This window comes from Bombyx mori, chromosome 13 (genome assembly GCF_030269925.1).
Source record: "Bombyx mori chromosome 13, ASM3026992v2".
Lineage (NCBI taxonomy): Eukaryota > Metazoa > Arthropoda > Insecta > Lepidoptera > Bombycidae > Bombyx > Bombyx mori.
In genome coordinates this window covers 10963913-11030227 of record NC_085119.1, presented here as the reverse complement: position 1 = coordinate 11030227, position 66315 = coordinate 10963913, and the positions used below count along the sequence as shown (strand labels likewise).

Below are 66315 nucleotides of genomic sequence, written 5' to 3'. Positions count from 1 at the left end.
AAGACTACTCTATAGAAAAATATTAATTAATAAAGACAAACAATATTTAATCTATTCTCAATTAGACCACAGACGTCAAGAACAAAAGTTTAACAATAAATAAATAGTATGCATGCGTGTGTGCGTCAAATACATGGTAGTGTGTGTGATGTTTTTTTTATTAATTTATTGTATTATTAAAGCATAATTTAAAAAATATATTAGCATTGTGCACTTCTTCTCTATATTCTCTATAGTGTGGAAAATTTCATATTCATCCGTCCGCGCAATTTTCGTAAAAAGGGATACAAAGTTTTTGCTTCACGTATTAATATATATATTATTCTTAGTAGCAAACACAGTTTATAACCAGTTTATCGTAAGTAGAGCATTAAGCACACCAGATAACTTCAAGCAGTCTTCAGTGGCCTCAGCTATAAATGCCCGGAGACCGCCTCGAGGCACGAATTCCAAGACAAACCGAAATCTTATCAAACGTCCGCCATGTTGGTCTCGTTAATAAGCAAAACTACACACAAGCCGTACTTACCTGAAGGCTGTTTGTTTAACATATTCAGAAGCGCCAAAACCAAACATCACTTCTTACTTGATATACGTAAATTTAGAAGTACAGTAATATTATTCAAACTGATTGTTTTTATTCACATTTACTATGCATATACTGTCGAATATCTTCATAACTAAATTTCGTTAGAAGAATTTAAATGACAGGTCTTTTTTTAAATAAAATGACCTACTGTTTTGCGCGTTGGTAGCAAACATTTAAAATATTAATTAGATAGTAATTTTTCAAATCCTGTGACCAAGATTAGTCCAATCACTTATTTCGTCGTTAACTGTTCTTTTTGTAATGATTGTTCGCTTACCAATGGCTATTTATCATTACTAAGGATCAAACTTTTACAAAATACTTGAGCTGTGGCAAAGTGCATTGAACTCATAAATCACTTTTAATACACCATTACCTCTAATCGGATGTTGCGAATTGTGACAACTCAACTCGAATACGACACTTTGTGTAGAAAATTTCGATTAAAACAAAAGCAGGGCGAAATCTCACGGGAGCGCTTCATTTTATAGCAATTAGTTAGCTACAGGCAGTGGATTCGTCACGAGTGAATGAGTACCCCTTTCGTGAGGACATTTATAGGACACGATACGATGAGAATTTTCAATCGTTCTCTAAAGCATGTATTTATTAAATCATTTAAAATTTATATTATCAAAAATGTCCCATAAAATAATCAAGTCTATGCTATGATTCACATTATTCGCAAAATTTTAGGGTAGGTATATGATCAAAATCCTCTCGACCGGGTATCCGTAAATGGATTCCCCAGCGTTAAAAAAAAAAAAAAAAAAAGGTATATGATCAACACTAAAATTAATTGTAAATAACTCGGTTACTGTTAAATAAAATAATTAAACAGACCCGATCCGAAAAAAATAGCCTGATATGAAAATCGTATAGACTAAAGCGTTCTGCAAAGCACAAACTTGCTCATTTAAACGAGTTGTTGGGAATCGACGACAAAACGAGCGCTCCACAAACTTCGGACAATAAACACTGAGAGATAACCGAGACTCGAATACTGCTATTGTTACAGAGAGATCATACTTTCGCTGACTACTTACAAAATAAGACACGGACGGAAGAAGTTTCTTTGGGCTCTTGTTGACAAATATGTATTAAACTAAAGAATTAATAAATAAAAAACCTCTACCGTACAGAGAGAGATGGCTAATAATATTGGCAAAAATAGAGATCCCGGAGTGACGTTAATCGATTTGAATGACTTTTGTCCTTCGGTATTCGAATTAATTTACGATCACTGTATGCTCCAAGCGGTATAACATATTTGAAAAATGCTTCAGTTTGAATTAAGTATTGACCTGTGCGAAAGATAAGAACATAACTATCCCTCTAGCTTTATTTTTGTCCATGAACGACATTAACCACATATGATTGGGCCACCATGGGCCGTAAACATTATATACTTTAAATATCATTTCATACAAATTCAATAACGCTTATATTAAGAATGGAAGCAACTGTTTATTTAATAGTCATTTTAATAGTCCATTGCTCATTTAATTCAGTAGTAATAAATTTCACAACACAACACACAAAGAAAACAAATGAGTGGAACAATAAATTGTCTCTAAAACGGTTTATTTGTTATCTAGATCGCATTAATTCGGTACCCCATCAGTACAAATCCGAAGCAAACTAGTCTTCAAACCCTCGTACTGAACCATCGAAAGTTCGTTAAAGTAATGTCACTCTATCTCGTCCAGCCCCTCTAGACAGAAACGAGACAAATATATCTTTATCTAGAGGAACAAAAGAGATAGACAGCAGCAGATAATACCCTATAATCACAGTTTTGTTTTCCAATCGCTGCTAACGATTATTGGCATGTTATTCCGGTACAATTTTGGAATTGCTTCAGTGTAGTAAAGACAAGTCGTTATCAAGTACAATAAAATGAGGATAGTGATTAATCTGCGTGATCAACGCGATTTCCTTTTCGATTTTCATCGATGTTTTTGTATTTTAAAATACATCTTCAAAATTGTTTACATTTTTATGTAAGAACTATAATTTGGAGCCTGTCATGCTCATATAAATATATGAAGTTTTCTTATTATCGCACCAATCTTTGTTGTATTCTTGTGACAATGAAAAGAAGAGGAATTAAAGAGGAGTAAGTGAGGGAGTATGTATGCAGATAAATGCCATTTTTTAAACTCTCCACCCGCTTGCGTTATAATGTTTGTGTATTAGGCTATTGATAGGCGTGATGCAACGTCCCATTATTTTGTCAGAGTTAAATCTGGCCGTCCACATTCGTGCTAAAAACATGATCAGAGCAGTGACGGAAAGAATGCGAAAAATCCTGTCCGAAAGCAAGAAAGCTTCTAGCGAAACGAACATAGTACCCAGAAAATTGTCACGTATTTTAATTTAAGACTGTGGACGTGTGACTAATATGAAATGTATTGATAATTAATTATTTAACCAATATGAAAACAACTTTAAGAGCAGTACGTAAAAAGGGAGATGAAAGAAAAAACATTGACGAGAATATTTTATTACTGAGGAACATTTCACTAAGAAAGATAATCAAAGTATTACAATTTTCAAGTAATCAGTAGATTAAAACGTGTCATCCGGCGTTTAGTCCTGGCCATAATCCATTTGATTGAGCTGGCTTTGTCGAGAGTATTGCAGACTCTACATGTTAAAACAATTTGTGATTCATAAGATTGGCAGAGGCGAATTTCCTTTTTCAATCGATTAGTCAGTCACAACACAAATTAGAATTTTTTTTTATGAAAGTCAATATTTTCAAATGTATTCCTTTTTTAAAGTTTTTTTTTTTGATTTTTTTTTCCTACCTGTTCTGGTGTTCTAGAGGGGTCATACCAGATTCACCGAGCGAGTAAGTGAGCTCACGGGGCTCTAAGCTGTGGACGTTGCTAACACTAGCAAGTGCAATGCTGCACAGAATCTATCACCAGATCGGAAACGCGACCCACTGAGAAAATCCGGCAAGAAACTCAGTGGGCTGTGTCTTTGAGTTGGTTTACTCTTCGAACCCTTCGACGAGAACGGTGACTGCTTGAAGTACCTAAAAGCACCGCTAGTGAATCGAAAGGATCCGAAATGACGTATTTAGGGCGAAGTCGGCTATTTACCATTCAGTCCGCATGATCGGATATGTAGTTACCGGCGACCACAACGAGAGGGTTTTCGTGTCGTGCCACCTTCTCAAAATGTCGCACTGATGCCGACTGAAAATACTTACTGACGAAGTCAAGCTCCAGATCGTCGCAGAGATCCACGTCCCTCGTAAACTACGGTGCTCCGACGACTATCTTGTAAAAAAATTTAAGTATATCGTGTTCATGTATAAACCAACGCACAATGCAGTAATAAATATTTCATGCTATTACAAGTAAAATGTTCATGTTAAAAACATATTATATCAAAACGACCGAAACAAAAATGTTTTCCTAGTAATAATATTTATGTTTTGTAGCAAGATTAGTGTAAGTTAGTATCGTTCGATTATTATTCATTTAAAAATGGAACAATACTACTACACCTCCTTAATATATTTAAGTAACAACATCAGTATATAATAATTATGTTACATGATATTTACGTCATCAGTGATGAAATTCAAGTTAACTGCTATAAAATAAAGGATGTAGATAAAATCTGCAACTCGCCGCTTTATTCGTAAAGTGGGTCTCAATTTTTATTTCTACTCGAATTGCAAATTAGCTTCGATATTCCACTGTCACCAAACTTTGATTTGTATTCACAAGACTATTAATTTGTTTATTCATCAGAACCCATTGAATAAAATTAATAGTCATCTCCGTGAGCCATAAAGAGTTCTGGGTGCATTGTACGCTACATAGATAGCTACTATAAATTATCAGGAATTATTTTACTTCGTAAATGTTTAGTATTTTGTAATTGTATTACATAAAAATATATAATATTGCGATTTATCGAATTTTCAGTTTAAAAGCCCAAAATTATTATTGATTTTATTTAAAAAGCTAAAACTTAAAAACTATATCGATTCCATCTGAATTGAAATCTATTTTTAATACAAACAAAAACCACTATATAATTAGTTTTGATGAAATATGGGTTTTGAATCAAAATGAAATTGCGATACACTGGTAAATGCACATTTGGAACAAAGCCTGAAACCCGTAGATAAATTTGCTCTTTATTTTAAATGGATGTCGGTCTAATCCAATTTTAAAATGTTGCCCAGGCCATACATATTATAAAAAGAGACTTTGTCGGAGGCTTAACGTTTAAATTAGTTTATCCCCCTAAAGCGGAACCACAACGAAGGGTTGCAAAATTTAAATTACAAATAAAAGCACTGAAAAATATCTACGAGTGGGTAGTGGCTCAATAACGATGTCTTTAATTAAAGCGGAAAGGGTAATAAAGTGACTTTGTTCAAAAACTTAAATTCATTCTGAAAATTACCGCCAAAGACATCGGAGAGTTTGTTAATTTTGAATGAATTCACGTCGCTGTGAAGGAATTGTGAAATCGTTGAGGTGGGAAAAACCTATTTATTACCCAGGCGATTTATTATCACATTTCTCAAATTACGTTATACATATTTATATGCCATACAAATTCTGAAAATTCGAATATAAGATTTCTTAATATTCTATCAATTTCACATAGACCCAATTCTGTTACGGTCCATCACACATTCCGTTTGCGTGTGCCATATGCAACAAATTGAAATATGCCAGATGACTGACCGTCGTATCAGTCACGTAGCAACTGCCCGAAGGAATCTTCCCTTCAAAGCACTCACTATTTGACTTTCACGCTTCACTGACTATCCGTAAATACGCAATGTAGAAATCTTTAATATTGACATATCTTGTCTGCTCATATTTTGTATAGGTAAAATGAAAAACATTTTTAGTATTTGCATAATAATTATTGCATTCTCACATTCATATCAAACCTTACAACTCTCGCGTTTGAAAAATAAATTATTTATCTTTACCCAACACCTATCCCAAAGGTTTGTCTTCGTTGATATTTTGTGATAAAATATTGTACGATAAATTAAATATGCTACTGAACAGTAAAATTATAAATTAAAAATAACCTACAAAAATACAAAGCTCCTAATTCTGTGAATCATTGTCGCCTATAATTATAAACTAATCTATTGATTTTACTAGCTTCCATACCACCGTCTCTGGTGGGTACATTTCGTGTGTAATATGAGTCATCATAAGTAGCAGTGGCGTATCGTTGGTCGCTTGGCTTGAATTCCAATTGTAAGTAGTCGCCTTCTTCTCGATGAAGCTGCCCTTTGTCTTTTCCATCGTACCTTGGATCTTCATAAATAGTTATGGTTTGTTTTCTATGAGCAACTACCGGAGCATTTTTAGGAATCTCCGCCACCGGTGCTGCTCGACTTTCACCGTAACCATACCCATATCCATGATTTGGACCGTAACCATATCCTCCGTCATGTCGCACACCGTAATCATCGTAATAGCCGGGTCCGCTGTAGTCTCGATTCCATCCCGGGTCACCTTGCCACCCAGGCTCGTTTCGCCAGCCATCATTTTTCCATGTAGGCTCATTGCGCCATCCTGGATCTCGCCTCCACGTAGGTTCTTCATCCCAGCCTCTCTCATTTTCCCACCTCTGCGAATTATAGCCTGGATCATGGTGATGATGATGCACCTCTGGGACACGGTACTCGTGGTAATCACGTAGTTTTCCATTATCATAACTATTATGATCATTGCGATACTTATTATGATTCAAAGCGTCATCGAGAATATATTTTTTTCCATAATCATGGCGAAGATTTTGCTTATTACCCGTATCTCCGTAGCGGTTGTACCCGCCGCCGCGGTAATTATCGCGGACGTACTCTTGTCCATTATTATGTGATCCCTGATAGCTCCTTCCACCCTGATTATCGTGACTATTTAATCTGCTGTTATAAGCTGCTTGATCGCCTTCGTCATTTAAGTCATCGAAGAAAGTGCTCTTATTAGACGATTCATCTTTGTGATAAGAATTTTGAAATCCTTGTTTATGGTGTCCTTTTTTGTGCCCCCTTTTGTATCCTGTCGCATGACTATCTTCCGCTTTATCCTGCGAGCTGTTGTGGCCTTTATAAGCGTCACTATCCGTGGCCGATTTTGTATCGTGCTCCTTTTTCAAATACTTTGTTTCGTCGTTAGCTTTTGAATAGTGATTTTTGTGACTGTCGTTAATTTGACTTTCTAATTGATGCACCTTTTCGCCCTTTTGCTTATCGTGTTTAATGGACTCCGCTCCTTCATTGTGCGCTACATCTTTCAAATGTTCCTCTAAAGCTTCTTTTAAAACCGATGCACTACCACCGGAAATAATTAAAGTGATACATATTAGTAGCCATAAATACAACTTACAACGCGGACTCATTTCATAACTCGAAATAACCTTTCATTTAACGAGATCTTGTCAGCGCGGTGATTTGACTGGTAATAGGCGGGAGATAAGTTGTGTGAACAATTTTATATTGACGTGAATCGTGTTGGATTTCATGGCGAGTTTGGGGACAAAGACAGGAATCACAGTTATGGGAACAATCGAACAGACAACGGTGCGTCCGTGACATGATATTATTGAACTAGAAGTAAATGGTGGAATGCGAGATCGAGGTCAATGAAATCCAACCAAGGTAACAGACCAGAAGGGCATTCAAATTTTGAACTTCTATTTGCAGTATTCGAGGCCTATTTAATAAATAAAGCAAGCTAATTGGATCATAGTACGATTTTACTACTTTGAAGTCGGACATTCCTATAACCCATTTGATGTGGATTCTTTACCGTCGCTCATGGACATCGCCAGTACTTAGCCACTGCCTAATTGTATGTTGGTTTCATTTTATAGCACCTAATATACAATTACTCTATTTATATTTTACTCAACAATTATAGAGCTCTATTAACCTAGGTTTATTAAATTTTTGATCCGGGTTTGATTCCTGATAAGAATTATTTACGATCAGTATCTTTGGTAATGATATTTAGCATAAAATATATGTATGGTATGGATGTGCTTCTTTATTTCTGTCTCGTGTATTTATTTCCGGCATTCATAAAAGTATAGAGAAGTTGGGTCAATTAAATGTTGAAATAAAAAAATTCTCATGTCTTTTTTTTTCGTAAAAATGTCTCGATACGAGAATGTCTTTTTCGTCGGCTTCTCAAACACATTCGCGTATTCACAAAGTAAACATACACTTTATTTTCGATTAAGTTACTAATGAGGTTCCTTCGAGGTTCACAAATGCAATTACCGACAAAAGTTAGACATGCATAGGACCCAACAATCGACAATTGTATTCGTTGTATCCACGTAAGGTAAATAACTCATTTAAATCCTGCACATACATATATGTTTCTTACCGTTAGAACCATGGTCCTAAAGTTCGAAATATGATTTATATTGGTCTAGAATCTAGAGATGACTAGATTAGCACTGCACATCTAGTGTTTAGATAAACGGTGTGTGTAAGTGATTATCGCAGCCCACGAACCACAAAAACGTGAATTCGTAGTTGTGCTTAACTGCACTAGAACCGTTTGTGGCGATAGTAGGCAGACACCGTGGCTTATGAACATCGGCTAAACTAAAAGCAAAAGGCTACAGCTACAGTTGAAGACGATCCACAAAACTAGGTGAAGGAATAACATCGTGTAATAAAAATGAAACCCACAAAATTAGGTTTTAGATGTCTATGGACTTCGGTAACCACTTAACACCAGGCGGGTTGTGAGCTCATCCATCTATCTGAGAGAGAAAAAACTGTCACTGCACTCGATAAGCATTTTATCTCACAACAAGCTTATCTGTGCGTTTTAGATAGTAGAAAAATCGATAGTAATTCATTAACATTAGAACAAAATGATACTATTAGGGTGTTAGGTTACATAACCTATACTTTTTTTTTTTTTTTTTTTTCCACAGGAGAAAATCGCCGGATCCCCACCCGCACAGCAGGTGGGGTATGTGGGAGTCGAACCTCACTAAAAACTCCTGCCGCTCACAGCCGGCGCCCTACCCCGGACCGGGTGGGAACCCAGTCGGAGCTATTGAGACGGCGGGACAGGGTTTACGCAGTGCACATTACATCCATCCCGCCGTCCCCCAGACGCCGGACCGGCGGCCGCCAGCAACACGACCGCCGGTTCCCTCGGTCGACGGGCCAAGAGCCCGATTGATAGCGCCGCGCTACACCTTCCCCCGGAGCGGTCGGGGGAACGCGACCTACCACGCCACCCCACGCCTAGGTTGCTCCCCGCACAAAGCGGGTGGAGCCCGAAGCCCTTAGGGGGCCGGGTTACGGACGGGACCTCGGTCCCGACCCCCTGCTCGGCGGCGGCGGGTTTCTGCGTAGTGAGGAGAGCTTTGCCTCAGTCGCCCCGCCGCCTCCTTCTGCGAGATACATAACCTATACTTAGACAATATATGGCACAGGAACTCCGTGTTAAGTTTCAATTAGATTAAGGGCTACAGAAAGCGAAGGCATACCACAAGCACATCAGATACTCATTCTTCTATTGTCATTATTAATGGTGGTAGGACCTCTTGCGAGTCCGCACGGGTAGGTACCACCACCCTGCCTATTTCTGCCGTGAAACAGTAATGCGTTTCGCTTTGAAGGGTGGGGCAGCCGTTGTAAATATACTGAGACCTTAGAACTTATATCTCAAGCTGGGTGGCCCATTTACGTCGTAGATGTCTATGAGCTCCAGTAACCAATTAACACCAGGTGGGATGTGAGCTTATCCAACCATTTAAGCAATAAATAGATAAAAATTCGGCTATCAATTTATTAGTTATAGTCACTACGAGATGAACCAGGTCTCGTGGCAAGCGAACCTAAGTCTTTCTATCTATATCTGTATAAATTGCGTTTTTAGAATACCCAAACTGATGGTGCAGTTATTAGCGGCCCTGACTATTGCGCTAAGGGTCGCGGGTTCGATTCCCACATGGGGCAAACATTCATGTGATGAACAGATTTGTTTGCTCTTTGTGTCTGTGTTTATTATTAATATACTATGTTCCTGCTATATATGTTAAGTAATTGCCAATAAAAATGGAACCCCTTAGGCTCCCTGAGGAAATGTCGAAATCTTGATTACGCCCAAAAAAATCATATCACGTTCATAGTAATAATAGAGGAAGATATTTATCATTCCAGAAACCATTTGTAGTTTGATGTTTATATTAAACTTAGGGTTTGTCAAACGTATTTTCTATACCTGGAACAATCTTCCTTTAAATGTAACAATAAAAAAAACAATTTAAGATTTCTTTTATTACCGAATTTACAAATAAAATATTAAGTTTCTGAAAATACTGCATTATGTACTACCAATATTAGTAAACCCAACGTACAATTGTTTTTACTAATATTTATATTAATTATTAATATAGTAACTTGACCTTCTTAAATTAACCTATAAATTTATTTGAAAGTTGCATTAAGCAATTAAAACGAAATTCAGAAACTCTTATAAATATGTTTTAAATTAGAAAGAGAATATTTAAAAAAAAACGCTTAAACCAGCTTTTTAAAGATATTAGTTAAAAAAACATTTTGTTTTGCCAACTTGGTTTGCGTTGACAATCAAAAAGCGTGTACAAATATCACTTAGTAAATCTTCTAATAGACATACAAAAACAAATAATTTTGACATTGTAACAATTTAAAAAAAGGCCTTCGAAGACTAAGAGAAATTGAAATTAAAATTGCAAAAAAAAAAATTTTTCTTTATTGACCTTGTAGGCAGACGAGCATACGGCCCACCTGATGGTGAGTGGTTACCGTCGCCCATGGACTTCAGCAATGCCAGGGGCAGAGCCAAGCCGCTGCCTACCGAATTCTTCCTTCATTATGTTGCTCCATTCAATTGATTAAGATTCAAGTTGTCAATACGTTTCTTTATTTCTTGAACCAGATCGTTTCTGGGCACTTCGTCCTCTTCTCTAGTCGTAATGTTTCTTATTTTGACAACGCCCCGTTTAAGTTCGGAATCGCCCAACACGACCGCTAGTGGTATTTTGTTTTCTTCACAATGCTGAAGCTGGTTCAGCATCTTGGGATTCTTCTTGTACGACTGCTCGGTCTGTAAGTGCGGATTTGGTTATAAGTTAACGCTTTCTTGAAACTACAATACAACAGTACAATTGATATTTGGATAATAAAGGGCGTCGCACACGGCGAAGATACTATAATATTTTATCTTAACATACAATATCGCTCACTGTACATTTTGTATGAGCTATCCCACACATGGTTAAAATAATATATATTTGTTAGTTCATACAAAACGTATTGCGAGCGATATTGTTTGTTAAGAAAAAATATTATAGTATCTTCGCCGTGTGTGACGCCCTTTAGTGTTTTCAGCAATATTTTTAAAATACTAAAAGTAAGTATTAATGTATTTACGTGGCCACGAAATCTGTCGTCGGTGAAAATGTAAATTATTCGAAAAGAAAAAAAAAATCGAAAGGAAATTAAATAAAAATATGTATAATGAAAATATCTTCCGAGGGGTCAAACGCATGCTAAATTATATGGATGTAATTTTTTTCTTTTCTTTTTAGGGCCGTTTTTTTTTAACAAGTTTCAAATCACAATTTTACTAAGTTGTCATATCAGTAAGCAAGTTTTAAATACATGATATTAATGTAACGAAAAAAAAACTTAAAACACCTCGTTAGAATAGAAATTACAAAATTATTAATTATGTTTATATTATAGCTAGTGTAACCCGGATACGCGTCGCTGTAACTATCGCAAAAAATGTATACTCGTAAAATACAACCACATGTAAGTTGGTTGTACTATTACAAAAACCCTCCCTGAATTATCAACATATTATACCAAAACCAATCGAATACAAAATGTGAGAATGCATAGATCACCAACAAAAAAAAACCTTCATTTATTTCATATGTTAAATTAGATAAAACACACTGAGCCTTATTAAAATTTGCGTAATTTATGAAAATTTTAAAGTGTCAATAAAAAAAATCACGTCACCTTGATCCCAGCATCCCACAGTTCAGCGCATATTTTCATGCGCTCCTCTAGGAAGTTCTTTTGTGCTGACGCTACATACACGTCAATGTCGCTTGTGCGAACCGTTATGTCACCGGCGGCGAGTTTCGCTTCCAGTACCGAGAATATACGCTCAACGCCAATACTCACACCTACACATGGCACCTGTATACATAATTATTTAATTATTTTGCAATTCATACTGAGAGCTGTACTAAGAAAAAATGGATGGATTGCGTGAAAGACGATATGGGTAAGAAGGGAGTGAGCGAAGAAATGGTATATGATAGAAGAATATGGAAGGAGAAAACATGTTGCGCCGACCCCAGGTAACTGGGAGAAGGGCAGGAGAATGATGTTGACTGAGAGTCGTCAGTTTCTTGCAACCATTAAAAAATCATTCCAAATACTTTTGATGAGTGGACAAAATAAACAAAACGTAGTAAATTAGATTGCATAGATCTTATGCCACGAAATTACGCCAGCAATGCCAGGGGTAGAGCCAGGCGGCTGCCTACCGCTTAAATATTTATTCGACATTCCAAAATACCTGTTTGTTTTTTGAGTCAAACATGCCGACGAGGTTATCGTATCTTCCGCCGCCAGCGATGGATCCAACCGTTTGTTCCTCATTTCCAATTTTAATAGGTTCTAGAAGGAAATAACAATTCGTGTTAGTTAGGCGTTAAGGGTAATTACAATCAATCTAATTGTCGGTATTATATAATTAATATCGTGCTTCAACGATCAAATTAACATTTTTGCTAAAGCATAATCATTAATGTTACCATTTTAATTGAAGTGTAAATTTCTTATTTCATACGATAAAGGGGCTGTAGTAAACGTGATAATAATTAATGAAGATTTGTTAAAATTCGACAGCACCGGCATTTGTAGAAGCTAAAAATATACGACGACGCGGAGCTCTGCGCAGATATGCCCATAGTTGAAGAACAGGATACATTCAGGGGGGAGGAGTCGCGGGGAGATTTCGATTTGCATAGCGGCAATTTTTTTTTACTACCTAAACTGATGGTCTTGAGAGACCATATCAGCGTCACAGGGCGAGTAAGTGAGCTCACGGAGCTAAAACCTGACGTTAAATAACTCAAAATAGTTTTTTTTTCAAAAACCTAATCGTCCGGAGGCCCGTAAAAGCCGGTGCAATAGCTAAAGATCCTACCGATCGGATATAACGATCTCGACGCGAGGGTTTAGCTTTTATTACAAGATTTTCTTCCTTCATTGCAAAGTCATTCGTGAGCATGTGTTAATTATGTATTTCATTAAAAAATCCCGTCCTAAGGATTTAAACATAGGCGTAGTTGCATTGTTTGATATTAGCACTACAGGCGCCTTAGCCTTTAGCCCACAACAGCTTCAAACTCATGTACCAGTTACCCCACCTTTGTTACAATATGTCTAATTTTTTCAAAATTAGTAAAATAATTCAATTATTATTTCTGAGTTCTGGAGCTAAATGGGCCAAATCACATTTTTCTATGAAATGAGTTTGTATTACTAATTTAATAAAAAAAGGATAATACGCCATTCATTTATCAACTTATCTTTAAAAAGTTATTACATAAAAAGGCCAATGTAATGCAAACTTTCTTAATGTTTAGTTATTGATGGGTTATTGTGGCTTAAGACTAAACGTAATTATTATTGTGCGGCTTTATTAGCACCACCATTACAATTTTAATTCAAAAAACAAGAAAAGTAGTATTTGATTTCAATCAAAACATTTTCATTATGAATTAAACTTACGTGTAAGCACTGCTTCATAGATAACACCAGTGTAATAATCTAATCCTCTGGCAAGACTCAAATCAAACAGAATCTTATCCTTAATGCCAAAGAGTTCACAATACTGTAGCAAAGTTTTGATTGCTTCTACACCTTCTAATGCAGCCTTTACTTTAGATAATTTCTCATCTTTCAATAGTTTCTCTACCAGTTCCGTGCTACCGTTTAAGCGTACATACTCTCCAATTCTGTCTGCTGCATCAGGTGACACACCTTTTTCATTAATCATTTCGGTTCTTACTTCCTCCCATGGTGACTAAAATGAATAAATTGACATTAATACCCAAAATTGCATGCACTTTTTTAAGGTTTATTGTTTAGGTGCAAGTGAGTGAATGAGCTTACAACTCACCTGACTTAGTCTACAGAATATTATCACTACATTCAAACTTGAGACTGTCTCAACATATCAATTACATTCACTTTTGGATTATATTTATTATTATTTTTTAGCCTGAGGGCCTACAATCTGTAAATCCTTATTGACTTACAATTATTTTAGTTATAGCAGACTGATTTTAAAATAATGTTATGCGGGTAAGAGTAACGCCATCTGTCATCAAATAGCAGAAACAAATATCTAACGAACTAGTAATATCGAGAACACTGGGGAAGTGCAACGCCATTTTTTATCAAATAGCCAAAACACTTATCAAAACGAGTAGTTCTATCGGGAATATTCTTGATAAATGTAGTCTTGTCATGTTGACTATAAAACTGTTGCAGAAATGACATTAAAGCAGTTAGTAGCCCTAGCGCTTTACAATAAGTTTTGTTTTGTTTTATATGAATCTAGATTTATTGTACTATGCATGATATACAGGTATGTTTTATTTATAATTTGTATCTTTTAATGCTTTACCTTATCTAGTTTATCAACTGTGGAGCATGTGGTCCTAAACTTATCTGCGGGAACTCCACAAGCTTCAAACATTCCATCAAGTAATCTTCTGTGGTTCACTTTGAGGATATATTGTCCTATGTCAAGAGCCTCTAGGATCTCTGTCACTACCTTCAAGCATTCTGCATCAGGTACCATAGGATCATATATACCAGCTATGTCAAAGTCCTAAAAAATAAACGTAAATTGTATTGTTGATAAAGTATTCTGGTAAAATATTTTAGTAGTCGAAAATCATTGTCCACAACCTTAACGAACTGATTAATTTTCTGGCTTCTTGGGAAAATCGGAATAAAAATTTCAACTTTAAGACAACAGACAACTTTTTTGTCAAGTTGCAAAGTACCATACATATTTTAAGATCCAAAAACCACCACACCACGGAATTAAATTAAAGAAAAAAGTATTTTTTAAAACCTAATTATATGTATTTGCAATCATTTAATATATTTTGTACACACAGCTGTTAGAAGAAACACAACAATAAGGATACAGAGTACAAGGGCACTACTTTATTATTATTATGCAATTGGTTTTCAAAAAACTCATAAATTACACTGTTTTATTTCTTTTTTTCCAAGTAAGAAAAATAATCCGTGCTCAAGGATGAAAATATATTTTAAAATCTTTTTTTTTTGTAATTTTAAATTGTGTTCATTGCTTTCTTTTTTTATTTAAAATAAATTGAAATTATTCAAACTATCACTTTTTTAATTTGTAATTTGAACAAGCATGAATGAGTTATCTATGACCATAGTTAAATAAATCCAAATCAAATTTTATTTTATACTTACGCATTGATAAAATTCCCTGTATCTTCCTCTAGTCATGGCAGGATTGTCTCTTCTGTACACCTTAGCTATATGATATCTCTTTAAAGTAGTTATTTTATTCATTGCTAAATACCGAGCCAAAGGTACAGTCAAATCATATCTTAATGAAAGAATTTCCCCACCTTGGTCTTTCAAATCATATATTAATTTTGAATCCTCACCATACTTCCCAGTAAGCACATCCTAAAAAAATGATTTAAAAGATTTGAACTAAAATTAAATTAAAGCAATTCAAAAATGGCTTTACTTTTCATTAGTAACATTTTGATATTATTTGTCTATTTATCTATTATTTAAGAACATGCAGTTGTGGCAGACAGGGTAAACAGATATATGTTTATAAGCATTGGTAATGCCTGTAGTACAACGGTAAATTAAAAAAAAATAGCAATTCAGTCAGGCTATATCAGCAGTCCTTAAAATATTGATTAAATAAATTAAGGTTCTTAATAACTCATATTCTATTCTTCATTTTAATCCTTAATAAATTAAGGTTCTTTGATTTCATAAATTTTGGAAAACCTCACTCAAATTAACCATTCTCTGTACCTGAATTGACCAATAATAAAATGATTTCATAGATAGTATGTAATAAGTAGTATGTAAGATAGTATGATAGTATAATTTTAATAAAAAGTTATGTCCATTTAAGTTTGAAAAACACATTTTATTCCATTTGGATCAATTAAACTATCTCAAACTAAAACAATTATTAGAATTAAGCTCGTCTTTCAACTAAAAATAAATGATTTATAGTTAATTATTAATGATTTGTAATGTAAAAAACTATTTTCAATTACTTTTAATTTAATTACCTTTAGCTCAAAAACAGGTGTATCAATACACTCAGCTCCGTGTCTCCTAAAAACTGTAATAATTTTATCCAATACATTATTACGTATTGTCATTTGCTGTGGGTTGTAGTCTCTTGTTCCCTTTGGTGTTTTAAGAGTAAACTTTTGTGGGCCTGCATCTTCTGTTACAAGTTGAGCCTTTAAAGCCAACAACTTTGATACTTCTTCTTTAACCTAAAAAAGTTTTTTTTTTAAATTACTATAATATTTTTTTCTGTGATATAAAACTGGATATTGGTCATGAAAAGAAACTAATTACTAACAATACAATAAAATCTTACTTATTGATTTACATTTAAAAAAATATTTTTTTAAGCCAAGTTAACAATAATCTAGCAAAGTTAATAAGTATAACCTAAGTTTCCTATAAATTTAGCAACTCAAAGAGCATCAAGCACTTTCCAATACCTTGCGACAAGATGATGTTGTAACATTTTTTGTCAGACAGTTTCTCTGAACTGCATTGCATAATCGTCTTGCCATTACATGGGTTTTAAAAAATGTAAGTAATTTGTGTGACATGCTTCAATAATATCCCTTTACTTAACACCACAATGATATTTTCATCACCAGACCTTTTTTAGTACTTATAACCGGAAACAAAACATAAAAACTGAAGAATTCAATTAAATTACACAAAAGATGAATATTTTGTTATTTTGATGATGAAATTACCATATGAGGAGTTTACAAGTTGATGTACATACATACAAGTAAACAGTCAAACAAGAGTGATTTAATTTAGTCCTCTAATATTTAACTCATAAACAAAATTATATCGTTAATTGTGTACAAAATTACTTTTGCTTACACTGTTCATACAAACAGCTAAGGTGCAACTATTTCAGAATCAACATTGATTTCTCACAAACCTGACTTTCTAATATTTTTTTACTATTATATTTTAAAAAGTTGGGTTGCCGGAAATCCGGAAAAAGTGACACTTCAGTGTCACTGAAACTCCGCATATGGTTCCACCACCTCTTGATATATTTGTAGTTGGAAAAATCTAAGCTTTTTAAGGCTTTAGCTACGTCCACATCAGGTTTGGATGGTACATAGCCACAAATATAGCTGTAGTGACTTAAATGCTTGTCAATTTCTTCAAAATTGTATACTTCTTTAAAGCCCTTTCCCTAGAAAATTTTATTTTCTGTTAGGGAAAGGATGGCTGATGTAACATTACAATAAGTACGTGTAAAGATTGAGACTTTCATGTGGCACGTACCCTCTCATTGGAATCCTTCGCTGCTTTTAATTTTCTAACAAGATCACCCTGTTCTTGAATTTTCAATAATAAATCTTCCTGAGAATCTGCCATTATGATTTAAATCTAAATGTTTAAATAAAATTCACTATACTTTCAAGGTTAAAGCGCGCAAGTGCAGTAGTTAGATAGCAAATTGCAGGTCAATTATTTCAGCTTGGTTACTTTCATTTTTTGTTTTAACACCAACCATAACCAATAAATTTTATAGGTTATATTTCGTTTCAGCAAGATTTTTATGTATTTGACACTTGACATTGGGATTATTTTACTTTTTGACATTGCTATGGATTTTTGGCGGGAACCCATTACGGTGGTCTATAACTATTTGATGATACTACCCTCCACTCCAGTGTACCTGCGGTGTCAACCAGTCAAATCGAGGTGCTTCTTGGGCGGCTGGAGACCACAGCGTTGGATTTTGGACTTGCGATCAATCGTGATAAGACCAAAATGATGATCGTAGATCGTGCTAACATCAACCAGCCGGAAGTCCAACATATAGCAGGATGCAAGGAAGATGAGATCCGAAGACATTGCGCCGTGACAAGATCCTCAGTTAAGAGGCTAACAAAAATTTGGAGAGGACGCAGAATAAGCAAAAACAGAAAAGTTCTGTTAATGAGATGCCTGATCTTTTCAATCTTTCTGTATGGGGCTGAGAGGTGGACGCTCAGGATGCAAGACCGCCGTGGTGTTGGAGATGTCTCCTCCAATGTCATACCGCTCTGTCAAGAGTGTACCACTAGGAAGAAGAAGAAGAAGAACTATTTAGCATTTGTGAAAACACAAAAGTGCATGAAGATGCAAATGCACAAATATACAATTGAAAGCCGCTGATCATGGCTAGTTTCTTTCAATATAGCTACTGAAAAAGTCTTATTTCGCTTCCTAACATGTTTCAAAATAATTCATTACATATTTATTTAAAAATGGAAGATTTTATTCTGGTCGCCAATGGTCAAAAGCCAATGGCCATACTTAAGAAAAGAAGAAGGAAACATTACCAAGCCTAATGGAAATTAGAAGCATAGCATAGAAGAAACATACTGACAAGGAAGCAAACAATCTAGAACTATTAAGTCTTTTTATTCATAGCAATATTATATTACCCATGAAAATGCGCTTATAAAAAAGAAATAAAGAATAAAATGATCTGTTTAGTATCAGTCTGTTAAAGTGCACAAATGAAAATGAAACAAAGCCGCTGAACGTAACTTCTCGGGATCCTTCAAAAAGTCCACAGAAAAAGTATGACCACCATTTTACTGAGATTTATATTTCATCCCATGTCATCTCATCTCATTTCATTTAATTTCATCCCAGTTGATTAATGTCTCAAATTAATCATCTTCATTTCATTTCGCTCCATATTATATTAGTATTTTTCATAAAAATAAGAGTATAAACTAAAATAAGACATGACCTAAAAGTCTTAGTTACCAGGTCATAAAATCACTTAAAGAAAAAAAAACCCTTGGTCTATAAATGTTGTTTATTATTTCATCAGTGTATTAAATTTAATTTTAGCAATCAATAATTTAATGTAATGGACAGATTTGAGTATATCGAGGCAAGATTATTCGATGGAGAAAACTATTTAAAACGAGACAAAAATGTTAAAATTTACGATGGTGACGATAAGGTGATATTTTTAAAACTAAATTTGAAAACAGACTGAAAAGCGTTTTAATCAATTGTTTTCGTTTTTAGACCCAGTTCATTGATGGTGAAGTTCTATTAACAACACATAGACTTCTATGGGGAAAACCAGGAGATATACCAAAAGGCTTAGTTTGTTTATCTCTCCATCTGTATTATGTGTTTTGTTTAGAAGAAGAAAGTGGTGGCGTATTTGGTCTTGGGGGTCCAAAAAGAATAATAATGCATTTAGGTCCTGCACTGCCAGGTAAAATAATAAAAATATTTTAAAGCTATCAATGAAATCAAAAATTAAGCTTGATTTTCATTAGTGAAAAATGACTAATGAACTTGCCATTTGATATGAAGATCCTGCCCGGGCTCATGGTTTCTACTGTGCAAATTTTGCTGCTTACCTTGAGACAAGGCTTAAAAGCTCAGTATCTTTGAAATTGTAAGCATTCTTTCTTTTTAAATTGAATTCATAATAAATATAAACCTGTCTCAAGGCAATCTGTATTTAAGATTAGGGGTAATGACTAAAGGTTTGTATAACTTTCTATGAGCAGATGCCAGAAGCCATGACCCACATGTTTTAAGTGGTCACCGGAGCCTATATCAAAGTTAAGACAGCTAAATAATTAGCCTAAATCAGATCTCATCAAAACCTATTAGAACTGAATATGCACACACTTTTCCAAACCACTCAATATTTGCTTTCAAATATGTATTTACATATATTTGTGATTGTTCAATAAACCAATTTGATTATATGTGGCATTGAATTGCAAGACATTAAATAGAGTGTTTAATGAAATGAAATACTAACTTGAATGGTGATCTTAACATCTTCAAAAGTGTTTGTAGCGTTCATTCAAATTCTGTATTAAAATTAGGCAAGTGCCTTATTTTTCTAAATAAATACATTAAAATTTGTAACATGTGTTTACAAACATCGGTATCATAATAAAAATTTAATATTTTGTGTAATACTTAGTATTAACTTTATAATTTAAGGGAAAAGGCCTGGTCCAGCAGTAGTGAGCCCATTTCACTATGTGAAACTATCATTCAAAGATGGAGTAGATACTGCTTTTTACAAAGCTTTAAGTGACGCTGTTGCTGCCAAAGCTTGGGAAAGACAAACTCCAATTGACACTCCGAGAACAGCTACAAGCCCAACAACGGCCTCAAGACCCACAGTCACAGCTGTAAACTCTAAGATTAGGTCAGGCATTGTAGGAATTGAAAGAAGTATAGAAGAACAGCATAGAGCCACAGATCAGAGTATAAGTGTGGCGTTTCAAGACCTCACTAAGTTAATGGAGAAGGCAAAAGAAATGGTATCTTTATCAAAGAATATTTCTACAAAAATAAGGGTATGTAAACAATATAATAATAATAATAATTTCATTTTATCCACATGAATCCTTTTTTAAGAATACTTGTTAATATAAGAAAAGAAAGTCTCATGTAAACAATTACTAATTGTAAAGTATAAACATATGGACACAAAATAGTACTGTTAATCTTGCAAATGGTAATTTCAGGAAAAACAAGGTGATATTTCAGAAGATGATACAGTTAGATTCAAATCCTACCTCATGAGCTTAGGTATAGATGATCCAGTAACTAGGGATGCATTCAGATCAGACTCTGAATACTATTTGGGTCTTGCACAACAAGTATCAGATATGATGGTTGCTGTGTTATTGGTAAGCTATATTAATGTTTTGTCTATTAAAAATAGTTTACTGCATTTAATTAGCCAATGCGCTTAGGACTTACCTGGAGTTCAATAGTTTTCTGAGTCACCATCCTTAAGACAAGGTGTGTCTCAACAATGCTATTGCATATTATTATACTATTATGTGTCATACACATATACGAAGGATCGAATGAGCTTAAGAACTTTTTTAAGTGGTGTCCATGTAAAATGCAGTTAAAAAATATCACTCTAATATAATAGATGAATTATCTATGAAATTTTACAATACTGGCCATTTGAAGCTTAATTTATGTATGACTGGCAATAAAATCAAACGCTTGACCTCATATGGGCAACCGACTTTCTCTATGCTACAGGAGCTAAAGTTTGAAGCTCTACGTCATCCATCGTATTCACTAGACCTTTGTAGACAGACTTGCTTTTCCAATGTTTGACAACTTCTTGGCAAGGAAAATATTCAATACCCAGGAGGCAGTACAAAATGTCTTTGCTGAGTGTGTTGACTTCTTCAAGATGGGCCTTTAAATATTGCCACAGTTTTGGAATAGATTGATACTATGAGTTCATATTTTAATTGATAGAAAGTTAGATTTATAATCTATATATATAAAAATGAATTGCTTTTCGTTAGTCTCGCTAAAACTCGAGAATGGCTGAACCGATTTGGCTAATTTTTATTAAAAGATAATTACTTTTAGGAGTGTGGTGGAATAATGTCCTTAGCTGATGTATGGTGTAGAGTAAACCGAGCCAGGGGCTTAGAGCTTGTATCGCCAGAAGACTTATTGAATGCTTGCAAGTATGTATTCAATTTTATATTTCCCAAGAATGATGTTAAAAGAGTAAATTATGAATTCAGATAATCAATAATATGGCTTTATTTTTTAGATTACTACGAACTGTAGACGCTCCCATGTCACTCCGAAAATTCCCTAGTGGAGCTTGTGTCTTACAGCTGAATAGCAACAGGGATGAAGAGATTGCTAAATCTACAAGTGATATGGTAAATGTCATTTTAAATTATCAAATATTTCTGCATAATTACATTAAAGTGATATGGTCCCATATCCATAATTCTAACATATTACATTGTAATTGTTTTTAATGCTTTGCTAAATAGCTTTTGCGAGAAAATTACGATACCAAAAGAAAAAACAGATGACTACACAAAATATTGTTTATAAATAGATCCAACCTTATGATTAAATGATGACGAAACGTGTGTATGGACTATTGTCCGGCTGCTGAATGAATGTGTTTCGATCATATGGACGAATATAATAGCAGTAATTTACAATAGAAAACTATTGTCTATTTGTTATTAATGATTAACACCACTCTGAATCATTAAGTTACCTTAAGATTCTATACTAGGCTCCTATCTTTTTTCTCTACATAATCACTAATAAGTACTCTACGAAGTTATTCCAACTACGTTCAGGTAGGTGAGCTCATGGGCGCAACCTGAGAGAATTTGCTAACACTAGCCGGCAAAGCAGTGCTTCGTAGAATCTACCATCGGGTCGAAATCGCGATCCACTGAAAAGATCGAGCGAAAAACTTCGTCGAGCGAAGAACAGAAAAAAATAGTTTTATAATAGGACTTTTTTGTTCATAGATACAAGAAAATGGATACCTTACACCAGAGAAGCTATCGCAAATCGCAAATGTATCAGTCTTGTTGGCGAGAGAGAGACTATTTACTACGGAAAGACTTGGCTTGGCGTGCCGTGACGAGTCAATTGAAGGCTTGGCTTTTTACCCCAACAGATTTTTGTTAGAGGCCTAATAAATATTTTGTAAATTTCTTGTTAGCTGACGTTACATATTAAAGATTATTTTTTACTAGTGTTTTCTTACAGATAGCGCTTGACTATTCTTGTTCCGTTTACGTGTAGCTGGCGCTAAACTACAGTGAAAACATCATTTTGCGAAATTCTTAACGTTCTCGATAGCATAAAAGTTAGTCCAATTTTGTATGCAGTCGGAACAGCGCCCCTAGCGGCAAACGTACACAAACGATCCCATTCCATACAAATATGAGCTTTTACGTTATCGAGAACGTTAAAATACTCGCACTAAGCACACAGGTAGCACAAAAACCCACAACAGTAATAGAGTCATGAAACTTAGCATTAGACTTTATTTTATGTCTATAAGTATAAGTATAGATTAATATCGCTCGACGAAAGGATCACAAATGGCCGTCGATTGGCTGCTCAAATATTTCGGCCGCTACAGCCAGGCTACCCAGTGCACGGAGAGCCAGGGTAATCTATTTACTACTTTTTTTAAGTATTTACTAGTAGTAACTATTTACTCACTTATTTGCCTACTAATCTGCCAGTAGCTTCGATAGCTAGTCTGGCTTCTGACTTGACTAATGGTGAGTTCACGAGGCTCTGCCTGAAGGAATGTCCTAACATCTGCTCTAGCAAGAGCAGTGCTTCGCTATATCTACTACCGCAATCGTAATTCAGTAAGTAATCTCTGAGAAACTCAGTGGGTACCTACCACGACTTCGAATTCTCCTTCTTTTCTGCTCTGTGGCGCGGACGCCGCTCGGTATCTGGACTGTGTATGCTTCTATACTGAGGCCAAGTCCATTCAGTCACTGGTCAGCAGCATTTATTTTTATTAAAAGAAAATAGCCGAAGTTGCGCTATCGCGTCAAGGGACGACGGCGGTTTATTTTATAGTTGCCCCTTTAAAGTATCTTATAAAGAAACAGGCGGAGATAAGTTAGAGCATTCCGTATATCCTTCCGCAGGCCTATCAATAAATAAGATTTTTTTACTGGCGATAGGACGTATTGGGAGTTCTCACGGGTTGGTACCACTACCCTGCCTATTCCTGCTGTGAAGCATTAATGCGTTTCGGTTTGAAGGGTGGGGCAAAACTGAGACCTTAGAACTCGTCTCTCAAGGTGGGTGACAAAATTTAGATACCTTGTAGATGTCTTTGGGCTCCGGTGACCACTTAACTTCAGGTGGCCCGTGAGCTCGTCCACCCACCTAAGAATTAGAAAAGACACTAATAACTTAAGTAGACACTTATAAACCTATTATATGGGAATCGGTGCCATAGATATTGATGCCGTCGTGACCTAAAAGGATAAAGGATAGGGGTCATTATTGTAAATCAGCCTTTTTTTGTTTATTTAACATTATTAGTAAGTCAGCGTGGCCTAAAAGATAAGACGCCCAGTGCATTCCTATCTAGCGATACGACAGTGCCGGTGTTCAAATTCCGCAGGCAGATACCTACCAATTTTTCCCCAAAGATACCTACTTAGACTAGACTTAACAAGTCTTCACGAAAGACTTCCACGTAGGAATACGCGAAGGAATGACATCGCGTAATAAAAATCAAAACCTGCAAAATATTTAAAATAATTCGTAATTAATGCTGGCAGGGCGACTTAAGAGCCAGCAGGGGCACGGTTTGAAGGGTGGGGCGGCCGTTGTATTATAAAATTGAGATGTAGAACTTTTGGTTGTAAAAATTAATTAAATCGTTATACCACTAATTCTTCTAAAACTTGGTTCCGACACGTGAGAAACTATTCTGACTAGGATATTATTTGGATATAGATATGTTATAGTATAAGAAGGTATCATACGGGTTTTGCATTTTTTTAAATAAAAGGCTTATTACACTTCGCTAAATTTAGTCGACTGAATTCAGTGAAGTGTAATAGCATTAAGTAAGTTAGCCTACTAATTCAGTAGCAAGGATGGTTTCTGACTGACTAAATCATTTAGAAGCCTAATTAGAAACGCATTTAAGAAAGTGTAATCGCATTTAGTTACTTAATGGTTTCAGGTTTCAGTCGCCCCATAGCTCTCTGTGCGTAAGGACGTTTTAGTTTGTTTTTTACATCCGAATAAAAAGTATTCATTTCGGTTACCCTTATTTAATGTGCCAGACATTTGTAAATAGCCCGACATGTTTCAGGGATAATTTTTGTCATCAAGGGTTGAGATATGGAAGAACTAAATTTTAAATCTTGATACGACTTTCCTGTTGCAAGAAATCTTAATGTTACAATCATCTTTCTTTTGGATTTATACTATCGTAGGATTAGATATGTAATATTTATATAATAGAATATCGTAGGATAGTATCCTGCATTTGAATAAACGGCGTCACAAGGTTTAATATTAGGTCAAACGAGCTCGAATCCATTTATAGATAAGTTCTGAAGTCTGCTGGTTCTAAATCACTCATAATATATTTGCTATTTCTCATATCACTCATATTTGCTATTTTTCCGCGGAGCAATAAATACTTCTTCACCCATATTCTGCTTTTTTTTTCAATTGAGCCGACAGCGACGGCTACGCCAAGACCAATTTTTGTTGTCTAGACAATATTGGAGCCATCATCGTACACACACGACACGTCCAACTTCGTCGCGCTTAAACTGACAATTGATTCAGTAACTGACTTTAGAACAGTGTAGCCAGAAGCTTCTAAATTTGCTTCTGGATTCAGTCGACTAAATTTAGCCAAGTGTAATAAGCCTTTAAGCTACAGAATATTTTACTAAAATCAAGGAACCTTATTTTACACCTTGAGTAAGTCGCATTTGTATGGCAGAACTACTTCTGTTAGGATGAATAGCTATAAAACCACTATTCAAACAAAGGGAAATAATAGTACAATTCAAGCACAAATATGATTTACTTAGCAAATATTCTTTCACATAGCTTGTTAAAATCTACACCAGACTACAAACACTACAATGACATTACCTAAATAAAAATTATGTAAACAATCTCACAAAATATTCTCACACTTATGAATTCCTTTCACTTACAAAATATGAAATAACACAAAAGTCTACAATATGTTTGTCTGATTTACATAATAAAATGTAGCATCAATCGATTTGTATGTTATGTGGAAAAGCTATAATTTAGTGATCACAGATACATTGAAAGAAGCTATACTTTGTGCCATTTAATGCTTTCAAATAATTTTCAACGAAAAATAAAGCATTTTACTGAGTACTAACTTCTATATTATTGCACATCACTTATTGCCTAGTTTAAATGGACATTTTGTAATACTGTATGTCATATCAAATTCAAAAGCCAAATCCCACAAGTTTTCATTTTGGAGAGCAAAAACATCAAATCTAACATTAGTGGAATGTTATTTCTTAATAGTCAATAGCGTTTCTAAACTCCTTTGGTATTTGATTTAATTTTCCACATAGTTCCCAGGCTTTAAAATCGTCTGAAGAACGAATGTTTTCAATATAGCATTCAACACCTCTGTAAAACGGTAACTGCATTTCTTCATTAATAACTTCAGACAGATGGTGTAAAAATGCAATATTCCTTGCCAGACTATCCTTGATCTTCACTGAAAGTGGCCTTTCTGTACTTTGAACAATATCAAGCTAAAATATAACACAAATATACATTAGCAATCCTGATAAATCATTGTAGGAAATAGTAGAGCGAAAAATTAATACTTTTTAACAAAAACCAGTTTAGTTTAAAGCAAATAACAAACTTAATGTTTTTTTTATGAAAAAATATATGATATTACACACCATACTATCTGAAAATATGTACCTATATCATACAATAAATTACCCAAGCCTGCTTGTTACCTTGCTGTATTTAACCTGTAAGTGCAATCCAGTCAAGTGGCATTTAAAAAGAGTGTTGGATTTTTAATGCTAGTCTCATATCAAACTATATGCAGATACAGCAGTTAACAGATTGAAAAAAGTGATATTTTTTTCTTTCAATAATGTACATTATTGTGATGCATAAAAAGCAAAGAACCATTAAAGACACAAGTAATGTACAAACAAATACTAAAATGCATTATTTTTAATCCATTCTCTAGTAAGTTTAACAGTGCCGAGGCAAGCAACTAACAGATCTTTTCAGTAAAGACAGCAGAAATGGTTTAATATGACTTCTAATGTTAGGTTTAAATAATAAATTATAGGTTTTGATAATAAGGTCCATTGTGGAAATAAATTGGTGAATTTACTTAGATTATAATAATGTACCTTTTCGTCAATGGTGTTTTGTTGTAGACCCAGGTAATTGGTCAAACATTCTCCCAGAGATCTCACTTTGTTTGGTAAAGTGACCTTCTTATTCTTAGTGATTATTAAATCACCAACCTTTAAAATAAAATCATTAAGAATTTAAATTTTTATTATTGGTTTTAAAGTGTATGCCAGTTCACAATCCTCTTGGTACTTAGAGCTTACTGCCATTAATTAACCTATTAATATTGGTCTATAATGCAACATCTCACTATTAGAGAAGCTTTTATGGTATCTAGGTGGCATTTATGTTGTAGATGTCTATGGGCTCTGATAACTACAAAACATCAGGTAGGCTGTGAGATAGTCCATCCACCTACTCTACAAAATAAAAAAAAACAGTTAGCTCAGCTTCATTAAATAGCACCTAGAATAGAATAGAATCTTAAGCTGGAATTTTAAATTGTAGTCCCAAACTGCTTCACAGCAAAAACAGGCACATTAGGGGTACTGACCCATGTCAGCTTAAAAAATATCTACACCATATAGAAAATACTGAAATTAAAATATTTAGCAAGTTTTTTACTACATGATCTTTTTAAAAATTGTGAACGTGTTATATTTGGGAGATTACAATTTTAACAGATTGGTATTTGCAGTACAATAGCACAACAAGAATACAAGGTTAAGCTACTTTTTTTTTTATATTTACCTGAGTATCAAAAACTGATTTCAGCTTAACATTGTGTTTATGATATAGACAATCAGACAATTTTCTACAATCATGTGCAATCTTTTTTGGAGAATCACCTTCCAAAATTTTTTTTAAGCCTGATTCAAATGCATGATATTGCATCACCTGGATGTCAAAGATATAGATCTGGTGGTCAGTGGACAAAACAAGAAATGGCATCTTGCATTTTCTCCCCATATTTGCACCATCACCGCTAACAGCAATAAAATCTTGCTGGTTCAAATCATCCACAGCTTCATGGAAACTTTTATCAACTTGGTTTATGAAAATGTATTTTTTTGATATTTTGAGGATTTCTTCATATTTCGTTTGCGATATTTTGAGAACTTTCTTTTCAGTAGACTCCTGGAGTTTCACCACTTCTCTTATTTCAGAATCATAGTAATGAAGGACTCCATCATTAGCATCACCATGTGGAATTTCCTTGACATCATATAGTGATATTTTGGTCTTATCTTGGGCCATACTATAGAATCTACCTTCAAAGACGTCGTAGTTTTTTGTGTGAACTTGTAACAGTTCTCCTTTTGTGTAGAGGTTGTCCATTTTGAGTGTGATATGAAACAGTAGTGATAATGGTTTTAATCTTTTTTAACCGGTTTAGGGTCTTTTTCGGTTTCGCTGTATGCCTTGAAAATATATAGCCCGAGAGCAACGTGCAGTACAACGACAGCAACGACAGCGGAGTAGACACTGCTATTTATGGGGTCCAGTCGGAGCACACCATCAAATAAGATACTCTTTGCCACGAAGAAGGAAAGTACTGGCACGATTATAATTACCATGCAGTATTTTATTACCGTTCGAAACACCTGAAAATCTGGCAGCTCCTAAAATCGAAATAATTTTCGGCTAAAAATGACTATATGAGTATAGAATTAATTGAGCTTTTAATCACTGTTATTTAAGATACTTACATTTGCGCGCCCCTCGATCATTATAAAACAAAAATGAAACTGAAATAAAGATTACAATTCTCAAAATTTGCGATTTGCCGTCTCAATTTCTTTTTCGATTTCTTGATCGGTCATCGGCTAACTCTTATTTTTATCCACAGACAATTTTTTTTCTATGGTCTGGAAATTCTTATTTTAGCCATTTTTGTATTTACCATCACATAATTAGGTATTCCAAAATTAATTTAATGGAAATGAAAAAGCGAAATAAGATTAGAAATAAGCTGCCATTTCAAATTTATTAAACATTTAAATCTACAACAAATAATAAAATGAAACAATGTACACAGTGTCTTTTTACGGTGCAGTAAAAAGTCCCATCAAAGTTAATACAACATCTAGTGTGAGTTGCATTTTTCTTTAGTTCAAAATGTAGTATCTTATCCTTAAATATTATGGTCATAACATGGGCAGAAAACCATTTTTTTGAAGTGAAACTTCCTTATCGGCGTTGGAAAAAAATTTACCGTCACATTTTTCGGTTACGCGTCACATTTTTCCGTTACGCGCCATCTTTTTTGTATTCATGTCTATGATAATAAAATCCTTTTGTTTAAACTTTATCTAATTTAACTTTTTGAAGTGAAACTTCCTTATCGGCGTTGGAAAAAAATTTACCGTCACATTTTTCGGTTACGCGTCACATTTTTCCGTTACGCGCCATCTTTTTTGTATTCATGTCTATGATAATAAAATCCTTTTGTTTAAACTTTATCTAATTTAACTTTTTTGTATTCATGTCTATGATAATAAAATCCTTTTGTTTAAACTTTATCTAATTTAACTTTATTTAACCAATTTCTAGAAAGTTGCATGTAGATCATTTTTCGAAAAATAAGGCCATAAAGAAGTTTCACTTCTTACGTGTGTACACTAGTACACGCACACATTTTTTATTGCTTAGATGGTTTGGACGAGCTCAGAGCCCACCTGTTGTTAAGTGGTTACTGGAGCCCATAGACATTTGTCAATCTACATGTTATTTGAGTCGTTATAGATTTCAGAAAATTCCAGAACATACGGTATTCGGAGGTCATAAACAGAAATCAGTTATTTTAGTAAATGATGATTCATATGACACATCCTATATACTAAATTGGAATTTACTACAAAGTAAATGAGCTGTAAATCGTTTACGTAATGCTTAGCCAGCGGGAAATAAACTGTTTCACAACGATAAATTATGATGATGCCGATGCAGCATCGGCGATGCTGTATCAATGAGCAACCGGAGATTACGAAGTAGTGAACATTAATACCTATAATATAAAAAATGTGTGCGTGTACTAGTGTACACACGTAAGAAGTGAAACTTCTTTATGGCCTTATTTTTCGAAAAATGATCTACATGCAACTTTCTAGAAATTGGTTAAATAAAGTTAAATTAGATAAAGTTTAAACAAAAGGATTTTATTATCATAGACATGAATACAAAAAAGTTAAATTAGATAAAGTTTAAACAAAAGGATTTTATTATCATAGACATGAATACAAAAAAGATGGCGCGTAACGGAAAAATGTGACGCGTAACCGAAAAATGTGACGGTAAATTTTTTTCCAACGCCGATAAGGAAGTTTCACTTCAATAAAAACGATATTGGTTACATTTACCATTTTACCTTCTTCTTCTTCTCAGTCGTTCACTCCTGGCGGAGTGGTCGTGGTTACGTAAGTCTTAATATTTGGTTGCGGCTTTTGAGAGACTTCTCCATCTTTCTCTATTTGTGGCGGTACGTGTACACTCAGTAAGGGAGCACTTCGTAGACAACTCAACCAAGTCTGTCCACCTTGTGGGTGATCGGCCGCGAGAGCGTTGACCGTCTATTCTTCCTTGAACCACTAAACGTTCCAATGACCTTTCATTACGAATGATATGTCCAAATATATTAAGGATTTTACCTTACCTTAACCTTACCATTACCATTTTACCTTAACTGTACTTAATTAAAATCTTTCGTCACAGCAACAAACGTTCTGGTATTTATTAGGAACACTAACCGCTCAATTAAGGAGACCATCAAATTTTTTTTACTCCGAGAGCTTTCATTAAGCCTACATAATCTTGGTGTTCCCGAGAACTGAGAGCTGTGTGGCGCAGTATCTACTTATGATAAGGTAAACCTTGGTATTGTCTGCACTTGATGACAATAGAAATAAAAACTTTCACTACAAAAATGCTCACATAATAGAAGAGGATGTGCGAAGTATTTACACATTACAAAGGATCTGCAATAATTGAGCAATTATTATTCGTTGTGTAAATGCATACACATTTGTCATTATTTCAATTTAACAAATACCTAAATTTTTTATCAGTTAACATTTAGAATTCATTGAGCAGCTACATACCTACGGCTAATGTGCAAAAATGTTTAAATTTAAATGCACTGTTTTTATTTTATTTTTTGTAAGTTATTTGAACTATATGTACGACAGATCCTGCTTATAATTTAACTCAATTAAAATTAACTTATATGTTCTATCAAATATTAATTGGTTGATATTATCCCTTTAGATTGGGAATTATGGCACATTTATTGATTTTAATGAGCTTCAAAAAAGTATTTTGCAATGGAAGAACGAGAAGTTTCCGAACCTTAACGAGGTTAGCTGAAATATTTTCTCCCTTAATTTGCAAATTATTTAACTCTCTTTTTAAGTTTTATTTTCTTAGATCGGCGTAGCTACTAACGGAGTTTTTGACTTAAGTGACGTGAAGAACAAGATACTACAATGGAAAACTCAAAAACTTGCGGCGCTCTGCCCTGCGAACGGGTAATCAATAAGGCATAAATTTCATATTATACTGATAAAATTAAAGTGTAGGTAAATATAAGTATAAAATTTAAAAAGTAAACCGATAAGCGTGCGGAAAGTTAGAAAGGAAATATCAGTTGCCAGCTGCGAATGGGCTTTGGAGACTGTTAATTCAATTCAAAACGAAGTTAATACTGTTCTTGGGAACAAAATTTGAAGAGTTCTTGTAAAAAATAATATTATTTGCAAACAATTTACTTACTACTCAACCACGAGAGAGATTTCACAAAAGTTTCCTTTTCTATTTAGCATTTTTATTCATTATTCAAAATGTCAATCAATCATAAATTATCACTTTTATCTAGATAATAGTGATAATTATGACTTTATTCTATCTGTCTCTGTAGTAGTTTCTGACTAGGTACTGCAAGGGATCATTTCGTACCCTACTTTCCTTAAAACAACAGAAAGTGTGAAGTGTTTCTAATACGAGATGTATTCTTTTGTTTTGTTTCAGCCCTCAATTGCAAAATTTACTTAGCATTGTTTGTAGTACAGCACAGGCCACAAATGTAACCCTACGAGATGCATGTATAGCATGTTTCTCAAGGGTTACATCAATGCAGGAAGTAAGATGAAGTAAGACGATGAAATAAATTTAATATGATTGCATATAATGTAATAAACTGTTTTATTTCAGGGACCGCAACAACTGACAGCTTTAAGTACTTGCGCCACTCAGTATTTTACGAATACCTCATACTCTAGTTGCGCAACATCCCTAATGGTATGCCATTACTGATGGTATTATGTTTTCTACAGTAAACCTCGACTTCCATTTAGTATCTGATGTATTCGTAGCTTTTGACTTGATTTGAATATAGCTACGTATGCAGCGGTGGGGCCTTTGGGTAGAGCGAGAGATACAGTCTCCCTAGACGAGGGGCAGTTAGAGGCGCCAATACTAAAAAGTATAAGAACGTTCTAGCGCAATTTTATAGCACTTTTTGACAACAGCATACCTGCCCACAATTAATATTAAAATTTGAACCCCGGAAAATATATTAAAGCTGGACGCGGTACGATAGCTGTCATAAGTCATATAGGATAAAAAGTGAAATTCAATTTTTGAGGAATACATACATACAAATGCGTTTAATTCTATGAATAGGTTGAATAGTATAGTAGAAAATAACTAATTTTACATAAATTATTTGTAAAAATTGTCCCCTTTTCAACATTATCTTCATTTAATTTATATAAAAACTTAATACACGGGGGTTTCTCATTAAGCTCGTAAGCACAATCGTTTTTTTTTTCGTATTTCAATCGAAAAAAAAAGAAAATTCAGTGTATTCTAATTTCAGAAATATCCTTAAACACAGATATAAATTAAATACAATTTAAGATGGGAAAGATCCGATGAAAAAATTCCGAAAGACCATTTCACACTACCTTGATTATTAGTTAGAGCCCGCGACCATAAAACTACTCAAACCTATAGATTTTTAAATTTAAATCTCTGATGTTGTATCGTCATGATGACTTCTTCATGCCAACTTTATCGGCCCTTTACAGAATATACAGAGTGTATTGTAGATGTTCTCGAAGGCAGGGTTCTTGAGCAGAGGTCGAGGATTCGTTTTCATGTAGTAAAAGTTACGATTGCCTAGGCTATGGCCGTCCTGGGTTCAGACTGGGTATGGTTGCCTAGCATTGGATAGTACAAAATACCTTTTTGGGTTAAAGAACTATTACAAGACACACACCCTCTATATTAATATCTAGGTACTTTATAACGTTTACATTTTCAAAAATCCCGCCTTCGGGCTGTATTTATTATATACCAACTCCTGAATTTATAATTATTACCTATTTAAAAATTTCAAATATTATTATATATTATACTCATATATTTTATAATTATTATTAACAAATTTCATACTGTCTGTCAGTTTTTATTAAAAGCTTGGAATAAATTGACTATGAGTATAGAAAAGGTTATTTTTAGGTCCTGTCCACGTCAGCTTTAAATGTGAAACCATCTGGTTGCTATATGGGATACTGTGATTTCGTGAGATGTCTTCGAAGAATTAACTCAGTTAATTTGGTAATTACTTTTTAATTCTATTGTTCTACAATAGTATAGATGCCCAGTCTAATAATGTAGCTTCATGTACTAATTCAAAGCAAGTTCTCAGAGATAAATATTGCTTATCGACCTTTGGAAAGAGACAAAATGTTAATTTCGGCTTCGTGAAATATTAGCATGAAACGGTAACTGGCGACTACACTTTACCGCACTTGAACAACGACTGATAAACATCACACAGATAATGTGCGGCAGAAATAATGCTTTACGGTATCTATGAAATTAAATAATTAAAATTGGCTCTATCTAAAGTTTGATGTGCAAATCTTTATCGCCGGTTTCTCCAGATGAGACATTCTTGCTGTTGCTTACTTTAATTTTAGTAGGTATTTGATTTTAATCAAAGACTATATTAATCTATCCTTAGATAAAGCGACGACCTACTGAGTTTCTCGCCGGATATTCTCAGCGCGTCGCGTTTCCGATCCGGAGGTAGATTCTACGAAGCACTGCTCTTACTAGGGTTATTGTTAGCAAATTCACTCAGGTTAAGCCCGTGAGCTCACCGACCCGTCTGGGCGTAGCTGGAATAGCCTCTTAAGCTACTACCTTATTTTAATTTAGTACCTTTTTAGCTTGCATACCTTATTTATTTGTTATACTAATATATCCGTTTTTTTTTCAGATAACTCAATGCACTAGGGAAGCAAGAACAGGAGTCAATTTATCCTTAGATTCCGACAATGTTCGTTTTTACACGAATGTCACTTCGTGTATTTTAGCGAAAACTAGATGCGGTTCCTTTAATCCGATTACTGGTGATCCTCAAGTACCAGGATATTCAACCGCTGGTGTTAGATTAAGTAATGCTTTGCAGTTTTCGGCAAGTGGTGAATTAAGGATACTAGCTTTTCCAACGCAAACTCCAGTTACCAATGCCTTTTGTGCCATTTCTAATAACCTCACTCAAACAAATTGGCTAACAAACGTTTGTTAAATTTATTGAATCATTAATCATATGGAAATGAGTTATATTACAATTAATTAACATAGCCAAACCATTAGAACAATAAAATTAAGTTACATTTTAGAAAAATACACTGGTCAAATAACTTATTACGAACATAAATAATTAAAAAAAATCTTTGTATTAAGAAAAATACGTCGGTTTAAGTAATCACCCGTTGTTTTTGTTTTTTATCTGAATATACACAGAAAAAATAATTATAACTTAGTGAAAATACGTACTTTTGTACGCGAGCTCGAGTCAGATAGGAAGAAAACTTTCGTTCAGAAAACCCCAGATAATTGCAAAATACTATAAATACCATACTTAGGTAATAATAATTAATAAAAATGTGACGCTTACGCACGTACAAGATCTTAACAGAGTTGGAGAAACTGATAGGGATGGAGCTATCGATAAACGTAACACGATAACAGACCCGATATTTTTTTACAAAGTGTAAGAAACTAAACTGTGTATTACCGGATAATTTTGTACAAATTTATTGACTGATATTACATTTCATTACAACATGTATTTATGTTATGTTTATTCTTTATTTATTTACTGCAATCAAAATCTGATGAATCGTCACTGTCACTCGATGAGCTCTCCCATTTATTATAAGTTCCTGTACACTGAACACAAAATACACAACGTAACGTATGGATAATGTAAAAAAACTCAGCGAATAGAAATGTAGGTACCTAGTGACTATACAGCACAACTGTCTTCTTGCGAGTGGCAAATTAAAACAAACATAAAATGGCGGTAGGCCATTGAGTGTTCCTAGCTTGAGAAAATATATTTGAATATTTTTTTGTATTTTGTCTTTGTTCAAAACATAATAAATGTATGCGATCGATATATATATATATATATATATATATATATATATATATATATATATATATATATATATATATATCATTACTTATTTCGTTACAACACTACAACTATCAAATTTGAACTGTCATTGAGGAAAAAAAGAAACGGAAATAGTTTAATAACATTGTAATTGCATTTGCAGTCAATGCAGTCTTAATAAACATAGTGTATTATTGAGGAAAATATAGAAAGTAGATAAAAAAATATGCAGAGATATGTACTGTAATTAGTATCAACATAAATAAACCCGACGACACAGTAAAGTACAGAAAAAAGATTGCGTGCAGGATCATATTAATTTCAGGCAAGTTTTAATTCATTAAGTAAGCAAAGAATCCTCAAAGTGACCTTCAATATGTGTTTGAATTAAATAGTATCACTGAAATCACCATAAAGTCTTATCACAAGGGCGTCCTTTTTTTTTAAATTTATTAAAACTAAGATAACTTTAATTCATTAAAATTTATACAAATTGAATATAAAATATATTGTTTAATAGTTTTTATTGGATTTAATATCAGATACATTTTTAGAAAATTTAGTTTTACACTTTAATTTCTTCACTGTCTTCGGTATAGACTGGACTGAGTCATCACTATCTGTGTTATCGGAAACCAATAAGGTGTTTCCCTTAGGAATAACCTTTTTTGTTTGTACAGCTGTTGTAATGATTGCTCCTTTACGAAATGCCATTTTTGCTTGCTTACATCCATTCTGATTTTTCAGTAATGATTGTGTGTTCCGAGGTATTTCAGTGAAACTTGTATTGTTAATATAGTTTGATGTTTCTGATTTTGAGTGTTTCAATCTGAAAAAGAAGAGTCTTCAAATTTCTTAATTTTTAGGGGTGCAGTGGGTAGCTAGCTACAATAATCACAATGTGAATTCAAACAGGAAAATCTTAAAAAAGGAGGCTTTACGCTATAAGTAATTTCTCATGATTTGCTTAATGGTAAAAATAGGCATTGTTGTGGTAGCTAAATGATAGGCTCAAAATATGTCCCATGCCAATCACTACAAAATGTGGGATTTGGCTTTGGGTATATTCTGATGTCTATGGCCTTGTTAATAAGCAAAAGGTTTGTCAACAAGGCGTAACTCTTTTTATAGTATTACTTAAAATCAGCTGTGAGCTCAATGGCCCCTATAGGGCCATATAAAAACAATCAACATTGTATACATTCAAATAAATATTCTATAAAAATTATTGTACAAGACACTTTAAAAGGAAGCTTGTAGGTTGCAAATTCTTTATAAAAAAATGAAATTAAATCAATCCTATGAATTTGTTACATACATGATGTTTAATATTTTATCATATTTTAATCATAGAAAAGCTTGTAGTACACTATAAATATATAAATAATTATAAATCAAACTGACTTAGCTTTCTTTTTCCACTTTTTTTTATGTTTGTTGTCAATTGTTTCTAAAGTATCACTAACAGAATTTGGCACTTTCAATAATAACTTTTTAGTTTTTGGTTTCTTTTTCTTTTTTTCCTCCTTGTTTTTCTTTTGTTCGCCTTCAAGCTCTTCAAGTTTTTTTGAGCAGGATCTGTTTACGAAAGCATTCCTCCAGTGAAACAGGTAATATTATAAATTGAAAAAGATTACTTATATAGTCGTATAATTATAATATGAATGTTACCTCAATAAAGCTTCACTATCAGTGAAGTATGAATTCATAGCAAAACTAGATATACCCCACGATAAAGGGCCCTTTTCTTCCGCTTGCACACCACTCCAAATATTTCTCTTTAGCGTATTCAACTTAACATGAAGTGCCGATGACTGGCTGTTTCGGTTTCTTATGTCAGAAAGGCATCTTTAAAACAATATTTGTATTAGTCAAAATAAATTATATTTATAGTTCACAATTAAATGAACTTTTTAAAAAAAAAAGTCATGTGTTTTTTTATTTTATTCCAGAGATGTGTGGACGAGCTCACAGTCCACCTGGTGTTAAGTGGTTACTGGAACCCAGACATCTACAGCGTAAATGCGCCACACACCTTGACATAGAAGTTCTAAGGTCTCAGTATAGTTACAACGGCTGCCCCACCCTTCAAACCGAAACGCATTACTGCTCGAACGGCAGAAATAGGCGGGGTGGTGGTACCTACCCGTGCGGACTCACAAGAGGTCCTACCACCAGTAATTACTCAAATTATAATTTTGCGGGTTTGATTTTTATTACACGATTTTATTCCTGTTATTCCTTCACCGTGGAAGTCAATCGTGAACAATTGTTAAGTACGTATTTCATTAGAAAAATTGGTACCCGCCTGCGGGATTCGAACACCGTTGCATCGCTACGAATGCACCGGACGTCTTATCCTTTAGGCCACGACGATTTATATGTCTCTCAAGAAAATGTAACTTTGGTGATTTTATGGATCCCAAGCCACAATGTTACTTAAAAAAAAGCCACAGTAAATTCTAACTCCCCAATTCTCCATCTTTTGTCATTTATAGTATGTATAATATGTAGTATTAATGAACTATTCTACTGAAAATTTGTTCTCTAAGTGGAGGTAGGAAATGAAATTTTATAAATAAAAATATCCAAAACTTAAGTCAACATGAGTCAATCCCTTGGCTTAGTTGGAATATGTTTAGATCCCATTTGTTCCCTAGTTCATTTATTTAAACTTAATATTATTACTTCCGCATATCTTTGCGGCTTTGCAGAATTTGAAGAGTTTGATTTGATGAAAACACACTCAAACACACTTTCTTTAATTGTCCATTAAATAACAAGTGTGTGCCATTGTATATTCTCTTAAATAATACCGATACACATATGTACTTGCATTTTATTAATACAAAAATACAAGGCTTGAGTAAGTACTACTAAAACAGGAGAGCACACTATCAAAGTTGTGCTGAAAACAATATACACGAAAACAAAAAAAAACATAAACATATTAAGCATGATGTGAATTTCAAATACTATAGATTGCTTTTAAAACATGCATCTAGAAACTATATTGTAATTGGAGTTTTTTTATTGGTCTTGTAGCCAGCCCAGTTAATGTTCCACCGGATTGTGTATACTTAGTTACCGTCTCTCATTAATGTAAGCAAAGGGGAAAGCCATGTTGCCTACCATAAGGAGTACAAAGTCCTACCAAATAAGTGCATCAAGCACACGAATGCCAGGGCCACTGGTTTCAAAGCACCCAATTTTTATATTATACCTAATTAATAAATAATCATACTTACTTTGCTGGTGGTAAACACCTAAATTGATGCCAAGATGCTGGTTGAAGCTTTGGTTTTTCCATTGATTCATTGAACATTGATACACTTCTAGGTCTTTGACATTTTGATAGTTTTCGTTCTTGATCAGAGTGATAAGGGGAATCACTAGTCTAAAGATAACAGAAAGCTTTTAAATAACAGAAGATTGCAGTTAAGCTCACTGTCGATCTGATAGTTAACACTGGCCAAGGATACTGATGTAGTAAACTGTCATGACCACAATTAGTATTTAAAACGAAAGTTACCGGCGCAGGTATTATTTTCAGTTCTGGTGGCATTTTCTTTTTTCTTCTTGGTTTTGGTTTTGTAATTTGGACAAATTTCTTCACTCCCCTAACTGGGCTATGGTGTTCATCGCATGATTCAACATCTGATGAACCATCTGTTATTGCATCTGAAGTCAAATCAATAGTAGCTCTAGAGACCTTAAAATGGAAAGATTTTAAATATATTGCTCATCATTAATGTTTAATCCACATAAGGTACTTTTGTGGCAAAAATAACAAACCTGTAAAGTTTCTCTTTTAGTCTTTTTTTTTTCAATCCTTTTTGACTTTTCCAATTTAGGACGCAGCTTTTTATGTTTCTGTAAAGAATAATACGTGGATATGTATGTAAATAAAGGTAAACAATATATTTTTATTACAGATTTTAACCTCCTCAGTATTGACATTGATATCGGGAAAAATTATTGGAGAAGGCGGAGGTGCGGTCTGCGTAGAATTAACTTTTTCTCTCATTACTCCTCTGTCCGTACTGCTGCTTGATGTGTCTCCTTCATCACTGTCAAATACCAAGCATGCGTTAAAAATAAAATTTCAGTTTTCACGAGTCTTTATTAAGTTTTTGTTGAAAATAAGCATGCAAGCAGTTTTGACTATGTCTACAACTATATAGACAGTCCAGAAAGTAGATTTTCGGTATCTACACCAGAATATGCGTTTTTTTAACTTGACCAGTTTGCAACTAATGTTTTTTTAATATTGAAAGATCTTTGTAAATGAAACTGCTTAGTAACTCTAATGGTTGTACCTGGAATAATCAGACAGATCTATATTTGTGGGTTCGTCGGCGTTGGATCCTTCCTTTAAAAGTCTTGTAACGATCTTATTTCGTAAGCGTTCTTTACTAGGATCTTCATCATAAAAATCGAGCAAGGTTTCACAAAACATTCTACCAAGGCTCTCATAGTCTTGTACGGAAAAATGCGTAGACATTCTGCTTCCTAATTCGGAGCCTCCAAATGATGCTTCCATCGTGTAACTATTTGCTACACCCAACATCCAAATAACGACTCTGCCAGTGCCTTCCTTACTTCGTTGTATTCTGAACTTACAATTCTCAAAAGAAAACTAAAAGTGGAAATAATGTCTATTTTATTCAAATATACATTAGCACTAAATGGTAAAAAATGTATGCTAGCTATAGTGTCAGAGGGCTGAATATACGTATTTGCTGTAGATCGCTGGAGCAGACTGCTTCTTGAGTAGAGACTGCTCACCCGCAAATATAATGTGGACGCCCGCTGGCCAGGTAAATCGATGAAGGGTGGCCGACAAGAAGTCGATAAGAAGAGCCGAAGACCGGACTTAGTGGTGTTAGCTAGTCCAGTCTATGTCCAGAAGACCATTGTGGGCTCATGTTGATGACGATAGTAAAAAGTCGTAGTGAAAAAAAGGTTGTAGTCATCGTAGCCTAAAGGATAAGATGCCCGGTGTATTCGTGTCGAGCGATGCACCGGTGCTCGAATCCCGCAGGCGGGTACCAATTTTTGTAATGAAATTTGCGTAATTACTCGTGGTAGGACGTCTTGTGAGTCCGCACGGGTAGGTACCACCACCCTCCTTAATTCTGCCGTGAAGCAGTAATGCGTCTCCATTTTGAAGGGTGGGGCAGCCGTTGTACTGTTAACCATTTTAACAGTACAACGGCTGCCCCACCCTTACCACCTTACCTTGCCAGACCTTACAACTATGTCTCGAGGTGGGTGGGGACATTTACGTTGTAGATGTCTATGGGCTCCGGTTACCACTTAACATCAGGTGGGCCGTTAGCTCGTGCAACTATCTAAGCTATAAAAAAAAGTAATAAATTATTGAAATGCATACCTTATCTGCAGCATTCTTGTGCAACATTAATGGAAATACTTGTTCTTGCAATCGTTTGTCAGTATTTTTTCTACTTTCACATCCATAAATGAAAATATTGTGTTTTCTGGAGTGTGCATGGAGGTCCACATACATCGCAACACCACATTCCTCCTGTAATCTGTGTTAAAATCCTTGTCACATATTTATTTTCACTGTTACACTAACATTTATAATACGCACCTTCGTATCATTACTTTCGTATGCCATACCGGTGGATATGTTTCCCTTATTACTGTTCTATATTGTCTATTTAGGTCCTTTCCGGTTAATGAACAGCGGTTGTTTCCAACAATAACCTGTGACAATAGTGAAAATGTAATTCACAACTTAACATATTGGCATTGCATGTCCTTTGTTAAAACTATTTCATCACTTACTCCATCCGGATTTAACATAGGTACTAATTTGAAAATAAATTTCTCTCGCAACTCTCGAGCTTGATTCGAGTCTCCAGTTAAATAATCCATAAAGCCTTTCATCATCCAAGATGAAGGAGTTTCTCCTGGATGTACCCTTGCTGTGATAACAACAGCCTTTTTTTTCTGTGAAATCATATGAGTAGGTAACACATAATTTAACACGTTGACTGCCATGAAGGTCACTGGTGCCCTACGTGGCACACTGAAGTAATTATGTCGATTTTTCTATTCGATCTTCTTACTAAGACGCCGGAATATCTAGTAGACTATCGGAAAGATAAATTCGAAGTTACTGAAAATTAATCTATTTCTAAGAGACCTAAAAAACTAAAACATACATTAAAAACAAAAGTAGGCAAAGTTGGGCAATCGAGACGCGTAGTAAAAGAAATCGATATAATTACTTCCGTGCGCCGCGTAGGGCACCGGGGACCTACATGGCAGTGAACGTGTTAATTAGTTATCTCGGAGTAAAACAATTAAATTTCTTGTTACCTTTTGTTCGATTTCATTTGAATTCGGAGGTGAGGTTATTGTAAGGTAATATACATTATTTCCAGCCAATGTCCTACAAAGAAGTCTTAGTTTTGTAAAAGTTGATTTCACTGGATGAGACTGCAGTCTTGATAGATATTCTTGTAAATCTGAATATGTGTAGGGATAGCAGTGTGCTATATAGACAGCGTCATCAGTATGAGGGAACTCTAAATTAAAAGTGAGCGTGTAGCTCGGGAATTGTTCCTCTTCTTCGTTTCTGAAATATAACAATATTGTTGGCAATTTTTTATTGGAATACAAAAGTTCATAATGTAGAAACTCACTGTGGATCATTTTTAAAATAAGCGATGTTATCGCCGCATCTTCTCCAACCAATAGAATGCAGTTGAGCGTCCTTGGTCGAATATAGTAAAGGTCGCATGCCCTCGTTGTATAAACTTTCTGCCTTTGACAGATTTACAATGGAAAATCTGAAATATGAAGGTTATGCATTTTCATGAGAACGAAAAAATTTTTTTTGGATAGTGCTTTATATAAAATATCTGAATTCGAAGGTACCTGTACATTGTTTGCTTTTTTGTATTTGTAACTCTAAAGTAGAACCATTGCATGTGTCTATTTGTGTAAAGGTCTGTGCGGAGATGAAGTTCATAATATGCATTGGTAATTCTTATCGCCTTCGCTAGGTTTCCACTTTCGAACCGTGATTCGAACTTTAATTCGTCGTCTCCGCCAGCACTTGCACAAGCTGATAGATACAGTCGTGATCCTCCTACAGTCGACCTACTGAACTGTAATAATAAATTTAAATAGTTATTTATATATTAATACGTGAAGCAAAAACTTTGTATCCCTTTTTACGAAAATTGCGCGGACGGAGGTATATGAAATTTTCCACACTTATAGACAATATAGAGAAGAAGTGCATAATGCTAATATTTCTTTAAAATAATGCATAAAAGATACATTAAATCAATAAAGAAAACATTACACACACTACCATGTATTTGACACACACACGCATGCATACTATTTGTTTATTGTCAAACTTTTCTCATTGCATATAGTATGTGGTCAAATTGAGAATAGATTAAATATTGTTGTCTTTATTAATATTTGATTAAAGAAGCTTAGTAGTCTATGACAATAGAATCATAATAGTGTACAATCATAAAATTTCATTTAATTATAGTCGAATTTCGACTACCGGGTCTGGTCCACTAGTTGATTTAAATGGAGCTCTTAAAATTTCAAATTACAAAAGTTTTACTTTCTTGAAAGTATGGTACCAATCTCCAAGTAGATTCGTGAGTAGGTAACGTTTTTTTTTATGTTTTCATCTTACACAATTGGGAGCAAATTATTATTACGGAAAAAACCCTAGTTAATTTTTTACCGTTGTAGACGGGTAAACGATTTCATTGCCTACCCGGTTTTATGTGGTTACTTGAACCTAGAGATGCTACAACGTGAACGCCGCCACTTGAAGACAGTCTGGATTGTATTTCATAACCGATGTCTATCCTTCGAACTATTAAATGTCAGTTGGGGATGACAGTATCGTGATAAAAATTAAAAGAAATGCCTCAACCCATTGTTCGGCGAATTCCTCGGTCGGTCACCTTCTAATGTCACCGACGGGAAGAGATGGAGGGTGCTATTCAAAGTCTTGGTTTATTCATAACTAGCAACCCACCCTCGCTTCGCTTCGGAAACTGTAATTTATCATTGATTTCTCCACTATTTAATGGATGTTATTATACATATAAACCTTCCTCTTCAATCACTCTATCTATTAAAAAAACCGCATCAAAATCCGTTGCGTAGTTTGACAGATTTAAGCATACATAGGGACATACATAATATATAGGAACAGAGAAAGCGACTTTGTTTTATACTATGCAGTGATATCAAAGGATAGCTACCTAAGACAAAGTTTTTCTATTGCTTTAGAATAATGTAGTAACTTACATAATTTACGGCACTCATGGGGTAATACTGAAATGTTACTGTCCCCGCTTCCTCGCCAACCGGTTGAGGGTTCAGTTCTTTGCCTGATGGCGAATAGTACGGTTCCGGTGTAGCTGGACTCCATGTTATGTGATGAATTCTTTCTTCGACAACCTATTTGTAATAAAAACGACGTAGATATATTCCTTTCAATCACATTGGTAGTCACATAGAGCATTTTCCTAATAAATTATGTTTTTACGGAATTGATAGCTGCAAGATATAGAGCTCATAATAACATTATGTAAATTGACTTGAGTTCCGCCCACTTTACGTTACCTGACACTCTGAAGGCCATCGCGGTGCTTGTTGTGGACAGTCAAGTTCCTTGGGTAGTGCAAAAAGATCACGGGGTTCTTTCAATTTGGCTATAGTCCTAAACGTGTTTTCATCTGTGTCTATCTCTAACTGGTTGCTTTTTATATTGTTTTTTAGAAAATTTGATATAAAGTTCCCTGAAAAAACACATCGCTATGATAGTAACATTTAGTCTAAAATTGATTTCCTTTCCTTTTGTGCGTCAAAAAGACTCGAAATTCCGAAATTCAAGCAAGTAATACTGAAAGTCAATTTTATATAGATACGTACCATCATTAAAAATGCACTTCAAAATTAAATGAATTTACTAAAGCAATTACCTACTTATGAAATCAGTGTTATTTTATTTATTTATTTTCATTTGGTATATAATTTGGGTAGGTGGGTAAATTTTTTCTATTTTTCTTAAATACTTTTCTAAACTTTTTCAATAATTACTGAAGGTTTTTCGTATGTGCTAATTTACCTTTACTACATATGGGGAATAAAGAGGCTTGCAGTGTTTTCACGTGTTCTAAATTTGTTACTAAGTAATTATCCTGTAAAATTGGATTAATAGGTGGTAAATCGATTGTTACTGTTGTATTATCTGTATACTCTCTTTTTCTTTGCTCTTCCATTTCAATCATCATTACGTTTTCTCGCGTACATTCAAGTTGTTTCCACCATAACATTTTAGTAAATTTCAAAACTAAAACTGCTATAGTGGATAGAACGTTGTCTTTTGTTTTGATTCTAATGGAATTGATATGCGTATTATCACCATGACTACTACACTTATCTCGATAAGAACGGCTGATATGAAATATATTGGGGTTAGAAAGCAAGCGTGTGCCGCGACGATTCGAATACAACTGAGGGTTTCAAAAAATAAAGGCTTTCGGTTATTGGATGAAAGACGATTTGTCCGGATTGCCCTAGTAATGTCATGCCCTGATCGTGTAAGGATTTATTAGGCGATTGGTGACGTCATCGAATATGTATATGTACTCGTGGAAATTATGGTAGGTAATGTACAATTGATTAGACAAATGATACAGTTGATTAGATAAATATGATCTGTGAAACTTGAACGACATTTGCGGTAGGTATCTTTTAACCATTTTTTCTAATTTCAAATATTTTACATTATCTGTAACAATTTAGTTTCAAAACAATAATTATACATAAATTTCCTTTCGTTTACTTACCCCTTGAGTTTTCTTTTTTATTGTTCTTATTTTCAAAGCGGAAGGCATCAATGGATTCCTCGTACATAGTTTGTAAATTGTAGATACAGTTAATTCATTTTATTATTGTTCAAACTTCTTTGTTTTTGTTTTAAATTCAGAAGTGAATATTAGCTACCGACCAATCCCTGACTGCAGGATTTGTGGACTAGTCTTTGAGTGTACACGTTGGTGTTAACGGGGCAACGCCTACTTCGCAACATTTAACTACATATATCACATGCGAAGTTCTGCAACGGCCGAGAGTTAGTTTATTTATTATGTGCTTCTATAACTATGTGAAATTACAAGTAGAGAGTATTTGTAAGACTGAACTTGGTTAAGGTAATATAAATATGTTTACAGAACTTTAAAAAAATATCATGCTATGTTGTGAAAATTTCTAACGCGTTCAACGTCAGAAACTTTGTTTAGGCCAGTCGGTCGCATCGGATGCCGGTGTCTGCTATTAGACATTTTTGAATATCATGGAACATCGCTGTTCCCGTAAGTTTTGGGGGTTGATGCTTCCCGCTTCCGTAGGCTTAACCCGCGATTCCCTACAAGTGACCCCTGGGCGGTGCTAAACGGGATCCGAAAACACAATCGGTGATAGGACCTAGTCCGACTGGCTGGCGACCACCCTCCAACTAGAGTCCGCTGCCAAATAGTCTAGCTGTGTTCCGGCGTGTGGGTTAGAGAGCTAGAGTAATTAATGGTAGGCGTCGGCTCGGCTCTGTCCCTGGCATTGCAGACGTCCATGAGCGACGGTGACTACTTACCATCAGGTGGGCCGTATGCTCGTCTGCCTACAAAGGCAATAAAAAAAGTAATCCGTTATTTTTGAGTGAGAAATATTGGTTCATGCATGCGGAGAAAGTACGCTGTCCAACATATTATTATGGTGTCTGTCATGACGTTTCACGTGTTAAATGGACTGCCTTGCAAATTGCATAGATAGATAACGTAGGGTAAAAACAAGAAACAGAAAAGTAAAAAGAAAACTTATAAAATTAAGTTTGTCAAATACAATCATTGTAATAATATTAGGTATGCATACCCATACATTTTAGTTAAAAGCAGATTCAGTTGCTCCTAAAGTAAATCTGGTTTTGTAGGGCTTTATACTAGTTACGTAATGAGATGTAAAAATGTAAAAAACAAATAAGATGTTAACTTGTTCTGTTTCCAACAACACAAAAGGTGGTTGCACTTCCGTGTAAAGAGTTTCCCTGTTCGTGTGAAAACTTCGCGATTGGCCTCAATCAGGGTCGCAAACTTTGATAATTTCTTAGACGTGACGCAAAAACGTTGTTAAATACTTGGTTTAGGTTAGAAGTATAAAAGTAAGTGTATCTATACTAATATAATAATATAAATCTACAGTCTATTTTTACGGATGTTCCGTTATAGCTACTGAACCATGCATCTGATTGACTTGAAACTTGGTATTCATGTAGAAAATACATGTACTTAATGGATAGGCTAATATTTATATCAGTGTTGGAATTCCTACACTAGTTGCGGGGGCGTTAATGATGAGAATCTTTGTGGGGCTGAGAAATAATAATATTCATTTTTAATGCCCAGCGAAGCGAGTGAGTATAGATATACACATATTTTATAAAACAGAAAATGTAAAGTCGGAGTGACCTTTTTAATTTTCTACCGCTTACATGAGTGAACGGACAGATTGTCTGGTGTATGTTATTTCAAAATGTGATTGCCGCCATATGTCATAAGAAATGGTGTCTCTATTAAATTACATAACGGCTGTCTAGACCGGTACCCATGACTACTTCGCTGTAGAAATAAGCAGAGTGAGTCCGCACGGGTAGGTACCATCACCCTGCCAATTTCTGCCGTGAAGCAGTAATGCGTTTCGGCTTGAAAGGTGGAGCAGCCGTTGTAACTATACTTGAGACCTTAGAAGCTATATCTCAAGGTGGGTGGCGCATTTAGTTGTCTATGGGCTTCAGTAACCACTTAACACCAGGTGGGCTGTGAGCTCGTCCACCCAACCAAACAAAAAATAAATAGTGGTGGAGCCAGTGTAGGCTTATAATACAATACACTCTGTCTCCAGTCGATGGTATATTACGCAAATTTAGAGTACACGACGTTCATCCATATTCGTGGGAGTTGTTCGTAAACACGTAGTGTGTATTTTCTAAAAAAAAATTGTAGGTTTCTACAGGGTTTGTGCATCGCTTAACACGTGTAAATCGAAGGTATTTCAGGCCGCGTCGCTTTTGGTTCGGTTCTAATTTTGTTGGTCAATTTGTAGATTCAAGTGTCAGTTAATTAGTATTTAAATGTTGAATGTACTTTATGAATCTAGCCTTACAATTTTAAAAGCATCTAAATACATATTGCACACACGTATGGCTACAGTAAGCGCGTTCCTACTGTAAATCTTGATGTGTAATCCATTCAAAACGATATGAATGTAAAGAAGTAAGGTAACCATGGTAACTCTGTAGTGGGATCGATTTCAATTTGCATACTAAAAAAACTTAACAAAACACAAAACTGGTGAGCGATTCCTATACTTTTTCTGGGGAAAATTTGATCGTTCGCTTCGTTCATTTCGTATCAAACAGTAATTGCTTTGATTATTTTGTATGCACGCTATCAAAATAAGAAAAAAAGCTTTAAACTAATTTTCCTAAAGTAAAGTTTGCATTTTAAGAAGAAATTTTTCATGGACATCTTTGTACGATAGCCGAGTATAAAATGCCTTTTAGTTGCTTAAATTATTAAATAGCCACTTTCGCTCATGTACACCGAAAAGGTAATGGCTCGATCCTGAAATCGCGTCTCAGCCACAAATTTTATGTTAACTGAGGAAATATGTAGTACAGTTTCAAAGGGTTTCGCAACATCCATAATAAGCACGGATGGTTTACTTATTACCGGGGTCCTTTGCAATATATGTAAAGCTACGAACGAGTTCAGGGGTGATTGGCCGTTCCCTGGCACAGCCTGGTGCGGATCGATTCGACACCAAGCCGTCATATCAATCGCAGGAATATTCCTTATTTTTATAATACATTACTTACGTGCCACGTATCATTAAATAAGAATACAGTTTGACGCAGCGATGCTGATCTTGGGTTAACATTTTTTTTTTTCCTACCTAAGCTGATAGCCTTGAGAGGCTATTTCAGCGTTACCTTAACTAGTAGGTGAGCTCACGGTGATCAAACCGGAGTGATACTAACACTGACCCTAACAAGAGCAGTGCTTCGCAGAATCTAGCACCGGATCGGAAACGTGACCCACTGAGAAGATCCGGCGAGAAACTCAGTGGGCTGTGTCTATGGGTTAATTCGCTCGACGAGACCTTCATCGCAAGCGACGGGTTCAACGAGGACGGTGACCGGGGTTAATAATATGAAATGTAAATTGCATTGCAAGCCAGAATTTGATCTATCGGTATCTGGATTGGGTCCGTTAATTGGGTATATGTTTATCGCATTTATATGTAAGATTCAGAAATGCATCTGTTTGTTACAGTTTAGAAAATGGGTAGAAAGGTGACAGTAGCGGTTTGTACGTTGAATCAGTGGGCTCTGGACTTTGAAGGAAATTTGAACAGGATATTACAGTCAATCCAAGAAGCCAAAGAGCTCGGTGCACTGTATCGAACTGGCCCGGAGTTAGAGATATGGTAAGTTATTGTGATAAAACGCAATGTTTTTTTTTTTTTTTCCTACCTCATTACTAGTAGCCTCGAGGGGGTATTTTGGTTGCACTGGACTGGGAAAGCACAGAGTTCAATGCACTGAAAAGCTTAAAGCGCCTTGCCCAGACATTTAAAATATTTTGCTTAATAACTTTAACAGTATTTATGTCAATTATCGTCATGCTAAGTTTGTCTGGAATAAATCACAATTGACAAATAATTCCATTTGTTACACCCAACACTTTTGATCTTGTTACATAATCGCCGATAAAAAGATACGACGTTCCAAGTAAACTCAGAAATTTATCACTGTGTTACAGTTGTGGTAGATTTATCTAAAAAGATACGTATTACGCAATATGCATTGGAGATATATTATATAGGAGATATTGTATACATTGGTATATATGTATTAGTAGTTGGGAGCCGCCTTTAATTTGACTGCCGATGGAGGGTAATCTTTTTTCGAGCGTATATGTCCATAAATATACAGATGTTTAATTTTATGGCACGCTCTGCAGCCTAAAACTTTTGACGTTTTTCAACATATCGAGTGTCATTAGATTCGTCTCAGTTGCGGGAGGGACAGAGGGTATATTATAATAATGTGTATATAATTAGTAGGCAGCGGCTTGGTTCTGCTCCTGGCATTGCTGAACTCCATGGGCGACGGTAAACATTCACCATCAAGTAGGCCGTGTTCTCGTCTGCCTACAAGAGCAATAAAATACTAATAATGTGGAAAAAAATATATTGGATTGTATGTATAAAGTAGACCATGGTACTAATTTTTTTTATCGATAATAATCTAACTAAGAAGTGTGATATTTAAAAAGCAAATAACGATTTAAGCTCCTAAAGGTATTTATTATGGACGGTGACGAACAAAAAAATATAAAGTAATTTTTATGTAACTGAGATGGTTCAATTTAAACAACTACCAATGAAACTGTTTAGCTTCAACCCGGTGTAGTACTCGATACGTAGATATTATTATCATTATTGTCTGTATCTTTGTCTGTCTCTTTTTGTCTCCACTACGATATTTCTATTCGAAAACTAACAAGGTTTTTCGTCGCAATATATGTATTTAAAACGATAAATTTACCAAGAAAAAGAAATTCGTTGATGATAAAATCCATTAAACAATGCGGAAGCAAAAGTTGTAAATGCACATTTACTTCTATACATAAATTAGATAACCACCTAAATAATCTCAGTTGAAATTTACTAGTGCTGTTAAGGAAGACAAGGTCCCACATTAATCTTTTAATGACATTCGTATTCGTACTAAATCAATACTGTCGTTTTACTCCATTATAATGTATTTCATGATCGAATAAGGAAAGAATAAAATTATTTTATTAGCGTAGACAGACACGGACTACGGTTGTTATTCCGGGGGGTGATAGGGAAATAGTGGTAGGTTGAAATTGTCATGGTTTGTCCTTCGGCAGAAATAAAATTAAAGCGGAGGTAGGAATTGAACATGCATAAACTCTGATGAATAGGTACTAGTGTTCGTCTAATGATCGAAATTAGACCACAATCACTGAAACTGAAGGTTTATGCCCGTATCTTTAGACGTTTCGTAAAATAGTCCTCCACTCTTAACTCATCCGATGATGCTCGAGAATTCCCTCCAAACTTACTCGAGTTTGGTATTTTTAGTCGACCATTACAATATTCCTCAACTGTCCTCGAGCGAGGTAATAATGATGAAAATTTGATCAAGCTAGCATCAAACCCATAGAGTTCTGTAGTCTATGGTCATTGTTTAATGTTAAAGTCAAGCTGCCGCTGTCTGTTTGACACTAGATGAACTTGTTTGATGTTTTGGTTGCTGAGTTATTCGTAAATATGTGTGCGTGCGGTAAATCTGAAAGTGTATTATTTATTTTCTAACCTATTATTATTTTAGATTTTGGATCCGGCTTTGTATTTTTATTCGCCGCTTTTGTGTGATTTTGGTTGCATCGTGTTGTTGAAGTGCTTTTCCACAACCACCAGTTTATTATTATATAAATAAAACTTATAATCGCATTGACTTTATTTATCAGGTAGTAAGCAAAATATGTCTCTTAAGTAGGTAAATAAAATAAAGAGTTTCAAATGTCTAACCTCGAACTATTTACTTTATTAATAAATATTATCAAACTTAACTTATCAAAATATGCGGGAATCATGCACAGATCCAGGCCATTGCACAACAATATCATATATTTCCATTTGCGGTCCACATACTATTTGGACATTGATAGAAAACCAGCCTTGAGGAACGTTCAAGGTACGTCGCGACGTACCTTGACTTGACAGTTCGCTTACTTCACTCCGGTTAGGAAATTTTTCCAAGGTCGTTTGAGTGGAGTTTATTTTTACGACTACGATGGGTGGACTAGCTAGCCCATAGACATCCACAACGTAAATCCACCACCCACCTTGAGATATAAGTTCTAAGGTCTCAAGTATAGTTACAACGGCTGCCCCACCCTTCAAACCGAAACGCATTACTGCTTCACGGCACAAATAGGCAGGGTGGTGGTACCCACCCGCGTGGACTCACAAGAGGTCCTACCACCAGTAATTACGCAAATTATAATTTTGCGGGTTTCATTTTTATTACACGATGTTATTCCTTCACCGTGGAAATCAATCGTGAACATATGTTGAGTACGTATTTCATTAGAAAAATTGGTACCCGCCTAGCCTGCGGGATTCGAACACCGGTGCATCGCTCAACACGAATGCACTGGACGTCTTTATCCGTTAGGCCACGACGACTTCTAAACTTATATACATTACATACACCAAAATAACATTCTTTTACAATTTTTGTCTGTCTGTCTGTTTCTTTTGGCTAATCTCTGGAACGGCTGGACCGAATTTGGCGGGACTTTCACTGATAGGTAGTTGATGATATAAGGAGTTACTTGGCTACTTTCTTAACTGCGGGTAACATTGCGGGACTCAGCTATCAATAATAAAATTTAATGTTTCCGAAGTGAAGCGAGGGCGGGTCGCTAATCTAATGCCGAGTTTACATTACGAAATTAGTGTCATGCATGTTGAGCTCAGTTTCACTAACCCTCAGTAACCATGGCGCCATCACCATCAAAGCTAAATTCTATGCTATATGCTATATTCAATGTAGCTAAAGAAATGCTTATATACCTATAAACTTAAAAAAAAGACTATCAAGAAAAAAAAGGTTGGTAGATTCGAGGATGGTGAACAAGAAGGCATTTAGGTGCAATGAAGTTAGTCTCTGAATTAGCAGATAAAGATCCTGAGAGTTATAAAAACTATTATCGAATGAGTGAATATAATTTTGCTTTTTTACTGTAGGTGTTTCGGGTCCCAGAGACACCGTTGTCGCTGATATTCATTAATAAGATCTATATTTTTATCTGTACTCCATCGTTGGTTTGCCATTTTCAACGTTTGAAGCGCGTCCGAACTAACCATACACACGTCCGCACAGCGCAGGCCCTTTCGCGACATTAGTTTCACGTCGCGTTTACACTATGAAATTAGTTGCATGACATTAATTTCACCAAAAAATCGCGCAGGGCACGAAACTAATTTCCATGCATGAAATTAATGCATGCATTACGAAAGTATTAAATTACACGTGAAACTGTTGGTAAAACTAATGTCACGAAATTAGTTTCATGCCACTAATTTCGTAATGTAAATTAGGCTTAAGTATATAAAAATAATGATAGAAATACAAAAAAAAATTTTTTTATCGTTTTGGTAAAAAAGTTAAAAAATATATTTAAGAAAAAATGAGAATATAAAACACCTTAAGGATAAGAATGACAAAGACAGGTTGTAAAAACTGATATGTTTTGAAAAAAAATTTTTTATGACAAAAACTTTTGTACAGTAAAGCGTAGTAATTTTAATTATTTATTTTTAGTGGTTATAGCTGCGAAGATCACTTCCACGAATCCGACACGTACCTTCACAGCTGGCAAGTGCTAGTCGAACTATTGAAATCGCCAACATGTAAAGACATACTCATAGACGTCGGTATGCCGGTACAGCACCGTAACGTCTCATACAATTGTCGTGTGGCGTTTTTCAACAGGAAGATAATACTTATCAGACCGAAAATGATATTGTGTGACGACGGGAATTACAGGGAGACCAGATGGTTCTCCTGTTGGACTAAAGTAAGCGAATTAGTGTTATAGATAGTAGTCATAGTTCCGCCGGTAACTTTAAATTTTAAAATTGTAATTTATTACTATAGTGTATTTCTTTAAGTTAGACGATCTTCCATAATCTCTATGTAAAGAGTCAGATGGTGTATTCTCTCGAGTTAATTAATTAATTAATTAAATACAATACGACTCCTATAATTTCTCCCCTCCCCTTAATAGGGAAATCGATAAATATTAATGTTTAAAATGATCCCAGCAAATTTTTACTTGAACGTATTTTAGGTCTTTACATTACTTTAGCTCGCGACAAAATCTCAAGGTATCTGTATCAAGTATCTGTATGTAATATTTATCTGTATGTAAAGCAAATATCTGCAAAGTATCTGTATGTAATATTTATGGTTAACACACACTTTATTATTCTAGGACAGACAAGTCGAAGACTTTTATTTACCAAGAATGATAACGGCAGTGACGAACCAATCCACCGTTCCTATTGGTGACGCGGTTATCTCGACCAGAGACACTTGTATCGGTTTCGAAATATGCGAAGAATTGTGGAATCCACAAAGGTATTGCTAAGTATTGGTTTTTATATTATGAATTCGTTTCGTTGGTATCCATTTTATACGTTTATTTGTAGAAAGGAACTGTGCGATATTTACACATTCGGATAAACATATAATATAAACAAACAAGATCATTATTATATTGAATAAATAATCCGAGGTAATCAGGCACGATCACATCGCCCTAAATTAGGATTCCATACACTATGGGAATCTTTAAATAAAGTTATATATAAAAACTAAATACCCAGACAAAGAGTGAACAAACTTGCTCAACACACGAACGTTAGTCCCATTTGCGAATCGAACCCTCGATCTTTGGCGCAGCAGCTATGACCGCTAAGTACTGTGCCATCGAGTCCGTCAAATATTACATTGATCATCATTATAGCTTGGTTAACTAAGCTATAATTATGAATTTATATATGTTTCTATATTTCTCAGCCGCCACATTCCGTTGAGCTTGGACGGGGTAGAAATAATATCGAATGGCTCCGGCAGCTATATGGAGCTCCGTAAAGCGTACGTCACGGTCGACTTGGTGAAGAGCGCGACCTTCAAGAGCGGGGGCGCATATTTGTTCAGCAACTTGAGGGGCTGCGACGGCCAGAGGATATACTTCAACGGCTGCTCGTGTGTGGCCGTGAACGGAGAAATTGTCAGTCGGGGGCAGCAGTTCGGCTTGATCGATGTTGTAAGTAAGACGTTTTGTCTGTTTGTGTAGTCAAATTTCAAGTATTGTCAAATTTTTATGGAGCTGGAGCAGCTTCCCTTCGTTTGCTGCCAGGGGCGCTGTTCCAACTCCATACAAATTTGAGTTAACTTTTACGCGATGGAGAAGTTAAAAACTCTCACTAAGATAAATGATAATTATTAAAAAAAAACTAGTTTTGTTAAAAGTACTAGCTGACTCGGCAGACTTCGTAGTGCCTCAATCGATAAATAAAAAACCTAAGCTTTTGTATAAAATAAACTTAAAACAAACAAAAGGAATCCGTCCGACGGAGGACATATCGAAGGGAAAACACTATTGCTATTTTTATTTAATTCCGAGCATTTTCATATTTATCTACCTTTTAAACCTTATAATTCAAGACCAAAATTAGCCAAATCGGTTCAGCCGTTCTCGAGTTTTAGCGGGACTTAACGAACAGCAATACATTTTTATATATATAAGATTCAATTAAAGAAGTTTAGCAGTTCATCTAGCGTTCGGCGATTATTTTTCGGCAGAGCCCAATTAAAGGATATTTGGAGCGCCAATGCTCACCTTAAGTTGTGACGTCAAAGTCTCGATAAAATTCCTTTGCGTTCGAAATAGGCTGAACGGTGTTAGAACTTAGATGTTATAGGTTTCAGAAAAAAAAAAACCTTTCTGCATAGTACCTAACATTCACTGTGATAATTTTGCCTCCAAATATTTATACGATTATAAAAGTTTAATACATTATATTCATCACCATTAAATCGTATTAGATTTATGTGCGTGTGTTACAGGAAACTTTAATATCTTGTTCTTCTAGGAAGTAACGACCGCTACCATAGATTTAGAAGATATAAGGTCTTATCGAGCAAAAAATAGATCTCGTTGTCATTTGGCAGCTTCGAATAAACCATTTCCCAGGATCTTTGTGGATGTTTCGCTGTCTGACGATGAAGACATACATTTAACGACGAATCCACCTATACAATGGCACTATTTGAGTCCAGAAGAGGAAATATCTTTGGGTAAATAATATAATCAACTAATTATTTTGTATATTGATACAAATCTATGTACAATTTTATCAAGCAAACTGAACTAAATCAAATAAATTGTTAGATTATATTGTCAAGTTGAATTATCCTAAAAATTTTTTATTGCTTAGATGGGTGGACGAGCTCACAGCCCACCTGATAATAAGTGGTTACTGGAGCCCATAGACATCTACAAGGTAAATGCGCCACCCACCTTGAGATATAAGTTCTAAGGTTTCAAGTGTAGTTACAATGGCTGTCCCACCCTTCAAACCGAAACACATTACTACTTCACAGCAGAATCTAATATTTTTATTATTTTTATTTTATTGCTCTTGTAGGCAGAGGAGCATACGGCCGACATTATATGGTGAGTGGTTATCGACGCTCATGGACTTTAGCAATGCCAGGGGCAGACCGAAGCCATTGCTTATTATATTGCTGTCTATCATATTATTTAACACGTTGACTGCCATGTAGGTTACGGATGCCCTACGTGGCGCACTGAAGTAATTATCTCGATTTCTGTTACTAAGCGCCTAGATAGCCTAATTTTGTCTTCTTTTGTTTGTTAATGTATGTTTTAGTTTTATAGGTCTCTCAGAAAAGGACTTATTCTCAGTATCTTCAAAGACAGAAATCGACGCGTAGGGCACCGGTGAACTAAATGGCAGTCAACGTGTTAAGCCACTAGAATATAATTTATTCATTTGGAGTGGCAGCCCTGAGTGGAGAGGTTCTATCGGTTCTATTTTGACGCAATGCCAACGTTACTTGTCGCTTCCAGGTCCCGCGTGCTGGCTGTGGGACTACCTCCGTCGCTCGGGCCAGGGCGGCTTCTTTCTACCGTTGAGCGGCGGAGTGGACTCCAGCAGCACCGCATGCATTGTGTTCTCTATGTGCACACAGATATGCGAAGCCATTAAGAAAGGAGGTTTGTATATCTATACTAGCGACCCGCCCTCGCTTCGCTTCGGAAACGGTTATTTATTATTGATTTCTCCACTATTTAATGGATGTTATTATACTTATAAACCTTCCGCTTCAATCACTCTATCTATTAAAAAAAACCGCATCAAAATCCGTTGCGTAGTTTTAAAGATTTAAACATATGTAGGGATATAGGGACAGAGAAAGCGACTTTATTTTATACTATGTAGTGATATATAATTATTATTTTTATTGCGTTTTTTTATTGCGTAAGTTCTAAAGTTTCAAGTATAGTTACTTATATATCAATTTACATAGATAATAAACATTAAACATTAGTACAAGATTTTTGAGTATATCACCGAAAAACATTCAAATTGATTCAGTATTGTGGAGTTTCACCCGCACGAATTCTTAGACAAATAAATAAAAATAAAAACTTTCGAATAACAAATCTATACTAATATATAAATCTACAGTAGTTTTTACGGATGTTCCGTTATAACTACTGAACCATGCATCCGATTGACTTAACTTGGTATCCATGTCGAAAATACATGTTCTTAATGGATAGGCTAATATTTATATGAGTGTTGGACTCCCTACACCAGTTGTGGGGGCGTTAATGACGAGAATCTTTGTGGGGCTGAGAAATAATAATGTTAATTTTAAGTGCCCAGCGAAGCGGACGGGTGGGCACAGCTAGTAACATCTAAAGTTAGATTTTTAACGTTATATGTATCTTCAAAAAAAATATCTTGCGTTATGTTAATCAATAAATATCCTTACAGAAAGTCAAGTGTTATATGATGTAAGGAAAATCATGTGTCAGCCTGACTACACACCGTCCGACCCGATGGAGCTGTGCAACAAGCTACTGGTTACTTGTTATATGGCGTCGGAGAACTCGAGCCGCGAGACCAAGCAGAGAGCTTCGCAGGTATTCATTTTGCTCGAAAATAACTTGCAGTATTGATATTTTTTTAAATACAGGCAAAACAGGAGGGAGAATCCGAGAATCCGAGAATGGAGGGCTCGGGTAGTGCTGGACTCCAACCAGCTAAAACCTCTAATTTTGCCTTCACAATTATTTCCCATGTCGTTGACATGGCTCTTAATATTACGTTTGAATTTTTTTTTTATATATATTTTTTTTACTATATGTAAAGGCTATGGATCGGGAGTTTTTACTTAATTTTTGCGTACAGTCTTACAATCCTAAAGCTTACACATCTATTTTTATAAATCGTTTCAATTTTTACATAATGGTCTTTTTTCAGGTTATATTTCTTATGCTAATACAATTAGTCTAACTATCTAATACAATTCTTATGATATACAATTTCTACTTACTATATATATTGTTATCATAGTTTGCTTTAAATTCTTTCTATTTAAGATTCTATTTGCTATTTTTAAACAATACTTTATGAACAATTCATTATCTTTTCTCTTAATCAACTCCGGTAAATTTCTAGCAACCATTGTAGTATTTAATATTTGCTTGATCTCGAATCGGTCTCTTGCAAAGTAGTATTGATTAAGTCTGTTAAAAATTTATAATGGAGGTGAGGATAAATGACGAAGGGAAAATTAAGTCTATTAAAATTTTCTCGGGATAAATGACGAAGGGAAAATCTTCCACCGAGCGGGTGATATTGCTCGGTAGACCGATGGTCCTGAATGTTTTCGTTCGGAACTTGTATATATGGGAGCTTATCTTGAAAATGTCGTAAGCGAGATTCAGGAATCTGTCAAATGTCTTGTGTTTGTATGATGGCTACCCGCTACAAATTTATGTTCTTTTTCTTCATCTTATCCAACTAAGTAGGATCGGCACAGCTATTTTTTCTCTTCCATTCTCTTCTATCAGCCGTCATCTCAACACTCACTCCTCTCTCTCTCTCATATCGTCATTCACACACTCCATCCATGTCTTCTTCGGTCGACCTCTTCCCCCTCTACTTTTACTTACTTACTAATACCATTTCCATACATTCTACTTGTTACGACTGCTCTGGGGTAGACCGGTGCTACAAAATGAAAAAGTGGACTGTATTAATATTTAGTAAATTTATAAAAAGAGAAAAACAAGTAAAACAAAAATAAATAAAATAAAATAAATAAATAAGTGTTGCGGGCGGCGTTGCTACACGAAGTGACGAAGCCGGTGTAAATCCGCTACCCCGCGCCGCTGTCCTCCTCCCGGCGCCCGCGCCGCGCGATCCTTGATGTCCGATCATCGACACTGCCATTTCCATACATCCTACCATTTCCATACATCTACAATCGCTGCAAATTTATACACACTTCCAATGACAGAAGTGAGTGAATGATAAAAAATCGTAAATGAAGTTTAGGAACCTGTGGTACATTTTCAAACGTAATTTGCTCATAATGTAAAATCGTCACAAAACGGAAAACCGAGTTCATCACAATAAAATGAGAATAACATCAATGTATGTAGTACAAGTCGAATAAAAATGCTTTTTTTAACGATAATTTAAAAATTGTTGATAGTTAGTATTTTGATAATTTTAACTAGATTAAATTTAAAAGCACCAAGTTTTCTAATAAAAAAGAATCATCGAAAGCGTGTCACACATAAATAATGCAGTAAAAAATTTGATATGTTGCTTCTTTTTTTAAATCAGTTAAAATATTATTTGTTATTACCACACAAAAGTATATTTAATATAAAATACATATCGACGCTTGAAAGGCAAATGTGACTAAGCGACAATGCGTAAACTTTACAGTAGACTAATTTAAAGTTGAAATACCTGAAAAAAAAAACTATTTTAACGAATCTAGCTGTAGGATTGAAATGATTTTAATAGACCTAGAAATATATATTTCTTGCGCATCGAATATGGTTATTGTCTATCATTTATGTATAAAGCAGTTATTTTCGCTTAGTCACGTTTGCCTTTCAAGCGTCGATATTATATTTTTCCAAATAAAAATTAATGCTTATTTATGTGATTCAGGGAAGTTTTTTTCATAGAACCATTAATATCAAACAGATGGCGCCTGAGTTGTGTTAAGAAAACAGTGATTTTCATACAATAAGATAATCTTGACCACTAGTTTTTTTTTTATCTGAATCTCCGGACAGGTACACAGATATAAGATTAGTTGACCATTGGTATTATTTATAACATATAATAGTTTTGTATTTTCAGCTCGCAAGCCAGATAGGCAGTTACCATTTCCCAATTCTGATCGATACGGCGGTTAATGCTGCGCTTGGGATCTTTACTGCGGCCACTGGTCTTTTACCGATATTCAAAAGCAAAGGAGGCTGCCCGAGACAGAACCTTGCATTACAAAATATACAAGTAAGCATCGAAAACAATAAATAAGAAAGAAAAAATAAAGTTCAAACACCTATACATATACCTATACAGGTATAACGATACCTACGCTGATATTTAAATTATTTTCGCATTAATGTTCAATCACTGCTCGAAATTCGACATATAATCACTGGCACATACAAATTGAGATTGATCTTAAGTATTACACTTCTCTTTCGATTTGTTATTTAAACAAGAAAAAATATAATAAAATAAAATCGGTTGATAAATAGAGCAGAATATTACTGTACTGTTTCGTCTTTGCCTGATTATCTATGTATAGACTAGCCGAGTCTATTACTTCGTCGGCGAGGACTTATTTTTTATTCTTATTGTTATTGTAGACGTACCACCTACCTCAGGGGTAGTGTTGATCGTCACACAGACAACAGTGATGTCACGAGCCAACCAAACCGATGATATTGTATATTTACAAACAAACAGACAGACAACAAACAAGACATCATAACCTTTTTTTTTGAGTAAATCTATACCCAGATTTCTGTATACATACATAATTTGTATGCAACATGAATTTAAAGAAATATAGCTTAAAATCTATAAATATATATCGACGCTTGAAAGGCAAACGTGACTAAGCGACAATAACAGCTTTATACATAAATGATAGGCAATAACCATATTCGATGCGCAAAAAATATTTATTTCTCGGTTTATTAAAATCATTTCAATCCTACAGTTAGATTTGTTAAAATAGAATTTCAACTTAAAATTAGTCTACTGTAAAGTTCACGCATTGTCGCGTAGTCACGTTTGCCTTTCAAGCGTCGATATACACATATACTATAAGAACTACTTTTATATCATATCAAAAATACCCAATTTTAATGCAATATTTAATGTTTCCAGGCCCGTATACGTATGGTTCTGTCGTATTTGTTCGCGCAGCTAATGCTCTGGGTCCGCGGCAGACCTGGAGGTCTTTTAGTACTGGGATCCTCAAACGTCGACGAAGCCCTGCGAGGCTACATGACCAAGTACGATTGTTCCAGTGCAGATATTAATCCCATCGGTGGAATATCTAAGACTGACCTCAAATCTTTCTTACATTACGCTAAGAATAGGTGAGTTTTATTAGTGAAACTAATAAAGTTATAAGTGTCTTTATTTTTATTGCCTAGATGGATGGACGAGCTCACACCCCACCTGATGTTAAGTGATTACTGGAGCCCATAGACATCTATAACGTAAATACTCCACCCACCTTGAGATATAAGTTCTAAGGTCTCAGCATAGTTACAACGGCTGCCTCACCCTTCAAACCGAAACGCATTACTGCTTCACGGCAGAAATAGGCAGGGCGGTGGTACCTACCCGTGCGGACTAACGTAATTACGCAAATTATAATTTTGCGAGTTATTACACGATGTTATTCCTTCACCATGGAAGTCAATCGTGAACATTTGTTAAGTACGTATTTCATTACAAAAATTGGTACCCGCCTGCGGGATTCGAACACAGGTGCATCGCTTGATACGAATGCACCGGACGTCTTACCCTTTAGGCCACGACGACTTCATATGATATGCTCGACCCAGCATAACTAGACATCATTTAGTTTTTTATTCGTTCCCACGTAAATATGCAGATTGTACTCACGCAGAAATTGTTCGATGAAAGAACGCTGTGCCCACTAAAACTATATACGATAAAATTATATATTTGTAAACAACAATAACAATTAAATTAAACGCAACGTTTTTAAAATTCTAGATTTTTCTTGCCGTCTCTATCGGAAATTCTAGAAGCACCTCCGACTGCAGAACTCGAGCCATTGGCCGACGGTCAGATAACGCAAACCGACGAACAAGACATGGGTATGACATACGCTGAACTGTCCGAATTCGGAACTTTAAGGAAGACCTATAAATGCGGCCCTTACAGCATGTTCGAGAAACTGGTTCATAAGTGGAGTGATAAATGTACGCCTAAGGAGGTTAGTACTATTTGCTTGTTTTTAAACTGCGTAACAATTTGAAGATGGGTAAAACTATTGTGAGATTTTGGAAACGAAACAACGTCTTAAAAATGAGTATACTATTCATAATAATAATATGCAGGTGTTTTAAATAGGCCATATACAAATAGGTCACACACACTTTTTCTTTTGAAAAAAAGTAAAATTACATTTTCAAATTTTTCATAATTTGTAAAATGTCCCGCTGTTTTTTAAATAAATAAAAGAAATTACCCTGTATTTCTAGATCGCGAATAACAAGCAAATTCTAATATTTTTAATTTATTGAAACTAATGACTGATGTTGGAAATGAGACGCATCTATAGAGTCGACATGTTTCAGGTGGCTGAAAAGGTGAAACATTTTTTCCGGTGTTACGCGATCAACAGGCACAAGATGACGGTGCTGACGCCTTCCTACCACGCCGAGACATACAGCCCCGACGACAACCGCTTCGATCTCAGACCTTTCCTATATCGAGTACACTGGAATTGGCAGTTTAAGACCATAGATGACGCTGTGAGAACTATATTTATGTTCTAGCTAATACTAACTTGTTGCAATTATGTGGGCCGCATTCTCACTTTTAAATACCCTACCTATTAGTTGGTAGCCTAAGAGGTTATTCCAGTTACTGAGCTCACGGACTCAACCTGAGTTTGCTAACATGAACCTTAGCAAGATCAGTGCTTCATAGAATTTACTGAAAAGATTCGGCGAGAAACTCAGTGGGCTCATTCTCACTAGGAATATTTTTTATTATTATATATTTATGTTATGTTAAATTGAAGAGAAACATTTTTGGGCTGTATTCTGCAATGGCCAATTTGTGCAATATTACTTGCTATTCAAAAATTTATACTTTTAGAAAACGAAAGGCTAAGGTAACCACATCGAATATTGTCAAAAGCCTTAAAACAAAAATATAATTGAAACGGATCAAATAATTTATCCGAAAATGATTATTTTTATCTTATATATGGTTTATAAAATTATACATATTAATGTCACGTAAATTACACATTAATTTTAATATTTTATAACAAGATGGTTTTTAAAAATAAAACATTTTTTTTATTTACATTGCTTGAAACTTGTGTGATTTGAAAAACGTGTTCCGTGTTTACATATTTTAATGTGTGATGTTCTTTACTACTGGCATATTCATATGTTCTACAATGTGTTTCTCTGATAATATTTTTTGACTGTACCATCGTGAATTATATAAAAAAGAGCGACTTGTAAGGTAAACAAATTAATATATCAACTTTTCACATTTATGTTTAGTTATATTGCGCACTTGCTAACTAATTGAGGTAGCCTTTAAAAAATCAATAACACAATGACAATATTTCATAAAATCAAAATACCAGTCATGTATGTTTTCATTCTGATTTTTGTTCATTATACTTAAATTTTGAACAAAAACTAATAAGAAATCTACATACAACCGAATGCGTCATAGCATAAGTATGCTAATCTTTAATATCGTCTTTCAACTGTATCGATGACGCAATGTGTTGTTTACGTTTGTTTAGAATTGAATTAATTTTAGAGGTATACTAGGTGTACCCGTCCGCTTCGCTGGGCATTTAAAATTAACATTATTATTTCTCACCTCGACAAAGATTCTCATCATTAACGCCCCCGCAACTGGTGTAGGGAGTCCAATACTCATATAAATATTAGCCTATCCATTAAGTACATGTCATTTTTACATGGATACCAAGTTTCAAGTCAATCTGATGCACGGTTCAGTAGTTATAACGGAACATCCGTAAAAAACACTGTAGATTTATATATTAGTATAGAGTATAGGTTTACCAAACAAATTTTACTTACGTCAGTACAAGATAGAAAAATAATAATCGTGTATTCGTTTTTGGTGTATTTTCTATTCGCTTCGAGCTCTTACTCATGCCATCTTATCGCGTGTAGTTCCCCGATAGTACAACCTTCGCCTTATTTTTACTACCGAAATCACTACAGCCATATCTTTGATTCTCGTTCTGAGAAGCCATGTCCACTTGTCGTGTAAGCTTTAAGCCTTTACTGGTGGTAGGACCTCTTGTGAGTCCGCACGATTAGGTACCACCACCCCGCCTATTTCTACCGTGAAGCAGTAATGCCTTTCGGTTTGAAGGGTGGGGCAGCCGTTGTAACTATACTGAGACCTTAGAACTTATATCTCAAGGTGGGTGGCGTATTTACGTTGTAAATGGGCCCCAGTAACTACTTAACACCAGGTGGGCTCTGAGCTCGTCCACCCATCTAAGCAATAAATAAAAAAGAAGCTAATTACTTGTTTCATCTGCAGGTCATACAAATGAGCAAGGAAAAGCGTACATCAGTTAGCCGGGTTGGATATGAACAGAGCAAAACAAATCCGAATTCTCCGACTACTACATTGAGTTCGTCGTTCACAAAGAACGACAGACAGGGTGTACTGATATGACATTAATGAACACTAGCTAAATAAATTGCTGTTTCTGACGCGAAGCAGTCGTACGTGAGGGTTCGAAGGTGGCTCAAGATGGGTTGCAGCATTGTGGTATCCATGGGCCCCAATAAGTTCAAACACCCACGTAAGCATTAAAAATATATATCGAGAGTTGATGGCTATTTGGTTTAAGCGAAATTTTTTAAACTTTACAATGGTGAAATTTAAAGTATAAAATTTGGAAAAATACCATGACAGAAAATCTTCTTCGGCTATTTGAATGGGTGAACTTAATTGAGGTTTAATTAAAACATCGAATAGTTGATGCTAATCTTATATATATAAATGAATTGCTGTTCGTTAGTCTCGCTAAAACTCGAGAACGGCTGGACCCAGGGACGTCTTAAATCAGGCTGTGCTCCTGGGCACACAAGAATTTGAGGCTCTTTTGGAAAGTAAAAAAAGCAAATTATAATTACATTTTTTTACTGAGTATGCCCATTTGTTATAGGTAATCAAATACAGTATGATAATAATATAATGTGTCATTAATGATATTAGAATGCTGCTGGTTTTTTGGTTACGATTACGATAACGGTTCCCGTTAACGTAATCGTAACCATTAGATGGTGTACTTAGTAAATTAGGTAGGATGCGTTCGGAAATATTATTAATTAGTACAGTTGAAATACGCGCAGTCATCGATATAATGGCGTAATATATGCCTTGTAAATTCCTTCTGATAAGATTACTGATTTGTAAAAAAAGTGTAATGTGCCCAACAATAATGTTTTGAGAATAAATGTGTGAGAGAAATTGTCGGTCCTTCGGGGCCCCCTGAGAATGGGGGCCCTGGGCGCGGGCCCCGTGTGCCCTTATGGTAAAGACGGTATTGGCTGGACCGATTTAGCTAATTTTGGTCTTGAATTATTCGTGAAAGTCTAGACAAGGTTTAAAAGGTAGATAAATATGAAAATTGTGGGAATTAAATAAAAATAACAATTTTGTTTTTCCTTTGATGTGTCCCCTGTCGGACGGATTCCTTTTGTTTGCTTTAAGTTTATTTATACAAAAGTTTAGGTCTTTTATTTATCGATTGAGGCACTACGAAGTCTGCCGGGTCAGCCAGTACCAAATAAAACGCAACTTTATTTAAAAAACTAAATGTCGCGTATTTAGCGAAATGTCGCTTAAACCAAATAGCCTGTCACCCCTCTATATACTTATATGTATATTTATTTATTTGTACCGTAGAGATTCGAGATAATCAGTTCTCTATGTACGGCCGATGTGTTAATGTGAATTTAAATCACGCGTAGAAAATTAAAAATAGAAGTATTAACATTTGCCTGGTTTATCGTAATGACAGTATTGACAGTATTGTAGTTTTGTTGGTGCTTGTGCGATGAGTTTTTATTTGTATTAAGCTGTAATTTAGATGTGTAGTTTAGCGATAACCGAACTGTGTCGTGGTACAAAGTTGGTGATTAAAAGACATATTTATAGACACAAATCATGAATGTTAAATAAATGTTCCTTAAAAATTGATTGCAGTTTCTTTTAAATTTGTTTCTTTAAAAATAATTTTATCACGGGATTCGATAATAACGCAGCGGAAAAACTCCGTTGCTTAAATAATGAAACGGTGGGCGTACTCTATAGTTATCTGTTACCAAAACATTGTTAAATAAATTTATAAAGTCACTAAGTATATACGTTCCTAATGCTTTTACATAAATAAATATCAGAACGAAAGTCTCAGTTGGCAATAAAAATATAAACTATTATCGCAAATTCTTACTATCCCGTACGGGTAGGTATCACCATCTTGCATGAATCTGTCCCGAGGCAACCCTATATTCCGGATTGAAAATAACATTGGTATGCATTGGCGGCATTGACGCCATCTGTTATATCTGTTCTATTCAATGGAATTTATTTTTCATATAAATCAAATACCTTTAAATTTTAATTGAATTAAGAGGTTTTGAAGATTTTTGGTTTTCCTTACCGTTATCTTTCCTGCACCTAGCCACTATGTCAGAAGTGTTGCGGTTCTCGCCGGACTTTCCCGGCGGATTCTGATTACGACCCGGCAATATACGCAGTCGCCAAGCAGCTTATCTTGATCTATCATTAGGCTTTAGTAGCAGGCGTTCAGGCACTTGTGATCAAACCCCAATAATAATAATAAAAAACTAAGGAATAAGAGAAAGTGTTGAATGAAGCAGATTTTGATTGAAACTGCCTTATTATCTTGTCTTTAAAAGATTAATTTTCCCAACTTGAAATCTGTCGGTATTGGAAAAAATACACCCTGTATTCCTGGATTCTACATAGTGATCTACATTACCGGAATAGCACGGTTGTTGGAAATGATATTCAAATATAGTCTTATCTTAATAGTTTTTG

The 66315-nt window shown here is 35.0% G+C and overlaps 7 protein-coding genes across 13 annotated transcripts; 3 read left to right on the top strand and 4 right to left on the bottom strand.

The window, feature by feature from the left end:
• Positions 1–9890: 9890 nt before the first annotated feature.
• LOC101743685 (histidine--tRNA ligase, cytoplasmic) lies at positions 9891–17593 on the bottom strand. 3 transcript variants are annotated; one of them, XM_038014994.2, is made up of 9 exons: positions 17283–17569; positions 16927–17190; positions 16016–16228; positions 15162–15383; positions 14329–14535; positions 13428–13722; positions 12208–12308; positions 11640–11822; positions 9891–10716 (listed from the first exon to the last, which is right to left on the bottom strand). In XM_038014994.2, exons 1-9 carry the CDS (start codon positions 17373–17375, stop codon positions 10483–10485), a joined length of 1812 nt encoding a protein of 603 aa, XP_037870922.1. In that variant the 5' UTR covers positions 17376–17569; the 3' UTR covers positions 9891–10482. The 3 variants fall into 3 exon arrangements, with proteins under 3 accessions (XP_037870922.1, XP_037870924.1, XP_062527856.1); XM_038014996.2 differs by lacking the exon at positions 16927–17190 and having other exon boundaries at positions 17283–17593; XM_062671872.1 differs by lacking the exons at positions 16927–17190; positions 17283–17569 and adding an exon at positions 16463–16635.
• A 1145-nt stretch (positions 17594–18738) lies between these two features.
• Positions 18739–22536, top strand: LOC101747178 (vacuolar protein-sorting-associated protein 36). The gene is made up of 7 exons (XM_004927761.5): positions 18739–18966; positions 19035–19230; positions 19980–20341; positions 20513–20677; positions 21390–21490; positions 21580–21694; positions 22310–22536. The coding sequence occupies exons 1-7, from the start codon at positions 18871–18873 to the stop codon at positions 22478–22480; spliced, it is 1206 nt and encodes a 401-aa protein (XP_004927818.1). The 5' UTR covers positions 18739–18870; the 3' UTR covers positions 22481–22536.
• Positions 22537–25358: 2822 nt separating this feature from the next.
• On the bottom strand, positions 25359–28010 carry LOC101735386 (piRNA biogenesis protein EXD1-like). 2 transcript variants are annotated; one of them, XM_062671870.1, is made up of 4 exons: positions 27423–28010; positions 26729–26845; positions 26280–26332; positions 25904–26101 (listed from the first exon to the last, which is right to left on the bottom strand). In XM_062671870.1, the coding sequence occupies exons 1-3, from the start codon at positions 28008–28010 to the stop codon at positions 26297–26299; spliced, it is 741 nt and encodes a 246-aa protein (XP_062527854.1). In that variant the 3' UTR covers positions 25904–26101; positions 26280–26296. The 2 variants fall into 2 exon arrangements, with proteins under 2 accessions (XP_004927819.1, XP_062527854.1); XM_004927762.4 differs by lacking the exon at positions 26280–26332 and having other exon boundaries at positions 25359–26101.
• Positions 27990–28542, bottom strand: LOC134199997 (vacuolar ATPase assembly integral membrane protein VMA21 homolog). Its single transcript, XM_062671871.1, has 2 exons — positions 28382–28542; positions 27990–28294 (listed from the first exon to the last, which is right to left on the bottom strand). Exons 1-2 carry the CDS (start codon positions 28400–28402, stop codon positions 28046–28048), a joined length of 270 nt encoding a protein of 89 aa, XP_062527855.1. The 5' UTR covers positions 28403–28542; the 3' UTR covers positions 27990–28045.
• A 1978-nt stretch (positions 28543–30520) lies between these two features.
• Positions 30521–34367, top strand: LOC105841903 (uncharacterized). Its single transcript, XM_062671869.1, has 6 exons — positions 30521–31025; positions 31095–31195; positions 31695–31806; positions 31878–31964; positions 33189–33287; positions 33955–34367. The coding sequence occupies exons 3-6, from the start codon at positions 31798–31800 to the stop codon at positions 34264–34266; spliced, it is 507 nt and encodes a 168-aa protein (XP_062527853.1). The 5' UTR covers positions 30521–31025; positions 31095–31195; positions 31695–31797; the 3' UTR covers positions 34267–34367.
• An 872-nt stretch (positions 34368–35239) lies between these two features.
• On the top strand, positions 35240–65449 carry LOC101735515 (glutamine-dependent NAD(+) synthetase). Of its 3 annotated transcripts, XM_062671865.1 has the most exons (14): positions 35240–35467; positions 48287–48470; positions 48552–48705; positions 52643–52898; positions 53316–53461; positions 53903–54152; positions 54982–55186; positions 55983–56129; positions 56917–57065; positions 59311–59466; positions 60355–60569; positions 61219–61441; positions 61806–61982; positions 63781–65449. In XM_062671865.1, exons 3-14 carry the CDS (start codon positions 48560–48562, stop codon positions 63916–63918), a joined length of 2208 nt encoding a protein of 735 aa, XP_062527849.1. In that variant the 5' UTR covers positions 35240–35467; positions 48287–48470; positions 48552–48559; the 3' UTR covers positions 63919–65449. The 3 variants fall into 3 exon arrangements, with proteins under 3 accessions (XP_062527849.1, XP_004927820.1, XP_062527850.1); XM_004927763.5 differs by lacking the exon at positions 48287–48470; XM_062671866.1 differs by lacking the exon at positions 35240–35467 and having other exon boundaries at positions 48312–48435.
• Positions 35636–44674, bottom strand: LOC101743833 (cytosolic carboxypeptidase 2). 2 transcript variants are annotated; one of them, XM_038014786.2, is made up of 17 exons: positions 44291–44674; positions 43786–43961; positions 43468–43620; positions 42055–42287; positions 41820–41966; positions 41494–41752; positions 40957–41121; positions 40760–40875; positions 40538–40697; positions 39462–39781; positions 39086–39212; positions 38938–39015; positions 38675–38854; positions 38391–38539; positions 36814–36990; positions 36547–36738; positions 35636–35971 (listed from the first exon to the last, which is right to left on the bottom strand). In XM_038014786.2, exons 1-17 carry the CDS (start codon positions 44496–44498, stop codon positions 35656–35658), a joined length of 3156 nt encoding a protein of 1051 aa, XP_037870714.1. In that variant the 5' UTR covers positions 44499–44674; the 3' UTR covers positions 35636–35655. The 2 variants fall into 2 exon arrangements, with proteins under 2 accessions (XP_037870714.1, XP_037870715.1); XM_038014787.2 differs by having other exon boundaries at positions 36547–36720; positions 44291–44638.
• Positions 65450–66315: the final 866 nt, after the last annotated feature.

Coding starts and splice junctions, on each gene's coding strand:
- LOC101743685 (XM_038014994.2), bottom strand. CDS start 17,375: ATGGCAGATTCTCAGGAAGATTTATTATTGAAAATTCAAGAACAGGGT. Junction 15,384..16,015: donor CACCTGTTTTTGAGCTAAAG/GTAATTAAATTA, acceptor TCATTTTTTTAG/GATGTGCTTACTGGGAAGTA. Junction 10,717..11,639: donor TGTGGGATGCTGGGATCAAG/GTGACGTGATTT, acceptor CCGCACTTACAG/ACCGAGCAGTCGTACAAGAA.
- LOC101747178 (XM_004927761.5), top strand. CDS start 18,871: ATGGACAGATTTGAGTATATCGAGGCAAGATTATTCGATGGAGAAAAC. Junction 19,231..19,979: donor TTTAGGTCCTGCACTGCCAG/GTAAAATAATAA, acceptor TTATAATTTAAG/GGAAAAGGCCTGGTCCAGCA. Junction 21,491..21,579: donor GACTTATTGAATGCTTGCAA/GTATGTATTCAA, acceptor TTTATTTTTTAG/ATTACTACGAACTGTAGACG.
- LOC101735386 (XM_004927762.4), bottom strand. CDS start 28,010: ATGGACAACCTCTACACAAAAGGAGAACTGTTACAAGTTCACACAAAA. Junction 26,846..27,422: donor AATCAGTTTTTGATACTCAG/GTAAATATAAAA, acceptor TTTATTTTAAAG/GTTGGTGATTTAATAATCAC. Junction 26,102..26,728: donor AAAACACCATTGACGAAAAG/GTACATTATTAT, acceptor GTTATATTTTAG/CTTGATATTGTTCAAAGTAC.
- LOC134199997 (XM_062671871.1), bottom strand. CDS start 28,402: ATGATCGAGGGGCGCGCAAAT. Junction 28,295..28,381: donor TGATCGAGGGGCGCGCAAAT/GTAAGTATCTTA, acceptor TTTCGATTTTAG/GAGCTGCCAGATTTTCAGGT.
- LOC105841903 (XM_062671869.1), top strand. Junction 31,965..33,188: donor GTTGCGCAACATCCCTAATG/GTATGCCATTAC, acceptor GGTTATTTTTAG/GTCCTGTCCACGTCAGCTTT. Junction 33,288..33,954: donor GAATTAACTCAGTTAATTTG/GTAATTACTTTT, acceptor TTTTTTTTTCAG/ATAACTCAATGCACTAGGGA.
- LOC101743833 (XM_038014786.2), bottom strand. CDS start 44,498: ATGTTATGGTGGAAACAACTTGAATGTACGCGAGAAAACGTAATGATG. Junction 41,967..42,054: donor AAAAAGCAAACAATGTACAG/GTACCTTCGAAT, acceptor TTCATATTTCAG/ATTTTCCATTGTAAATCTGT. Junction 41,122..41,493: donor CAAATGAAATCGAACAAAAG/GTAACAAGAAAT, acceptor ATGATTTCACAG/AAAAAAAAGGCTGTTGTTAT.
- LOC101735515 (XM_004927763.5), top strand. CDS start 48,560: ATGGGTAGAAAGGTGACAGTAGCGGTTTGTACGTTGAATCAGTGGGCT. Junction 59,467..60,354: donor TTGCATTACAAAATATACAA/GTAAGCATCGAA, acceptor TAATGTTTCCAG/GCCCGTATACGTATGGTTCT. Junction 61,983..63,780: donor TTAAGACCATAGATGACGCT/GTGAGAACTATA, acceptor TTTCATCTGCAG/GTCATACAAATGAGCAAGGA.